General features: G+C 40.7%; 1 protein-coding gene across 1 annotated transcript; it reads left to right on the top strand.

Annotated features, from left to right (window-relative positions):
• The first annotated feature begins 19,462 nt into the window (after positions 1-19,462).
• Positions 19,463-56,569, top strand: MRPL1 (mitochondrial ribosomal protein L1). The gene is made up of 9 exons (XM_075204000.1): positions 19,463-19,566; positions 28,936-29,056; positions 31,383-31,677; positions 35,105-35,188; positions 36,340-36,411; positions 37,888-37,999; positions 39,716-39,816; positions 52,393-52,474; positions 56,303-56,569. The coding sequence occupies exons 1-9, from the start codon at positions 19,536-19,538 to the stop codon at positions 56,407-56,409; spliced, it is 1,005 nt and encodes a 334-aa protein (XP_075060101.1). The 5' UTR covers positions 19,463-19,535; the 3' UTR covers positions 56,410-56,569.
• The last annotated feature ends 6,983 nt before the right edge of the window (positions 56,570-63,552 follow it).

Below are 63,552 nucleotides of genomic sequence, written 5' to 3'. Positions count from 1 at the left end.
GTAGAAGTGTCAGGACAAGAGGAAGAGAGTCTCCATGATCAAAGGTCTGAAGGTTGGTATGGAAAACTACCTGGAGAAGCGTACCTGTAGGAGAGAGGCATGATGGAATGGCAGACAGAGACCCTGGATAGGGGTGAGTGTGTGGCATCTGCCACAGAGGCATATTTGTAAGAGAAAAGGAAAGAAAACCCCTTAATATAGTAACATATGAAAATATTCTGGAAGTGTTCTCCAGATAGCTAATATCAGTCTTAGCAGAGGCTTGAAGGGAGGTACCTGGATAGTGGGGAATTACTCTGTATAGCCGCAGTAGGAGCCCCCTTGTTTCCAATACCGTGAGGGGAGGGGGTCGCTGCATGAAAGCAGTGTGGCTCAAGTTGCAAGGGAGGGTCCCTGATGTAGGGGATGGTGTGCATGAGCACCGTGCTAGAACCTCTAGACCAAGTCTATCGTCTGACTGTGTATATGATTGGCTCTGACTGATGCTGTGTAATAACTGTACCGACAACAAAAGGGGTCCGAGAACTGCCAGGATTATTATATTGCTGCTAAGTGTGTGCTGGAGGAGTTGGAGTTATTATGGAAAACTTGTCTGCAGCCCTTAGGATTTTTGGAGGAAGATGAATGTAATAAAGTTATCTTTTGTTTTGAACTACTACTACTAGTGGCCACTCAATGGCAACTGTGGTTTAAATCCCTGAATATTCCGGGACCTCCTGGTGGTGAATGCCATACCCACGCCATAGTCAGAGCAGTAGAGGAGGACAACAGCAAGTGGAGTACCAAGCAACATCAGGATACCCAAAGTAAGTGTGCACACATCACAACACCTGTAACAGAGGTGTTTTACACAGGGATCAAGTCAAGTAGGAAACCACTGACTGGGAGATAGTGGAAGGCACAGGGTACCCCATAAGCAAAGTAGTGTTGTGAGGCACATGTCAAACACACCTCCAAAACATATCCAATTTGTGTTTACAAATGGAATGCCTAAACATCAGTCTATATATGTTGTCAAGTTTTTAAACACTGGTGGATGATTCCTTTTTTAAACATTTTACAATGTAAACACAACCAAAGAGTAAATAGCTGTAGAATTAACCATACACATATATATTTTGTTGAAGTTACAACCTTTTGATTTCAGAGTTGCAACCAAACTTAGGCCCAAGTCACTGGTGTGGTATATTATTATTAACATTTATTTATTTTCTAGCGCTACAAAATTAAACAGTGATTTACAGATAATATTTAATCATTTACATCGGTCCCTTACCTATTGTTAGATAAAGCAGCGGACGCTGATCAGCAGAGATGGACAATGCCTTGTTCTAAGCCGGTAACCTAGCAATGGCAACCGGTGTCCCTACTGTTCTAAGTTTTTCAGCATCTAGCCTTTTGCTAAGCAGCAGCAGCAATTGCTTAGCTTTATGTTACTATATAAGTGTACATGGTAAGTTAGTAGTATGGCAGTGCCTCAATCTTATTGGATCTTCAATCTTTATTAAGCCCTCTCTTTCCACTTCCACTTCCTGTGCTGGTGACCCAATGTGCTGAATTCTCTTGCTTACTACTGTGATTCCCTGTTGTGACCTGGATTGTCTGCCCTTGATATCTGCCTGTTTACAATTCTGTTTGGAACACTGCCAGCTCTGGATCATTACCTGTTTGACTTTGATATTGCAATTTGCCTGTCAGTAGTTTGGTTTCCTTCGCCGGGTATCCAATGTCTTCTTTTCACTGTTACTCTACTGTTTTGTCCATCACCATAAATACCCTGAAGTTAATAAACCCCTACTATTACTACGGGTTAAGTCGTGGGGGTATATTTACTAAACTGCAAGTTTGTAAAAGTTGAGATTTTGGCTATAGCAACCAATCAGATTCTAGTTGTTATTTTGTAGAATGTACTAAATAAATGATAACTAGAATCTGATTGGTTGCTATAAGCAACATCTCCACTTTTGTTACAACCAAGCTGCAAAAATGAAAATGTCACACAAAATCAACGTGACATCAGTCCTTGCTTAAAAGTAATGGGGTTCTTAATGACCCCAGGGCGTGTGAGACCTAGGACAATGAGCAAGACTGGGGCTCTCGAGTTACAATTTTGCCACCCCAGTGTTCCTAGTATAATGGACAGTTGTCCTTAAAAGAGAAACAAAAAATGCAATTTTAAAATAAACTTGAATTAAATTAAAAAACTCCCCAAAATTCACATTTACTACATTATTACATTTCTAATAAAACATATTTCTCTGTTGATTCGTTGTAGTCTAAATGGAATATACAGTTGTTTTTCTTTTTCCTTGATAATATCATAGCCAAAATAGGAAAACAAAATCCCGAAAAATACATATAAAAAAAAAAAATCACCCACACACTGTGGGCCTAATTAAAGTCTGTACGCTACTTTCACTTTTATAGCACAGTAGTCCAAAACACATGGATATCCTGGACAGGACAACTATTATATAATTCAATAACTCTTAACAAAATTAGAAGAAACACTAAGAAAAAAGTACAGCATACAGAATAAGATTCATTCTACTGTGCTGTTGTCTATGCATTCAGTCTAGAAATTTCAGAAAAGTAAGATTTAACTCTTCCATTTCCAATGTCCATAGTACCAGCTTGGGAATCACTAGCCCAAACAAGCCATGTTTTCAGTGCTGATTCAATTAATTACAATAATTAACTTATCTAATTGATGCCTTAAGCTGGGTACACACTACAGAAATTTCGACCAACTTTTTATGCAGAGAGATTTTACATGCGACCGATGGTCCAATCACTCGGTCCATGGACTGCATACATACTAGCCTTGTTTAGGACGATAAAGGGAAGAGCGGACGTCCCTTTAGCGACTTTTTACAGCCATGTTGTCGTGAACAATGATTTTAATTTCGTACACACTGCAGCGACATTTGCGGGAAATGTAATGAGATACCAAAGACATCAGCATAAAGGGGCAGAGCTTTCACTATAGTTAACTCCCAAAACAGCATAAAAACAGAAGGCTACACTGTCTCTTCATTCATTCCTATTTGTAAACCTACAATGGCTACAGAAGTACAAGAACAAGCAACTGCACTTCTCCTGCTTGCTGTGGCAAGAAAACTGCTGGTACGGAACCAAAGAGAAAGAAGGAGAAAGAGTAGATCTTGTTGGAGCAAAGATTGGTTCAAGGGGAGAGACACGTTCTGTCATATGCCCCTGCTGCAGGAGATACAGGACAACAACCCGGATGATTTCAAGAATTTTCTTCATATGAATGATTCAAGTTTTCAGGAACTGCTCCAACTAGTAACCCCTCTCATCCAGAGGGAGAACACCCATTTAAGGAGACCCAGAGCAAAGACTGGTGGCAACACTATGATTTTTGGCAACAGGGAGAACACTTTCAGACCTTAAATACAGTACGGCTATTTCACCTCAAGCTCTTGGCATGATAATACCTGACACCTGTGATGCTATCATTGAAGTTCTCAGTGACCAGTATATGAAGGTTGGTGAAAAGCAATAGTATTTATTGTAAAAATAGCGGTTTACATATTAACATATATAACATTGTAAAAATACATTTAACTTGAAATGTGCAATTCATAAATTGTTTGGACCAGAGCAATAGTTTATAATTGTTGGTAGTTGCAAAGTTTCGCTTGTGTCCATACCAGATGTGTCCCCCTGCGTAATGTGGCATCCTTACTGATGGTAATGGCGTGGATGTCATACAGGGTTGAGACATGCCGCTTTGTCCACCCATAGTACCATGCTGCAACTGTGCTGTCTGAAATGTGTATGCTTGTTTGTGTCTATGGTTAGTTGTGGAAATAAATGTGTCCGGCCCTTCAGCGGTAGCCCTACACATGAGGTCGCACAGCAGCCGTTCCATTTCAGCTTGTATGCGCTTGCTACTACTTCTCATTTTGCTAGCTATTGTTGATGCGAGGAAATCAAATGTGTCCTGTTCCTTTCTTTTTGTTATCAGTGTTAGCGCAATCAATCATCTTTTCTGCTAGTTCATCAGTTTCTTGTATTTCATTTATTCTGCGTCTCTTTCGCTTCTGATTGTTTTTTGCTGGTGTATCAGCTTCAGTCACATCTTGCCTGTCAGCAGTTAGCTGGCTTTCACGTGGAGTGCTATTAATTGTTGTAGCATCCTGGTCTTCAACTTCCAGCAAGAGCCCATCAGACAGTAGTGCAGGCTGAAAAAGAGCAAACCAATGAGGGAATGCAATTGCATGCATGTTCAAATGTAAACTATTTACACATCTTTATGTTTCAGTTTCTATCGACAGAGGAAGACTGGAAAGTGATAGCGGAAGACTTTGAGAGACTATGGAATTTCCCAAATTGCGGTGGTGCTATTGATGGCAAACATGTCCGAATCATGCCACCATCAAACAGTGGATCTTTCTACTATAACTACAAAGGGTTTTTTAGCATTATTTTAATGGCCATAGTGGATGCGAACTATGAATTCCTATTTGTGGACATTGGAAAAAATGGAAGAGTGTCAGATGGTGGTGCATTGGAGCATACTACCTTCCATAACAAACTACAAAACAATGCCCTAAACCTTCCATCGCGGAGTAGCACAAAATATGGACTAAACTTTGTGTTTGTGACAGATGACGCCTTTGCATTGCACAACAATGTTTTAAAACTGTACCCTCAAAGAAATCTGACCATTGAAAGGCGTATATTTAATTACAGACGGTCGAGTTTTTCATTCTACAATAAACTTGCGTTTGGACAAAGTTGACAAAGTAGTGATTGCCTGTTGTGTTCTGCATAACTTTCTGCGGCGTAAAAGCAACAGTGGACGTACCACTCAGGTCAATGTGGAAAGTAATGCCGAGGACACGGAGGTAGTGGGCTTGACACCATTAGAGTGTGGACACTCTAAAAACAGTAGTTCATTGGCAAAATTAAATCGTGAAGCGTACCTTATGTCACTCACCGGACTGTGAGTGCCATTTCTCCTGTGTTCAGGAACCGTGGCCGTCCGCCATCCTGAGGGTCTGAGCATGTGCAGCCCTTATGAAACCTTCAGTACCTGTTGCTTTTAATTGATTGGATGATCAGGCAACCCTCCCTATTTAAACCACCTTTGATCATTACCTGGTTGCCTGATCTTGGAGTCTCATTCCCCATGAGCCTCTGAAGGTGTTCCTGTGTTTCCTCGTGTATTCAGCTCCAGCTGATTCCTGTCTACTACGTTTGTGGTTTCCAGACCACTTCAACTCTCCTGTGTTCATCGTGCCTGCACTCAGCTGATTCCTATCTGCTACTGCTGCCGGATTCCAGTCCGCCTCAACTCTCCTGTGTTCATCGTGTCTGCACTCAGCTGATTCCTATCTGCTACTACTGCCGGATTCCTGTCCGCCTCAACTCTCCTGTGTTCAGCGTGTCTGCTCTCCGCTGCCTCCGTTACTACTGCCGGATTCCAGACCGTCTCTACTCTCCTGTGTTCAGCGTGTCTCCCCTCCGCTGCCTTCGCTACTACGGCCGGATTCCAGACCGCCTCTACTCTCCCGTGTTCAGCGTGCCTTCCCTCCGCTACTACTGCCGGATACCAGACAGCCTCAACTCTCCCGTGTTCATCATGTTTCCAGTCTCACTTACTACTGCTTCCTGAGTATTGCTCCGTGGATTACCGGTTACCTTCCGTGCGCTGCACCAACCTGATTACCGCTTCCATCCTCCAGTGGTCTCTCCTCCTGCCGGCGTTCAGCCGTTCAGGTATCCCTGCACGTCTCCTTGACAGCCTGCTCTCCTGAACCGCGGTATGCATACTTTCCATTGACTTTGCTATTGTATTGCATATCCGTCTGGACTGTGTTGTGTTCATCTCCGGAGTCTTCTATCTACTGAAGCTATTGTTACTATTGACTTTGTTTCCTATTACCTGGATCTCTATAGTGACTTTGTATACTTCAAGCAGCGCTTGTCAGTTATTATTGTATTGTGGATATCATCGTGGGATTAAGTTCCGTGTGCCCCGTGTATCCTCTGCATTACATTCATCTCCTCGTGCCCCTCCTCACATATATATAGCAGTGGTACAACTTGCTGACGCAGACCACTGACTCCTGTTTCCCATTGGCACCAGTTTCAAGTATCCTCTCACATAAGCAGTGGTACAACTTGCTGTACGCAGACCACTGACTTCCCCGTTACCTACTTGCACCTGGAATCCATTCCTTCACTATAGAGAGTGGTACAACTTGCTATACGCAGACCACTGACTTTCACTACCTCCTCTCTACTCCTGGACATTCCTCCTCACTATAGCAGTGGTACAACTTGCTGTACGCAGACCACTGACTCTCCTCACGTTTACTTGTCCATCTAGTTCCTCGTGTACATACATCTAAGTCATTACCAGTTGCTGCTAGTCATAGACTTTCCTTGAGCATTCTCTCACCATCTGCTAATTCTCCTGTTCCGTTGTCACCCTGCTACCAGAGGACCATAGTACCAGCTATATTACTCTGGTAAGAACATCATCTGGTGATATCCTGGGCAAAGACTCCTAGTGCCCGTGACACCTTACGTATTTCAACAGTGATGGTGTCGTGCCATGGCAGAATGATTGCTTATGACTGTTTATATACATGTTATGCATTGTTATTGTGTTGTTGATTGTTTGAACATGAATAAATGTTACATGGCAACATCATAATGTACTGTACTTACTGTGCCGCTTGCAGGTATATCATATGCTTGCTCTACCTCTGTGGATGAACTGCTGTCTGTGGGCATGCTGCTAGTGGACGTACGTGGTGTTTCTTGGTCCCTCACAAAGTGTAACATATCAAAGTACCATAGCTTTGGCACATACACGTCTTCAGCTGCAGCTCCAGATTTTTTGGATGCTTCAACCTTATTTAATTCTTTTTTATACACAGTCCTAAGGTTCTGGATCTTGCTTTTTGCCCATTCAACAGTTGCTCCAGGGTGATATGACAGACATGCTTTTACAAGCTCTTGCATCGCCATGTTTCGCATCATTCGGTTACAATACTCTTTGGATTTAGCTTTCCACAAACATGGGTGAGCCCTGTAGGTCTCAATAAAATCCTTCATTTGGTCAGCATTTCTTTCGTAAGCCATTGTGTTCTGTTTGGGTATAATAAAAAGAAACGTAAGTCCCATCTGTGCTGTACAATAAACCAATGCAAGTACACATGTATGTACCAATCAGAAATAACTTACCGTATATGTGAACGAATGTACAGCTCCGAAGAATCGTAAAATCCCTTTGTATGTAATGGTCATGAAAGGGTTACAGTTATAGAAAAAAAAATCCATACACGATGTTATTATACACGAATAGGTATTACCCACAAAGCTCCATTCTCTAAACAAACGCCCATGTCTGAGTGTATAAAATTATAGAGGAGCCTGTCTGGCGCCGAGGAACGTGAGAAGATGGCGAATGAAGAGAAGGTGTTAGTGGGGGTTGAAGCAATGGAGACGGAGACGCAGTCACAAATGGTGGTGGAAGGGCCAACAAATGTTGGAAAAGTTAAGGTGGGGGATGGAGATGCTCAAGAAAAATGTACTGCAGTTAAAAGAGCAAAGTCAATGAGCCCAAGAGAGATGGAGATGATGGTAAAAGTACTGGACCAGTACAACTACGACTGTCAAAAGCGAAAGTACAGAAAAGTGAATAATAAAAAGGAATTGATAATGCAAAAACTACTGCGATTACTGAAGGAAAAACTTGGAAAGAAAATAAATAAATTCCAAGTCCAGAAGAGGTGGTCGGATCTTAAAAATAAAGAAGCTAGGAGACTGGAGCGAATCCGTAGAAACATTAAAAAAAGTGAGTAGCCCGTTTAGTCGTGTAGTGTACCTGTTTGAAGGACTTTATGTATTTCATTCTACTGTCACATGAACCAATGCAAACGTATGATTATTGTTTTGTCAGAAGCAAGAATTAACAGTGACAAGGCCACTGTAGATACCATAGATGTAATAACACCTGTTATAAAACAAGAAAAAATAAATGTGCCAGAGGGACCACAACACAAACTGATCTCGAGCAGTGTGCAAGGTGAGCACATTTCAGGTGTTGGAATAAAACTTGTATTAACTTTATTAGAGATATAGAAACGAAATGGTAAAACATTTTTATTTTCTTGCTTCATAGATACCATCGTCATATCCGATGAAAGTTCGGAAGAAGAAAAAAATGTTGCCAAACTCAACGATTATTTTAAAGAAATGAAAGGAAATATTGCCAACATTAAGAAAAAACCTTGATAATACTTTTGATGACATGTATATGCTGTTTGCAACTGTTGTGCCAGAAACCAGTAGCACCCTTTCACTGTAATACTAATTTTTTTTTCACCTTTCATATTGTACTAGACAAATTTTATATTGTTATTTTTTTTTACCTGCAATAAAACTGTTGCGTTAACACTGTGTGGTTTATTCAGAGTATTTTATAAATATTATTTAATAAAGGTTAATATGACTTTATAACTTTCATAGTTTTTAAACTTTATAAAGGTTAAATGAGAAATGATTGCCAACATAGATGCAAAGGGTAATAACCCACGTGCTTTATACACGTGTAATGGTCTGCAGCCAGACAGGTGCAATACACATCTATACAAAACACAAGCCTGTGATGTGCGGATTCCGCACCACGTGGGACTGGGATTGACAATAAAAATTAACATACACACGCCCCCCAGGTCGAGGAAGTATCGGAGGATTGTCGTGGATCGGTCGGAAGTTTATACACACTACACAGCGGAAACGAGATTGGAACGAAAATATTAAACGGTACGACCAACCAAATGAGGCGACAATCGTCCATTTGGGCAGACTTTCGACCATCGTGTCACTGCACACACTGACCCGACTTTTGAACGAGCGGTCGTATATCGGCTGTTTGAGCCGATTATTGGAAGAAAACAGTGTATTGTGTACTCAGCTTTAGCATGAGTCGGAGTATCTGCTAGGGGAATTCAAAGAACACCATTCAAAAAATGTTCTGAGTGCTGTTTTTTATGGCCTACAAAACCTAAAATTGAGGTTGTATCTTATGAAAGAGTAACATTCACAAATGTATATACAAACATTGTATAAAATTGTGAAGTTACCATATTTCAGAATGGGAATATTAACATTTATATTTGGCCATGTTAAATAATAGTTTTGCTTATTTGATCAACTGTTTATGTCAGTTTGGTGGGCCTTTGTAATCTAAATTAACTGATAATTTCTGTATTATTGTAATGCCATTTAGTAACTTTACAGTTAGTGGAATAAAAGTGAAGTCAGCCTTTATGTATTGTGTATGTTACTCTTTAAAGTTGAAACATACATGATTTCATATACCAATTCTTACTTTAAACCAAATAATATTATTATTGGAAAGGTTAGCAAAAATTGTATAACATACTAGTCTATTTACATTCTAATGCTGGGTAAAAAATATTTTATTATGCTCAACAGGCATGAGTGCAGATTTGGAAGGGCAACTGTGTCTGCTTGCACCCACTCCTAGAGAGCTATTGTAAGTTAATTGTACTGCTGGGTAGCCCTGATCAGCTGCCTGTCACTCTATCATCATCTTCATCATTTTTTTACGTTTTATATAATCTATAAAGAATTTCTGTCTCGTTTTACTTAGCAGCATATGTTCAAGGACATTTAAATTCCAAATATCCATAGAATAATTCAAACTCTACACTAAACTGCCTGACAAAGGGTAAATAGGTCCAATGTTACGCTATGTGTATTGTGTAACAAAAAATACAGCTTTTTTTTTTGGCCAAAAAACGTTTATTATCCAGTATTATTACTATTATTTTTTTTTACTGTTACTGGCTATGCTTCAAGAGCAATTATTAATTCTTGAAGCGTAGACAGTACAGTCATATACAGTGTGGCATTCAGTTATAGCAAAAGTGGGAAATTGTAGCTTTATACGGGTGTATTCAAAAAATGTAAGTTACATATAGGTTTCTCCTCCAATTCGCTATAGATTGTAAGCTTGCGAGCAGGGTTCTCTTACCTCTCTGTCTGTATGTATTACCCAGTATTGTCTTATCAATGTTTGTTCCTAATTGTAAAGCGCTACGGAATTTGCTGGTGCTATATAAATAAATGATGAGGATGATGATGATGATTTAAATGAACAAAAGAATGAGCTACAGTGTAACCCATTGCAACTTGTGTTGTCTGAAATAATTTGAGTTTTAAAACAGAATAGCTGCATTCAAATATGTTACAATATTTACATAATGAATTGTCAGGGAAATGTCATGTATGAAATGGAAAATGTTTTTTTTTAAATAAAGTAACTAACACTACTTGGAACTATTTCTTGTTATGAAGTAATTAATCATAAATAATATGTTGTGCGCAAAATACTTTTAGCTTTGTGTTACGAGCCGCGGCTCCCCGACGAGCCGCCGCGGCTCACTTCCGGTTCTCCCAGACGCCTCGGCCATCTCCTTGACGACCAGGACGTCACTTCCGCCCTGCGCGTCCCGGTTGCCTGGGCAACAAACGGGACGCTCTGCCTCGTCTGCCGCAGCGCCTGCCCAGCTGTCCTACAGCTGGGCGCATGCGCGCAGAAGGAATTAAACATTAAATTTATTATTCTATGTTGGTACTATAAATAATGGACAATAATATATAACAGCTATAGTAATTACATTGCTGCATTATTGGGCATAGATTTATTAGTCATAGCCTTATCTGCACTGTTGGGAGGAGTCTCGCTGCACTCTGCTCCTATTGGTTCCTCTCACTACTTAAGGCAGTGAGGACTGAACCTCACTGCCAGTTACAGCTCCCAGTGTAGCTAGGCTCCCTGTTCCTGTTTCTGCTCCTCGATTGTTTTGCTCAGACTTGATCTCCCGTGTATGACCCTTGGCTTGTTTTTGGACCCTGTTGTATTGCCTGTGACCCCTGACCTCGGATTGTGCTTGGAATTTCTTTGTCTGCTGCCGGCCCTCGACCCCTGCCTGGATTTCACTCTGCCGTTGCTTCTACCCTCCATAGCTGGGTTCTCCCCAGTCAGCGCTCATCTCTCGACCCTCTGTTGTCTGCGGTCAAGTCTGTCCCCACCACTAGGGGCTCCAGTGAACACCGGACTTCAGAGCAGACTCCGGGTTTTGACGTGCTGATTGCAGGGTTTCCTAACACTTTGTTAGTGTCTTTTCTATATCATACGTGCCTTGTTCATCGGTACTGAAATTTGAGATGTCACTGTTGACAAGTGATCATTACAGAACTTTTTACACAATATTTTGTAGAGCTCAAAAATACAGATTTAGTACCATCAAAGTCTTGGTGATTGCAAGTGCATTTCAAAACTTTTAATATATCCATTATCAAAAATTTTTTTAACAATTGTTTCTCGACTGTTTCTAAAGACAGATAGGACATGAAGGAAAAATATGTTCAAAGACACCAGTGTGTTTTCTGTTTGTTTTAAGATCATATAACTTGCACAATTGGGGTCTGATTCATTAAGGAACGAAAGTCCTGGTATATGCCGTATTTTGCATAAAATTGCTCTGCGCATGTTCAACTGACTATATGCCAGTGAAAGCAAGTACACACAACTCATCTTCGAATGCAAAGGACACTTCCGACTGCCTACGATTTCAGGGGCAGAACGTGGTAGGGAAGGGTTGTATGCACGTAGGCACGTTTGTCCGATTCATGCTCTGGGAATCAATCAGGTACGTGATATTTAGCTGTATCACTTGCATTAACTACAGGGCAGGTGCTAGTGCAGATTGACAGATCTGTTAGGATTGAAATGATCATCAAATTCGGTATCCATTGTTAACTTTTTTCTTTTGATGTCTCAATGAATTTATTAAGCTTATGACACACTGGTGCTGGTCTGTTCTCTGATCTGAACCCTGGTGAGTGTATATATTGTAACTGGGTTAGGGGAACAGGTGCCATATCCTGGAGTAGATGGTAATGTACAGCAGCAGAGAAGTCACACAAGTCCAAGGTTTTGGTACAACTGGCCTCAGCCACTTTTATTAAGCAGAAATACAAAGCAAACTTCAAATACACACCTTGTCTGTCCCGCACTAACTTATCACACAGGAACACCCCCTCTCATGTGAAGGACATTGTGCCCCACACACATACATATATAGAGCTAATTGGTCACCATTTGCAGAGTCTCTCGGGAGGCATCTAACCCCCTCAAGTCTTAGAGACAGAGGAATCTGCATAGCATTTTTTTTATCAGCACCTTGCAGGCGCAATCGATAATCAGTCTGTTGTCAGACTAGGAGAACAGAAGCCCTGGACTGGGCAATGTAAATGGAGCTCACCCTTCTCTCTCCATTTACACCCTAAGGACCCTTACCAAATATTCCTAACACTGAAGACAGTCTTTAGGAGGCTTTTTCTAAGCACACGCAATCTCTCTGGGGTTTAAAAGCATATAAAACAGATAGCCTGGGACATACATCATCATCATCATTTATTTATATAGCGACAGTAAATTCCGTAGCACTTTACAATTGGGGACAAACACAGTAATCAACAAAGTGGGTAAAACAGACAAATAGGTGAGAAGGACCTGCTGCAAGCTTACAATCTATGGGACAGTACAAATCTGCCATCTGACACTTTCCCAGTGCTTCTGTCAGAACATATATACACTATATGGACAAAAGTATTCATACGCTTGACCATTACACCAGCAGGGAATGTAATGACATTGTATTCAAATACATATACTTTAATATGGAGTTGGTCCCCCTTTTGCAGTGATAACAGCTTCCACTCTTCTTGGAAGGCTTTCCACAAGATGTTGGAGTGTTTCTGTGGGAATTTGTACCCACTCATTCTGTAGAGCATTTATGAGGTCAGGCACTGATGTTGGACGAGAAGGCCTGGCTCGACATCTTCTTTCCAGTTCATCCCAAAGGTGTTTGATAAGGTTGGGGTCGGGACTCTGGGTGGGCCAGTCAATTTCTTCCACACCGAACTCATCAAACCATGTCTTTGTAGTCCTTGCTTTGTGCACTGGGGCACAGTCATGTTGGAATAGAAAAGGGCCTTCCCCAAATTGTTGCCACAAAGTTGGAAGCATAGCATTGTCCAAAATAACTTGGTATGCTGAAGCATTAAAATTGCCCTTTACTGGAGATAAGGGACCTAGCCCAAACCCTGAAAAACAGCCCCATACAGTGTCGGACTGGGGCATGAAGGGCCCACCGGGGGAATGCAGTGATAGGGGCCCACTACATTGGGGTGTGGCCAACTGTAAGAGTGGGTGTGGCCAGTCAAGGGGGTGGGGTCAGCCCATGGAGGGCAACTTATAGCACAATAGTGTGGTCCTTAAAGAACAAAGTGGACATTGCAAATTAGGCGTGTTTCACATGTATCATGTACAAAAAAAGTTTGGAATCCACTGCATTAAACCATAGCGACTAATTTAGACCATGTGCTTTTCAGCAATGTATCTCCAGCAGCAGGCCAGTTTGTGTATTCTTTGCCTGGGGATACAACACAACTCATAAAATATAAAAGGAAACACTGGCGCTTCTCCGTTAAGTGAACCTGCAGCTAACAATAATTGCAAAAGAAAAATATAAAAAATATTTCAGCGCAATGGAACACTATTGTAAATGGTGATAGGTTTTGCACACATGCATAATAGACAAAGAAGAATATGTTTATACTCTTTCGTGGAAAGAAATGTTGCAATATAGAAATCTTACCCTACTCTTTCCCTGTTCTCCATAATGTAAATGCTTCACAATATTTTGAAGTACTCGCAGTATGACCCTTTCCAGGGGAGTTTTCCTTAAGGGAGTGGAGGGTAGTTCCGAACAATGCCTCTGCTATTGCCGCGTCCTTCTCCGATCTAGATGGAATGCATATGGAACGCAGAAAAAAAACTTATTTTTCCCTACCACCACTTCTAAGTTTCCACTTTGATTACTGATAAGGATTATTGGAGCATTAAATTCCATCTCAATCATGAAATGTCTAACACACTAAAAATGCAGCAGGATATAAGATGAGCAAGAGAAAACATTGTTTTCCCACCAGGTTTTCTAGATGAAACCATGAACATGGTTCCATTCCCCCATTTCCCTCAGGGCTTCTCTGCTCCTTTCTGGTGAAAAAAAAAATGACAGGCTGGCTGGCTTGGGAGGGCACTCACTTACCTGTGTGGAAAGCTCCAGCATCCTGCTCCTCTGGGCGGCCGTGATACCAGGAAGACAGCACACTCCTCCTCCCCTACTGTAGTGAAAAACACACTACCGCGCAGGTGCAGAGAGCCCAGACACGGCTCTCTACACCTCTAGTGTGTTTGTTACGGAAGTGACCCCGCTGCCCTCGACATCTGAACTCCGGTGTTCCCCGTAAGCTCCGGCCTAACAGTAGAGGGGGCGGAGCTTCAACCCCGCCGGGCCTACCGGTGGATAGCTCGGCAGGCCAGTCCGAGGCTGGCCCTATACCATTATCTCTCCTCCACCAAACTTCACAGTTGGCACAATGCAGTCAGGTAGATAATGTTCTCTCGGCATCCGCCAAACCCAGACTCGTCCATCTGACTGCCAAACAGAGAAACGTGATTCGTCACTCCACAGAACAGTGGTCCACAGTCCAGTGTCGGTGTGCTTTACACTACTCCATCCGTTTGACATTGGTTTTGTTGATGTGAGGCTTGCATGCAACTACTCGGCCATAAAGTCCATTCCATTAGTCTCCTGCTGCAGTTTTTGTGCTTACATTAATGCCAGTGTAAGTTTGGAACTCTTCAGCTATGGAATTAGCAGTGCATTGGTGAATTTTCGAACCATGTGGCTTAGCAGTTGTTGACCCCACTCTGTTATTTTACTTGGTCTTCCGCTTCATGGCTAAGTTGCTATTGTTCCTAAAGGCTTCCACTTTCTAATAATATCACTGACAGTTGAGAATGGAATATCCAGCAGGGGTGAAATTTAACAAACCATCTTGTTGCAAAGGTGGCACAGTATCAGTCACTGAGCTCTTTAGAACGACCCATTTTGTATGACAAAGGTGCTTGATTTTATACACCTCTGGCAACGGGTCTGATTGAAATACCTCAAGTCAATAATTAACAGGTGTGGCCAAATAGTTCTGTCTACATAGTGTGTGTATATATATATATATATATATATATATATATATATATATATATATATATATATATTGCTATATATATGTATATATTGCACTTGTTTCTGTTTTTTAAGGTGTATGCCACTCTTACTATCCGCAATCACACTATCATTTGCATCCTCCACATAGCACTTTTAAATTCCTCTGCCCAAGAGAAAAATCATATGTTGCATAGTTGTGGTACATCCATTCCTGGCAGTATCACTTCCCAAACCATGGATCCACACAGGATACTGAAAGTGCACCTTCATGGGATCATCACAGAAATTCTGGTTCCACTGGTTTTCTCCTGCCTTCGCCAATGCACCACATTGCAAAATATTGTGCAATGCTATGTGAAGTATCTGGTATAGTTAAATATTGAAACAGATGTGGATATGTTTATGAAACGAGTGTACAGAAAAAAATATGTTTTCCCACTGCAATTAATCAGTTTCTATGTACAGAACACTTCAGGTAATCACTGTGTGTAACTCAATAGGAGTTTTTATATGCATGTAGGTCAAGTGAAATGCAGAGTAGGCTGGTGTCTCAGCCCTCTTCTGCCTACCAAAGCTCACAGCCTGGAATTAAGCAGTTGGCATGTTAGCTGTAGAGATGCCTAGTTAAAAAATAAATAATAATCAAAAAGTGTAAAAATAAAAACTGTACCTGTCAATTAATAAGACTTATAACTTTGTCAAACTTTACATAAAGTATATGTAACAACAGTCAATCACAGAGGGGGGTTACATACACCTGGACTCTCCTCTCAAGAACAAGCTAACTAAAAATGAAGAGACACGGTTGGTATATAATTATATTGATAGAAGGCAGAATCACGTTTGCTCATTTTCTTGAGCAACTTCTGATCTGATTGATTAACTTCTTGGGATTGTTGTGTAAAAATGACTGAGAAAAATCATGACAAGTGTAGTTTTGGTATTTTTTCTGCCTGCTACCATAATAAAAAAAACTCTTATCGTATGATTTGGTGACTTATACCCCATTCTCAGGCATACACACCATTCACTTACTTGTTCGCATTCATGAATATCATTTAATTTCCCTCTCATTAATATATATATAATTAACATACATTAGTACTTTCACATCCCCCTACCACACCTCTCCTTACCCCTTGTTCTTCTTCCTTAAAATACAAGTTATTTCTCTAGTACCTTTTCTAATTACTTATAACAACTCAACTCAGCTCTTTACTTCTTCTATTGTTAAACGGTATTGATAATCAAATAACATTTATTGTATGTGATTTATTTGTTAACTTGTGAAAACCAATAAAATTATTTTCTAAAAAAAAAACCTCTTGGCGAATAAAGCAATGTGAAATTCATTTTGGTACATGAAACAATTGTTCAAAACAAAGCGTTATGTGGTCTGACCACAAAGGCCTAAAATAGCCTTGGTCATGAAGATATTGATCAATACTGACAACAGCTGTTAATGTGTTTTTTAGCTGCTAATGCCTGAAAACTTCATTAAAAATATGATGAATGTTTTCGTATTAGTTCGTTCTCACCATTGTGTTTTAAAATTTTAATGCTGCATATAGGTTTTTAGAATATGTGGCTGAACTTATTTCTTATACGTCAAGTAAAATAAAGTACATTGGTAAAAGAGCAACTCATCAAAAATGCGTGGAAACGCATTAAAAATAAAAAAATCACATAATTAAAATTCGTTTAGGGGTCTATTCAGTGAATAAAATGAAAAAGCTGTAGTTTACTCTGTATAAATGGCCATTGCACGATTTTTGAAGTGTTTTTGGCAGTGGCCATAGCCCATTTAATGTTTCTTCACACAGTCCCCGTGTATTAATATGAGGACTGCAAGGTTCTGCAATTTATACTTTTTGCAGCAAGGTAACACCATCTCAGGATGGTGTTACCTGTCAATTTCAATGGGGTACAGCTGAAGCCTCTCTGACTTTACTGGATTCCTCACCCGTGGAAGTGGTATGCGAATACACATAATGATTCCTTCATTCACTGTCAGTGTTAGGCTGCCATTATTCTTTTGTTGCGATTTTCAGCGAGGCATAATGATTGTCACCACAGTTTTAATAAATAGTCTCCTTAAAGCACACAGTAGTTTCCAGGTATTTTACCTAATTTCCCAGGACATATGTGTGTTTGAGCAGCACTGTGGCTTAATGATTATCTGTGTGGAGTTTGTATGTTCTCCCGTGTTTGCGTGGGGGCAGGGACTGATGTAAGTTCTCTGTACAATGCTGTGGAATTAGTGGTGCTATATAAATAGTCAATAAGTGAGCCCTGAAACCTTGCTTACAACAGAGTGATTAAATCTGTAGGCAGCTTTTTCTATATTAAAAAAGTACATTTACTAACCATCATCTATTTATATATATATATATATATAGCACCACTAATTCTGCAGCGCTGTACAGAGAACTCATTCACATCAGTCCCTGCCCCATTGGAGCTTACAGACTAAATCCCCTAACACACACACACACAGAGACTGAGAGAGACTAAGGGCAATTTTTAATAGCAGTCAATTAACCTACCAGTATGTTTTTGAAGTGGGGGAGGAAACCGGAGCACTCGGAGGAAACCCTCGCAAACAAGGGGAGAACATACAAACTCGGAATTAGGTAAAAGACGGAACTGCCGGACTGAGTAAGCTTACTACAGTGCCCTCTGCTGCTTGGTGTCTTGAGTGAAGCTTGCTGTGTTCTCTGTAATATGTGAAACAACTGTTCTACATATTATATTGCATACATTTTGTATTGTGTGTATGTGTGTAAATATATATTTATATATATTTTTGTATATCATAGCTATATTTTCTAGTTATCCGTATCCTGAGTGCATTGCCCCTCCATTCCGGCTGCCATGGGATCTTAACCATCCATTCCAGTTGCCGGGATGAAGTTCCAAGGACCTTAACCATCCATTCTGGCTGCCGGAATGGGGTTTTGAACACCTTAGCCATCTATTCCGGCTGCCAGAATGGGTATGCCAGTACCTTAGCCATCCATTTTGGTTGTCTGAGTACATTAAGCATTCATTTTGGCTGCCGGAATAGGGCTCTGAGTACATTAATCATCCATTCTGGATGCCGGAATGGAGTTCTGAGGACCTTAACCATCCATTCCGGGTGCCAGAATGGGTCTGCCAGCACCATAGCTATCCATTCCGGGTGCTGAAATGGAGGTCTGAGTATATTAAGCATTAATTTTGGCTGCCGGAATGGGGCTCTGAGTACATTAATCATCCATTCTGGATGCCGGAATGGAGCTATGAGGACCTTAACCATCCATTCCGGCTGCCGACATGGATCTCTGAGTACATTAATCTTCATTCTGGCATCCGAAATGGATGATTAATATAAACAAAACCTCATTACAACACCCAGAAAGGATCGCTAAAATACTTAAACATCCATTCCGGCACCCGGAATGAATGGCTAAGATATCGAGACATCCATTCCGGCACCTGGAATGAGTGGCTAAGATATCGACATCCATTCCGGCGCTCGAAATGAATGGCTAAGATATCGAGACATCCATTCCGGCACCTGGAATGGATGGCTAAGATACCGAGACATCCATTCCGGCACCTGGAATGGATGGCTAAGATACCGAGACATCCATTCCGGCACACAGAATGAATAGCTATGGTAGTCTAAGCCCCATTCCGACTGTCGGAATGAATGAATAATGTGCTCAGAGTCCCATACAGGCACCTGGAATAATTGTCTAAGATACTGGCAGCCAGGATGGATGGTTAAAGTACTCGCAGCGCTATTCCGGCAACCGGTAGGGATGATTAAAGTCCTAGGAACTCCATTACGACAGCCGGAACGGATGGGCAATGCACTTAGCGCTCCATTCCGACACATTCAGGCAGGATGAATAACTAGAATATATAGCTATGATACACAGAAATAGTGTGTGTTCGTTCCACATATTACAGAGAAATGTAGCAGGACAGAATGCACTATACAAACAGAGAAAACAGGAAGCTAAGCCACCGTGCTGCCCACCATGACATTCTTATGTATAGTAAGTGTTCCATTATTACATTTTCTGACACACGTATATGTATCTCATATCCACGGCACAAACTTTAATTTCTCTCCTGGTCTTATTTTGCAATCATTACGCTCGTTATTTGTTTGTTTTAGTTAATCCACAATATATTATCATGCTAGACATGTAACCTCTATTTCGGTGGTTTGATTCTCTGTTGCTCTTGTTTCCAGACGACTGGTTGACTAGTGTTACACCTAATATGTTTTCTCTTCCTGGGTCCAGACTCCAGCCCAGCCTCTTCCCACTGAAGCCTCTGTCACTCCTCCTTTTCCTCTGTCACACACACACGCCTCTTGTGTAGGTCATGGCTGCTCCTGTGTGTTGCCTCCGTACAGGTCAGTGACAGCCTGGCTCATGTGCTGGCTCTTCTGTTTATGGTAGAATCGCAGTGATGCTGTATGATAGAGGAATACAGGCTTATTCTGTTCTCCCCTTCAGACCTCAGGACGGTTCCACTAAAGTGACATGTTTGATCTTCCTTTCTAAATTGCTAAACCATTCATACTGAATATCTGTACTTACCATTAATGATCAGGAAAATTGCCAGGGAGATCAGACTTTGTCTTTATAATGTGACTTTATAATGTGATTGATAAGTTATACTATGAAACTAGATTTAATCTGTGATTGCTATTGTATTTAATATGCAGTTTATTTCACATAAGTTTTTCAATGCCACAAAAGATGAAAATGTCCTGGGGCCACCAACCATCACCTGTATCGTTTTCTATTTGTTTCCACCCATTTGTGTCAAATCTCATCAGTTTTACATTGGAGTAGTGTAATTAGTCCCTACTGACATGAATTGGTGTCTATACAAACAACATTTGCATACAGTAAAATGTAGTGTAATGGCTGGAAAAGGGCAGCGAAGGATAAACTTTATAACAAAATTAAAAGTACTTTTAGCATAAATATATATGTAATTATTCAGTGTTGTAAAAATGCAAGCAGGATACATGAACTTTGTTTAATAGGGGTGTATTTGACACTACAATCTTCCTGGATCAGTTTGAGCCTCACACTTCTCTGTGTAACCTCCTGTTACAACCGTTACCTGTTAATTAGTTGCTACTTTCTTGTTTTTCGCCATTTCCTCATGTCAGATTTTTAACTCTGCTTCTGTGGCATGTAGTCCTGTCCTCACTAACAAATGTAGAGGTCAAAGACTCCCACAAACACAGCACAATAATCACCTGAAATAATATGTGCTGTGAATATTCTAAAGATCTGATTGAGTATAGATTGTAATATCCCCACTAACTTCAAAACTGGGGTCATCTGGACTGGCGGGAGATAGGGTGTTAAGGCTAATAAGTTACTGGGAGTTTGGTAATCATGTATATGGAGGTCATGAAATACCAGTGTAATTTTCAATAACCTTATGAAATGAATACAGTATACTTACTTCAACTATAGTGTTTAAAAATGCTTGTAATCAAGAAACTATATTGACTATACTGTGCATGGACTAAAGCTAATATAACTAAATGTTACTGAACAGAAAGGAGTATATGTATTGGATTGCACAAGATAGATTAGTCACTGCCTTTAGATCAGCTGTCCTATCCAGCTCCCAATTATAGATAACTGTGGAGGTCCAAGTGGGGCCCTATCTATATGCTATGTGAAGAGGAGGACATAGAGAGTTAGGGTTGCCCAAAAGTAATCAACCTCCTAAAGAATAAAAATCCTAACCATTTAGATTACCTGTCTCATACTGGAGGAGCATCTCGCTAAATAGTAATCATTTCCTCACAATAGAACCCAAAGCCCTTTACATTTGCAAATTAAAAAACACATAATACAAATAAACATTGAAATGTTTAACAAAGTACAACAGAGAGAGAGCATTGGGTATGTTTTAGAAAGTGAAGGGAAATGCTTAAGTAAACAGGTCAATTTTTAGTCTGTTTTTGAAGATCTCTGTTAGGGATGCTCACTGACCCCTGTGAACTGGTTTTGGATTTCGATCTGGATTAGCTTCATGTTTTGGTTTTGGCAAAACCACCCTTAGGTGTTTTGGATTTGGATTTTTTAGACAAAATTAGGGATGTGCACCGGCGACTTTTGGTGTCTCGTGTTTTGGATTCGGATTTTCGTGATGTTTTGGGTTCGGATTTGTTTCGCAAAACACCTGCCGAAAGGTTTTGGTTCGGATTTAAGGTTCTGGATTCTGATTTTTTTTTGAAAAAAGCATAAAAAGTTCAAAAATCAAGTTTTTGGGCTTATTTTCACTCTTACGCTATTATTAACCTCAATAACATTCAATAACAAGCATTTCCACTAATTTACAGTGTATTCTGAGCACCTCACAATATAGTTATTAGTCCAAAACGTTGCAACGAGGTATCTTTCTGGACTGCGTAGTGGAGTGGTCCCCACAATATAATAAGAAAACCATCAACTGGTCTTAATCGCACCAATAAATGTATCTGGACTGCGTAGAGGAGTGGGTCACCACAATATAATTTAAAAACCCTGAACTTGTATAATTCGCACCAATAAATGTATCTGGACTGTGTAGAGGAGTGGGTCACCACAATATAATAAGAAAACCATCAACTGGTCTTAATCGCACCAAAAAATGTACCTGGACTGCGTAGAGGAGTGGGTCACCACAATATAATTTAAAAACCCTGAACTTGTATGATTCGCACCAATAAATGTATCTGGACTGCGTAGAGGAGTGGGTCACCACAATATAATTTAAAAACCCTGAACTTGTATGATTTGCACCAATAAATGTATCTGGACTGCGTAGAGGAGTGGGTCACCACAATATAATTTAAAAACCCTGAACTTGTATGATTCGCACCAATAAATGTATCTGGACTGCGTAGAGGAGTGGGTCACCACAATGTAATAAGAAAACCATCAACTGGTATGAATCGCACCAAAAAATGTACCTGGACTGCGTAGAGGAGTGGTCACCACAATATAATTTAAAAACCCTGAACTTGTATGAATCGCACCAATAAATGTATCTGGACTGCGTAGAGGAGTGGTCACCACAATATAATAAGAAAACCATCAACTGGTCTGAATCGCACCGAATAATGTACCTGGACTGCGTAGAGGAGTGGTCACTCACCACAATATAAATTAAAAACCCTGAACTTGTATGAATTGCACCAATAAATGCATCTGGACTGCGTAGAGGAGTGGTCACCACAATATAATTAATAAAAAACCCTCCACGGCTCTGAATTTCCCCCAAAAAAATTCTGGACTGTGTAGTGGGGTGGCCCCAGTACTAAATTTGAGACCGGGGCCACAATACCTCCTCCAAGTTCCAAGTGTAGTGTTTATAACATATTAACACTACACTAATTCTAGCACGTCAAACCCTCTTGTTTTAAATAATGACAGTGCATTTAACTTTTGATTACATTGTTTGAATTTGTTGACATTTTCTTTTACTTTTTGAACATGGCAAACGACTGTTGAATGGTCACATAATGCCAAAAAATTAGTTGCAAGATGGAATTGTCCTTGGGCCCTCCCACCCACCCTTATGTTGTTGAAATAGGACATGCACACTTTAACAAACCAATCATTTCAGCGACAGGGCCTACCAAACAACTTTGGCTGAAATGATTGGTTTGTTTGGGCCCCAACACCAAAATAACAATTCATCTCTCCCTGTACAAACTAAACAGGCTCTACTGAGGAAAGATGTCGTCCTCATCCTCAACCTCTGATTCCTCTCCCCCTACAGTGTGTACTTCCTCCTCCTCACACATTATCAATTCGTCCCCGCTGGACTCCACAACCACAGGTCCCTCTGTACTATCTGGAGGGCAGTGCTGTACTTCATTGAGGAATTGATTATTCATTTTTATAAACATCATTTTTTCAACGTTGTGAGGAAGCAACCTCCTTCGCCGCTCACTGACCAGGTTCCCCGCTGCACTAAAAACGCTTTCCGAGTACACACTGGAGGGGGGACAACTCAGGTAAAATAGAGCCAGTTTGTACAGGGGCTTCCAAACTGCCATTTTTCCTGCCAGTAACAATATGGACTGTTTGACATGTCTATTTGGATGGTGTCAGCAAAATAATCCTCCACCATTTTTTCTATTGTGACAGCATCCAATGCAGCGACAGTAGACATGTCTGCAATGGTTGGCAGGTCCTTCAGTCCGGACCAGATGTTATCAGCATCCCCGCCAGCGGCCCTTTTAGGAAAACTGAGCTTTTTCCTCGCAGCCATAGATGTGGAAGAAAATGAGGGTGGAGCTGTTGGCATGTCACGGTCCTCTTCAGAGGACTTTCTCCTGACCAGAAGGTCTTTGCACCGCTGTAGACTTGTGTCCGCCGGAAACAGAGACACAACATACGCTTTAAACCGAGGATCGAGCACGGTGGCCAGAATGTATTCCTCTGACTTTAAAAGAGTGACCACCCTCGGATCCTGGCAAAGCGTACGAAGAGCTTCATCCACAAGAGCTACATGCTTTGTTGGATCGCAATGCTTTACCAGCTCCTCCCTCACTTTCTCCAGCTGCTTCTGCAACAGCCTGATCAGGGTAATGACCTGACTCAAGCTGGCAGTGTCGGAACTGACTTCTCGTGTGGCAAGTTCAAACGGCTGGAGAACCTTGCACAACACGGAAATCAGTCTCCACTGCGCTTGACTCAGGCGCATCCCCACTCTTTTGCCTATGTCGTAGGTGGCTGTGTAGGCCTGAATGGCCTTTTGCTGTTCCTCCATCCTCTGCAGCATATAGAGGGTGGAGTTCCAGCGCGTCACAACCTCTTGTTTGAGGTGATGGCAGGGCAGGTTCATGCTTTTTTGATGTGCCTTTAGTCTGCGGTAGGCACTGACTGAATGCCGAAAGTGTCCAGCAATTTTGCGGGCCAGCGCAAGCATCTCCTGCACACCCCTGTCACTCTTGAGGTAATGCTGCACCACCAAATTAATGGTGTGTGCAAAACATGGGACGTGCTGGAAATTGCCCATATTTAATGCCCGCATAATGTTACTGGCATTGTCTGACACCACAAATCCCCATGAGAGTCTAAGTGGGGTAAGCCACTGGGAGATAATTTCCCTCAGTTTCTCGAATATGTTGTCAGCGTTGTGCCTCTTATTAAAGCCTGTAATACACAATGTTGCCTGCCTTTGCACGAGCAGCCATTTTGTAGATGCTGCTACTGATGCAGCTGTTGCTGCGGAAGGCGATGCATCTACCCAGTGGGCTGTCACAGTCATATAGTCCTTTGTTTGCCCAGAACCACTTGTCCACATGTCCGTGGTTAAGTGGACAGTGGGTACAACCGCATTTTTCAGAGCACTGAGGACACTTGATCGTACTTCTCTGTACATTTTTGGTATCGCCTGCCTAGTGAAGTGGAATCTCGACGGGATTTGGTACCGGGGACACAATACCTCCATCAACCCTCTAAATCCCACTTCACTGATGGCGGACACCGGGCGCATGTCTAACACCAACATTGCAGTTACAGCCGCAGTTATACGCTTTGCAATAGGGTGACTACTATCGTATTTTGTGGTCATGGCAAACGACTGTTGGACGGTCAATTGTTTTGTGAAAGACTTAGCGGTCTTACGACTTCCCCTCTGGGAAGATGACCGAGATCTACCAGAACAGAGGACCACCTAACACACCCTCCCTCTACCCTGATCAATGCCCGAGTGAAGATGGCAGCGACTAGCGGGGAATTTATAGGTTCCGAGTATCGCGAGATCCGACAGCGGGATTATGACTCCGAGCCTCGGTTTCAATTTTTCATTTGGCGCCAATACCCGGATCTGTCTCGGATCCGACTCGGATCGGCAACGTTCGGGTGGGCTCGGATTCAGGAAATCCGAGTGCGCTCATCTCTAGAAAAAATCCTAAAATATGCAAAATCACATAATTTTGCTCTTTTTTTTTTTTTTTTTTGTTTTTGTTTTTTTTTTGTTCCTACATTATTATTAACCTCAATAGCACTAATTTCAAGTCATTTGCAGTCAATTTAGACCACCTCACAGGTCTCAATATGATTTTCATACACTTTCGGACAAATACTGCAGCGACCTGGCTGGATGGTAAGCGATAGAGCAATGACTCACACACACGGCAGTTCCTAGCACATCTAGGACACATTGGCGCACAGCAGTGGCAGATAAGAAAAATGGGGGTCCTCCCACTCTTCGCTATGTTGGATCTTAAAAGGGAATTTAAAACTTCCGAGATCCAACGACTTCACAATGACGTTTTGCCTTGTTTTCGATTCCGAGGGCGCACGACAGTACCGAGTATCTCGGTACTCGGATCCCTTATTTTCTGGTGTGTTCGGTTTATGAGGAACCGAGCTTGAGTTTTAGTGGTCTTTCATTCATAGATAGAAGTGAGTGACTGGGAGTATAAGGAATCAGAAGATGCTAAGTACCAAGGACCCTGGTTGTGCTGGGTATGAATGTCAAGAAGCTAATATTGATGCAAATGGAGGACAGGTTTATTGTGTCAGGAACAGGGTTACTTAATAGCCTGGCTGTTACACCAAAGTAGATTGGACTGCAGTAGTCCAAGCGTGAGGACACAAATGCATGCATGAGTGCTAGAAGATCTTCTGAGCGGATCAAACGCTTGATTCTGGCTATGTTCTTCAGATGAAAGAATGAGGATTTAATAATTGGTGTAAGCTGATGTGGTGAAGGAGTTAATATAAAAATGTTTTATTGGCAGAACTCATTAATTGAAAACATAGAAATCAACTCTAACCATTTCTATAATTGCCGTTTTTCAGTCATTGGGGAAGGGGGAGTAATGATAGCAATAATTTTTAAAAGTTGGCTCCTATGGTTATAAATATATTTTAGACAGCATTATATAGGTGTATTATTAACAAATAAATATTATGAAAGGATAAAATGGCATTTTTTTTAAATGTACTGTAATCTGATTCATCAATGGTGGAACATTGGATAACTGAAAACAGATTGTTTTTAACACCGATAAAAATAGTGTCTGTGTTATTTGGACAAAAACTAAACTTATAATGGTTATATTACCCCTAATCTACTGAGTAGATCAAACTTCAACCATTGTCAAACATCAGTATCCAAATATAAATACTGGTAGGGTATATGGCAGCGGTTCCCAAAGTGTGTCACGGCTCCCTGGGGTGCCGCGGCGCTGTCACAGGGGTGCCGCGGCCGCCCTTGAAGAAGAAGAAAAAAAGAACGTGCCAATCCAGCGCCGGATCCTTGTCCTCACTGTTCTCACTGACTGCCTGTCATCACATCCGACAGTGTCAGTGAGGAGCAGCAGCAGAGGACATCAGGAAAGAAGACAGCAGAATATGAGGAAATAAGGTAAGTAAAGGAATGGAGAGTGAAGGGGGACAGACTGTGAGCTGCTGCTGAAGGGGGGGGGACAGAGTGAGATGCTGCTGGAGGGGGGGGGGAACAGAGTGAGATGCTGCTGGAGGGGGGGGGGGGAACAGAGTGAGATGCTGCTGGAGGGGGGGGACAGAGTGAGATGCTGCTGGAGGGGGGGGACAGAGTGAGATGCTGCTGGAGGGGGGGGACAGAGTGAGATACTGCTGGAGGGGGGGGGAGAGAGAGAGATACTGCTGGAGGGGAGGGGGGGACAGAGAGAGATACTGCTGGAGGGGAGGGGGGGACAGAGAGAGATACTGCTGGAGGGGAGGGGGGGACAGAGTGAGATACTGCTGGAGTGGGGGGGGGACAGAGTGAGAAACTGCTGGAGTGGGGGGGGACAGAGTGAGATACTGCTGGAGTGAGGGGGGACAGAGTGAGATACTGCTGGAGTGGGGGGGGACAGAGTGAGATACTGCTGGAGTGGGGGGGGACAGAGTGAGATACTGCTGGAGTGGAGGGGGACAGAGTGAGATACTGCTGGAGTGGGGGGGGACAGAGTGAGATACTGCTGGAGTGGGGGGGGACAGAGTGAGATACTGCTGGAGTGGGGGGGACAGAGTGAGATACTGCTGGAGTGGGGGGGACAGAGCGAGATGCTGCTGAAGGGGGAGGCAGAGCGAGATGCTGATGAATGGGGGGGGCAGAGCGAGATGCTGATGAATGGGGGGGGCAGAGCGAGATGCTGTTGAAGAGGTAGACACAGCGAGATGCTGATGAATGGGGGGGCAGAATGAGATGCTGATGAATGGGGGGGCAGAGCGAGGTGCTGATGAATGGGGAGGGGGGCAGAGCGAGATGCTGATGAAGAGGGGGACAGCAGAGCGAGATGCTGATTAAGGGGGGTACAGAGTGGATGCTGCTGACAGGGCCGCAGAGAGGGGGGGGGGGGAGCGGGTACTAATTACCCGGGCCCGGGCATGCCAGAGGGCCCGGCCCGGGCCCTAGCGCCAATGATTTTTTGATTTATTTTTTTTTAACAAAATTTTTTTTTGGGGGGGGGGGGTTTGCGGGGGGTGGTCGGTCGTTGGTGGGGGGAGCAGGGTAGTTAAAAAATAGATAAACATACTCACGTGATCGTTGCTCCGGCGTCCCTCCTCTCTGCTCCATTCAGACTGAATGCCGGGTGTGACGTCATCATGTCACGCCCAGCATTCAGTCCTCGTTAAGAGGGGGACACAGAGCGAGATGCTGATGAAGAGGGGGACACAGTGCGAGTTGGCAAAGAGGGGGATACAGAGTGATATAGTGAAGGGGTGCAGTGATATGATGAAGGGGCACAATATGATGGTAAAGGGGCCTAAATACATCTTACGTTATTTTGACCCAACTACTTAAAAACCAGGAAAAAATTATGGTGACCCTAAGGGTGTCTCGAACTGAGAAAGTTTGGGAACCACTGGTATATGGCTTGCTTCTAATCTTTCTTTTGGTTTGCTTCATTGTAATACACTATCGGAACTAGGCTGACTGTACTTGGGGTCTAGACATTGCCTGTTTGTCCTTCAAATACTTTATGGAGAGCTTACCCTGATATCTGAACCAATGTATTATCCCAGCTACTACTTAACATCTACCTTCAGAAACCTGTTAATGGTTCCTAAATTCAATATGGAATCTAGGTGCTCTGCCTTCTTTTACTACGCTCCCTATTTTTGGGACAATCTACCTGAGTCATTTAAATGTGTCTGAGATCTTTCAAGTATTTTGTTATTTGGTTTATGTAAACTGTCTTGTAATTGTAATGCCTAATACACTTTGCCTATAACTTGGTCTGAAAATGAGAGGTGACTGGTAAAAATAAAATATCTTTCATCCTGGTGAAAAACATTCTATACTTTAAAAGTAACATTTAAGATGTATTGATAGATTAAATATAATATATAGTGCTCTAAACTTTACCTGGTAATCATGATGATTAGAGTCATAAATTATACTAAAGTGTAGATACTGGGCATTACATAAATTAATGTTCTACTCTTTCCTTGGTATTGTAAAAATGTATAGCTCTGAACCAATCTCTTGAGCAACTCTTAATATTTGATAGATTTACATAATTTTGGCACAACAATTTGCACAAGAAAACGAATATTCTTAAAAATGCAGTATTCAAAAATAAATGATAATTTTATTGTAATAATTACATATGGTTTCTGCAGTCAAGATAAATATGGAGGTTTGGGTAGTATGTCAGTATTAGTTCTGTCGACAGGTTCTACCTATGCTACTTATTGACCCAATGTGTTTATGTGGAAAAACCTTATTTTTTAATATAAAATAGTTAAAGAAATAAAACATTGTTGTTTTTCAGTTGTCCATCACTGTCATAGGCATGTTTTGAAGCATGTGGGTCTTAGCATCCCACCATCCACCAGCACAGAGCGAAGCTGGGCTGCTGTAAGATTCTATGCAGCACCTGCTGCTGTTAAAAGGTAAGTTCTCCATGTCTTGGGGGTGATGTCAATAATTTATTTTCATCTAAAAAGAAAACCAGCACAGGAGCTTTAACAAAAATGTCTGATGGGTTTCTAAAGTATTATTGATTCTTTGTGTACAGAATATGGACTTTAAAGAAGGTCTAAATGTGTTTCCTACAAGTGTCTTAAATTAACAGGGTGTATGCAGTGTAAATGTTTTATGTTCCTAGGACTTTAATAAGGGCTTCAGTTACTTATTCCCAGGGAGTGAAAAAATGACTATTTCTGATGTGGCAATCACTATATTGCTTTCCTGGATAATGATCATTTTCAGAACTTATCATGTGGTCATACAGTGAACTGCACTGTACAACCACATTGCATGCAGTACTGTACCTACCTACTAGTGCATACTATGGGGCTCATGTAGAGCTGGACATACATCTCTTTGTGTGTGTATATATATATATATGTATGTATGTATGTGTGTGTGTGTGTGTGTGTGTGTGTGTGTATGTATATATATATATATATATATATATATGTTAACCCGTGCATGATACTCATGCATTCTAGTCAAATCAAGCTACTTAAGGTGTTAAAAAGGTTCTTGTCATGCATTTGGGCCATAGCCCAGGCCTCAACCATCAACCACTCCCCACTGTCACCCCCGGCAACCACCAACCACTCCCAACTGTCACTTCTCCTTCAAGAAATATATATATTTTTTAAATCTTTATAAACACTTTTAACAATTAACAAATTAAATTAACAAATTAAAAACATCTTAGTACACCAAATTTCAGCCCTTTCTGAATTTTTTTTTCCCACGCACACTAAGAATTTAGTAGGTCAGTGTATAACTCCGCCCAGCAGGTGGGGCTGCAGCTTGGTTTTATTTTTTCCACACACAGACAGACTAACACACGTCACTAGACATTTATATTATAGATGTGTGTAAATCCATGCGTCTCTATGTGCTGTAGATTTGTTATCTGCAATGATTGTACTGAAGGTCCGGTCGGTCAATTTGTGCGTACACACTGCACTCATTTTAGACGATTTTTGCCCGACCAAACGGGGAGCAATTTTTGACAGGCGTAACATTGTTGAAAATCGTTCTGATTCTGTACGCACTGAAAGGAACTATTGACAATTGGTCGAGCAATTGGTCATGACTTAATACACACTGGAGAATCGGAAGGCAGGCGGAGCGAGATTTTTAAACAGAATGAGCAATCAAATGAAACGATTATCGGTACTTTGGAACTAATCTCGTTCATCGTGTAAGTATACACACTAATGCGATATTGGGATAAAAGATAGTTTATCGAGTGTTTGGCCCAATAATTGGCTGCAAAACCTCCAGTGTGTACCTAACCTTACACTTAGAACTCCTTATGCGTATAGAGGCGGAAAGATGGAGGGAAGGGGCGGTCTAGCATAGCCAAGTACAGTAAGGGTGTGTTCATGTAATTGTGACCTGCCAGCAGGTGTATCTGTTGCAGGTACTCGAACCTTGATGCAAGATCAGCAGCAGTAGCAGCAAGTAGTGTGCTTTACTTTCATCCAACCAAAAGTGGTATAAGCAAAAGATGCAACCAGCACCAGGTTATAACAGGCTTGGCCGTTCACATTATAACCTAGAGCTGTAGGGTGGCCTGTCATAATGTGTCTGAGGTCCTTAGATGAATCAGACCCACAAAAAATATAGGCCCGCTACCCTATAATCAATCAGCAGGCCTTTGGCTGCACTGTCATTTTTGTCTGGCTATATCCTGCATTGTAGAAAGTGTCACAAATCAAGTGGTCTCTACAGTAACAAGTACTTTGATTTGATTGGTAAAAAGCATGCACCCAAATGGAAGAGATGTTTGCTTTATGCATACCACTAGTTTGATCCTCTAAGACTTCACTACCAATGCTATTGGACGACAGGTAAATTGACAGGGACATCATTTTATGGATACACTAACAAAATTACACATAGAAAATTCTCAATAAATGGACCAGTATTAACATTTGACTATTGGCTATTGACTCCAATTCGCTATGATTGCTGACATGGTGCATTTTAATTTTGGGTGGAGATAAATTCAACCACTCTACTCCCCTTAACTATTAGACAGGGGTGATAGAGCGCTCCCTAAACATTATTGTCATAGCACTGCAGCTGTCCTATAAAGAAAGCCCCTCAGTTTTCAAACTGGTTCTCACAATATATTCTACAATGGAGGTATGAAATAGTGTTTGGGACCTAAATCACACTAACATTGGGGGTTCACCAGGATTAATCAAGCAAATGTAATAATGTGTAATCTCTTCCACCTTTCTTTTTGAGCTGGACACCAGTACGGTCTAACAAAGAGGCAAAAGCAGAGAAAGCACGAAGTGCTAAAATATTGACCGAGGAACAACTTGAAGAGAAGAAAAAGGACACCAGTCGGTCTAAACCCTTTGGCCTAACAGCCTGGAAACCCACTGATGATGTATATGTGGCCCGTTACTATCCCAAACCAGTTATCGAACCTGAAGCTGCTATTGAGATGCTAAAAACATTTCAAAGGTTGGACTTTACCAGCCCTACACAGTCAGTCTTTATTGAACTCAAACTGGATATGAAGTTGGAAAAAAAGGTAAATATCTTTTGATGTTGTTTTTTTATTTTTTATTTAAACAGATAATGTATTTTTGAACCTACCTATTAAACTACCCTAGATTTAAAGTGATCTCTGGTGTTCACACAAATGTACATGTTATTGCTTGTTCCTGTGCATTTAGGAAATACAAATACTGATAACACCTTTAGAATTAGCACTCTCTGCCAAGTCTGTTGTAAATATGAAGTCCGAGAACAGACTACTGTGTTTGCTTTTCACTTCATACATGTCGGCTGAAATCTCCAGGTTGAAACATTTTAATATATGAATAAATGCATATTTTACACCAGGAGGCAGTAACTCCACTTATAGGAGATGGTCTTGTCTAGAAAAACCTGAACTGAAAGCCTTTCTGTACACATTATTATATAAATACATTTCTTTATAACTTCTAGATAAAGCATGTGGCCAAATACACTGAAAAATAGCCAAGAGCTATTGGGTGTTCCCTTGTGCATAGGAGACCCACTTCTGTAACTGATGGCCTCTTCTTTATCTTCAATGCACTTCCTTGCTGGCCTTTTTATGTACCATGCATAAGCAGTACAAATTCTTCATAGAAGGGAGATCAGTTGAGATACCATTGGCTTCCCCTGGGTCCTTCACAGCTACACTACCATTAGTTATTGTCCAATCACAGATGCTACTCTACTGCCTCAGTTAAAGAAGAATGATTCACTTACCATCAGTAAAATGCCGTAACTGACCACTCATACTGGTGCTGCTTGGCCATCAGACACTCACAAACTGTAGGTGTCAACTATATACCACTGTGGTGTCCACGGTTGTAGGAGAATAGTTGCTGACACCAGTAGGCTCCTTCATTGTGACCTTGTACTGCTTGCTGCTAGGTGGTGTGTATTGTCTCCTGCATGTAGTACACAAATACTGGAATATATATATATATATATATATATATATATATATATATATATATATATATATATATATATATATATATATATATAAATATTTTTCTTGTTTTTCCTTGCCGAAACTCCAGTCAATAGCAACAGGCAGCCATCCGACCCTTTAACTGTGACCCCCTGCTACTTCCTGCATTGTCAGATTTCTTTGATATAGCTTGTAACACATGATTATCTTGCATTAAAATATATTTTCATCTGTTATTACAGATAGTTGTCTTTCTTTGATTAAATGTATTGTTTTCATTTACTGGGATTAAGTGTAATGTGGAACCCTTATGAAGGGTAGAGGGCTATCTATGTGGTGTATTAGGTTGCCCATCACTGCTTTAAACCGTCCAGGGTGATTGTTATCTCTCATGTGAATTAGCCTGGACTATACTTATTTTTACACAGAACTCAGTAGTGGGGGGGGGGGTGATGTTTTACCCCTGTTTGCGTAAATCTAGGTCCTGGAGGGGAGGGGGGGGCAACTTGGGTCTACCATCTAAATATGACGCCAAGAGGGTAGGACTCTGACCTCAAAGCAACAGCTGCAGCAGTCTTCCAGGTCGTCGGTGGTGCTCTGCTCCTGTGACCCACAGGGGATCCATAGGAATTCAGTAGACTCCTACGGTTTAACCAGAAAGGGGCTCTGGAACTGCAGCTCCATGTCGTGAGTTGGGTTGCAGCAGCCTAAATATTGCTGGTCCCCTTCTCATTCGGTTACTCATGCAGGGTTTAAGCAAACCATGTACAGACATACTGTGGGGCTTCCAGACTCTGCTGGTGACTGACGACCTACTAGACCAGAAAGGATTATTAGTTTTCTCTCTTTATTTCCATTTTTTTTAGACATTCCCTGGATCATATGAGGGAAGAGGGACTGACCACAGATCCATTTTTCATCAGCCTATGCATGGGAGGCCTGATTCAAGAAAGGATAATATCTGAACAATGCAAATATATTTTGAGTACTTTTGCTAGTTATCTTTTGTTTTTAAATATGGGCATTTGCTCCCCTCTGCATAACCAGCAATTTATTTCTACTCACTCTATAGCAGTGGAAAATCTTATGCTTAATGAATCAGTGACTTAGTCCACGTTAATATAGTTTTTCTGTATTGTGATCAGCAACTTAAGTATATGTAAGTACCTGGGCACCTAGAATTAGGAAATCTGTCAGGCATGGGATGCACATAGTACATGTGGGACTGTAATGAAACCATGCCTCTTACTCACCTCTGCCCCTACACAGATGGTATGGTCTGACTCCTGCCGGTGTGTTACAGGTGGGAGCAGACCATGTGTTAGCATGAAGCTCTCTCTGCCTTTAGCCAGCAGTGGAGAACTTTGCACTGAAAACAATGGTCCCAGACATCTGCCCATGTGTGTTGACTAAATCAAGCTGTTGCCGTCTACTGGAGTTGAGCAAAATTCTTTATAGCTACAGGGAAAATATAAAATGAATGCAGCAATCCCATGAAAAAAATAGGTGTTACTGTAACATAAATCACTCTGGCAGGTTAATAGAAGAATGTTGGTATTTACCATTTTCCATCATGCTGCTATTAATGATTTATAATTCTGAGTCTTTGGAACACTACTCTGCGTACTGTAAAGTACTCCCCTTCCTTCTCCCCCTCTCTGCCTTCACCTGATATGTTTAGGGCAATGAACCTGTGTGCAGCCATATTTTGGACATTACAGGAATTAATGTGTTGGGCTCTTTGGCCACATGCTTAGTAAATGTGTTGACTGCTGCTGGTAAGGTTGGTATTTGTTGGACAAACCCACCCTACAATTTTATACGTCAGATCCTTCTTATAAAATTGCTGACTCCCAACATCTGGCCCAGGCTATAAACTTTTGGAAAACTTTGTCCAGCTCTGTGCATTTGTGTGCTCATAGGGGAACATTTGCAGTAATACGAAAAATTTGTTACACCATTATTTTCCTCTTTTGGAGCAACTAGTTTGCTGACAGTTTTTAAATATCTATCATTGTTATCCTAGAAAAATAACATACAGTAAGCCGCCAATTCGAACAATTAATATTTACACAGTTCTGTCAAAAATTGCTGCACGGAGAATACAGTAGAATTCTGTATTAAATTGAAAATAGAATGTCCACCGTGAATCAATCTGTTGTAGGAAACTGGCATGTTTATAAATCAGATTATTTTTTTTACTCAACATTATGAAACATTATGAAAAGCAAATTGTACATGTGACGTATTATAAAGAAATGACAGGAGGAGGGTCGTTTGATTTTCAAAATGTCAGCTGTTTAAGATACACCTATATTATGTTACTGTAGATTCTTTTGTAATTTCATGATATTTATTTCAAGTGAAATTTTTATGTTACAAATAGAATAGGTGTTTGGCTAATCAAGAGCAGGAATTTGTACGTTTTGAACCCCATAGAGCACTAAGTCCCACTTGGTTAATAACTCTGCATATTTATTCTATAGCTGTCCTGTATATTACATTTTAGAAAAAAGTGGATCCATTTGTTGGTTACCTCCATTTGCCATACCCATTTGTGAAGGAATCAAATAAAGTTTTGGTTTTTACAGAGGTAAGTTCAAATCATTTTATATATGTACACTAGGTGTAGTTTGAATTTGAAAAATGAAAGGAAACTATAACGAATAGTCTTGAGTATCCTCCAAATATACATAACATTTGAGGAGTTTCACATCATTTTAATTAGTTGGAGGTTGGGGGGCTGCCTATCTTGTTATATCTTGAAGTGGCACTAATGATTTTTCTTAACTTTGCTTAAAATAAAAAGGACACTGCACCCTCTCATTTTCACTTAATACCTTTAATAAGGCATTTCCCTGCAATGGAGTAGTTCATAGACGCCACCCAAAAGATTACAAATTTGCATTGTCAATTAGTTATTTTCCTTAGGGATCCATGAATATTGCTTTTCCAAGATGATCACAGCTGGGTAAAAACTGTCAGCGGCAATAAAACTCAACCTTGAGGAAGTGGATTGTGTGACTTGGAATGTTCTCAATGTTTTATAATTTACTAGATTCAATTTTGTTACCATTTTTGAGTTATTTTAGCAAACACAATCTCTTCACCTGATAAGCATGTGGACAATAACCATTGGTATGCATCTCTATCCCTGGCAACAACCAATTCAGAATACATTCTCAGAATGACATTTGGCAGGTTTTATGAGGCATACATTGGTGAGATATAGTCACAAGGTAAAGTTTCATTATTTAAAAAAAAAAAAGTAATGAAGTCATTTACTTAAATTTAGTAATACAAGCAACATTTCCAACTTTATAAAACTGGCTAATTTAGGAGAACATCATCTAATGAAACAGGAGAAATGAGAGAAATGGTTTATGCAGTGATCATTGTGGGTTAGTAAGCTGTGATTTAGATTGGTATTGGAAGCAGAGAATAGCTGCCACATTCTATTTGGCCAGAGGAATGTTAGCTGCCACTTCTATTCCCAGTCCTTTGTTGCTTTGCTGAATGTTGATAATAGTAAGGTATGGGAAATGTGCAATCTAAAGTATTCTGTGAGTGTTTTCTGTACAGCTGATGTGCCTGGTAATGTTTGCAGTTACAGAGAGTAACAGAGGAAGTTTTATTTTGATGTTTTTGCTGCAATCCGTTTATAATAACATGTGAGCTGCAGGGCTAAGTAGAAATACGATTCGACAGATTGACCTGATTTTTTTTCCCCCTTTCTCTCTACAGAATGCAGAAGAAGCTGAGAATGCGAAAAACAGTGGCTCCGCATTTGTTGGAGGGATTGAACTCATCCCGCAGGTATCATATTTCATGCCTAAATTCATATGCCATGCATATGTGCAAAACAGATTCTACAAGAATAGACTCCTTTATAGTGTATGATAAATAGTATCTAAATCATATGCTGTTGGGTTGTGCCTGACACACTAGATTTTCTACAGTGTAATACTTTTAAATCTGATTGACAAGCCTCATCTGATTCCACTCTTGGTTGGTGAGATAGTGTATCTGCTAACTGGAGAAATTAAGTCACTAAGTACTGAATAGCCATACGGTTTTTACATCAAAGGACAGTTTTGTGTGACTTGTTAATTGTTCTGCATGTTCTCAGGGCTGAATCACTGTGTATATCGCAACATAACACTGAGATAAAAGAGAGCAAAAAATACCAGATCCAAAAGTGCTTGGTTTGCATGGTAGTAGCAAAGTAAACATCTGTTTTCCAGTGTACACAGAACTAATGAAAACACATTAAATAGGCTTTCTTGTTAAATTTTGTTATGCTTTGGCTAAAAATAAAATATCAACCAGTTGGAAGAGCTGCTGTTCATATGCAGTTGTGATTTGCCTTCATTGACCAGTCAACAGTGGAAAACTTGTAAGAACTTGTGGTTGGAATCTTTTCATTGAAGTGACTGACAGATGGATAAGGCAAGCACAATGAGTGGTTCTTGTCAGCCAGTGACACACCACACCACCAGTTTCAATCACCGCCCTGTTTTCTAGCCTGCCCAAGAAATTTGATTTTTACTGAGTAGAATAAGTGCTGAAGGATTATAAATTGAGCGATGTTCAAATCTATTTGGTTAAAAACAACTTAATGGTCCAACCAAAAAAAAATCAGTGTGTGTGTGGCCGGCATTAAGCGGGCCACACACACTACGACCTAGTCTGAAGATGTCAAATGATGCTAGTTAGGTGACCTGGGCAAACCACTTCATAGTAAGGATTTGGCCTGCTTTCTAGGTTGATGATGACAGTACACACAAATACATTTTCCAGTCTGTCCAAACAAAATCTATGCAGACTTTCATTCCGCAGAATGTTCACCCTGGTGATCACATGCACAATATTGTCTGTTTGGCTGATAATGACCAAACTGGCCATCTGGATTTGTATAGTTTTGGAACATGTTTGCAATTCTTCCACTGTTACTGAAGTGATGGGAACGTGCTAAAATAAAAAATTTAAAATTACTAATGCTCTTTCCTGAAAGTGTTCTGTATATTTGGGAGTGCTTGTGGTGCCTTATACAGCCAGCAGGTTTCTATTGGTCTTGCCCACTGTTGGGAATCCCCGATACACTATAGGCTTTTGCAGGTGCAGTAACAGCTACTTATTTATTAGTTTGCATGTTTAGTTTTCGATAATAATATGATATCATATGATATATGATAATAAAATATGCATATGATAATTCAATTTCTTCCGATTCGTAGCATGATTTTTTTTTTAGTCATTTCATAACTAACTTTAGAAATGTTGACATTTCAGATTATGAATGATGAAGTACAAGCAGATTTCTACATAGCAACTCCTGACATTATTGGCAAATTGAATATTCTTAAAAACAAGCTGAGGAAAAAGTTCCCAAAGAATAAAAGAGGTATGAATGTCAACAGGAAAGGGGAGCAACTTTTATATGCTGTTCTGTCTGATACTTCTGCAGAGTCCCATTGAGAGGTTGTTTTAGTGGGAAGTAAAAAAATTAAGTGTATATTTCAGTTTTCCTGCTCATTTTAAATCAGAAATATTAAAGGTGTTATCCGACTTAGCAGGGCAGTCAGACTACTTTTTGTGCACTCTCCATCACATGGCGGTCATGTGAGGGTCCCACACTCTGGTCTCCACAATTACCTAATATAAAACAGTGCTGTTTTGGAGATAACCCACCCAAAGAGCTTCCTCCAGAATACAGGTCCATGCAGATCACAGCTATTTATGCACATCTCTGCCCACTAGTGCTGTCAGGCTAAACTTGCGGCCCTGAGACATAGGCTAGCCTCGAGGCCCTAAGACATAGGTAGGAGGAGGATGTTGAGTGTTTCTCAGATGAAAAGTGGGCTCATGCACTAGGCAAGACTAATACAGGTTTTAGATTTCAACACATTCTCCTTTTCTGCAAAGGGTATACCTCACCCCACTTTGGCCATTTCAGATGGGTAGATGATCTTCTGCGGAGTGCCCTAGATGTAGTGACCCTAAGTGTTCTCTTCTACATATGATATGGGAATGTTCCCAACATTTAGTCTTTGGAACCCGCAAAGTATGCCTGTTTTGTTCTGTAGGAGGGGACGAGTGAGTGTTGTTTCAAGTATGTGTTTAACTTAGCCTCTCTGGTTAAGGTGGTCATAGCTGGATCATGGATGGTGCATTTACCCCATATATCCAGGATTGGGTAATTCTGGTAGATAATACTATGAGCCATGAATGTTTCGCCTACAGAAGTTCCACAAAGTCTGGTCTAGCTCCAGATTGGCAAGACTCCCCCTAGAGAGAGGATGGTTCTAGGCACCGTAGAAAAAGGGGCAAACAAAGCAAAGCTATTTATTATTGTCGGGGTTGGTTTGTTGATTGCAGTTAGGTGGAATAAAACACCCAGGAATGTGAATTGATCTATAGAGATGATGCCTTGTTATCCTCCTTTGTTAGAGAACATGCTAAACTGCATACGCGCAGTCATTGGACAGAAAATAGGACTTAAAATATTATGATGCTGATCGCATGAAAAACAGCCTTTTCATCTCTGCTCGCTATATTATTAAAAAAAAAATGAATAGCAGCAAGAGAAGAGTAATAATATGGCCGCATGCACATAGCCTTAAAGATCAGGGCTGGACAGAATGGGGACACATGGGAGTATTATGCATACAGCTGTGAATATAGGACTTTATTAGTTACACAAATTAGCTGTAAGTAGATAAATAAGACAGTTGGGGAGAGCTGTTTGATTAATGAAAATGCTTGTTGAGCACTGGGGAATTTATGTCTAGAAAATACTTCAGGTTTCATAGGATGACGTTGTAATTAAAAAACAAACCCAAAACGGTAATGCAAATATAGGACAATATGTTTCTTCGCTGCAACAACTCCCCACCCTTGCTTCTTGTCTGGGCGTTGGAGCATTGGAAAAACGCTTTCCTAAAACAGGCACTGTATAAATAAAAAGTTGTTTGAGATACTTTGTTTACTTGGTACAGCCTGATGGGTTGACGACCACAAAATAGGATTGTCTTTGCAGAATAAACTTGTAACGGTTTCTGGAACTAAATTCCTCCATTTTGTCTCAGATAAATCTTACCTGCCCCCTTCTTTGTTTTAGGTTCTGTGGGTTATGACATTATCAACATGGTTAAGCTGTTTCAAACCTGCTACGAGTATTTAGTAGAAAAGGAATGTATAGTGGAGACTAAAATAGCAACGGTAAGTGCAAAACAATCCAGCCTCTCACTTCCATATGTCCATTTCCTGAAGACAAATAATCTCTCCACATGCAATAGTGGCAGCTGTTTCCTACCCAAAGTTTTATGATCCCAAATGTCCTGGCACATACTTGTGGTGATTAGATATGTGCTGGATTAGTACACAGAACTTACTAATAACAGATTTTAATATGCAGCAGAAATATTCAGAAAACTCCAGATATTTTTTGCTATCCTTATAATAGTGATTACATTGCTCCAAGCAGTGCTTATATGTAGTATTCTGGAATTGTTTTAAAGCTGTGATGTGGTTTGCTTCTACTATTTATTGGAATGCATGATAACTTAGAAATGTGCTGTACACGTGATACAGGGTCATATTTATCGACCAGTGAAGAGCCCTATTTAATATAGGACTTGTTATCAGTATAGGAAAGGGGTAACTGGGATGAAGAGGGTGAATTCTACAAATAGGGTTTTGCTTATTTACTGGTATCAAGTTAGGTTATATATTGGCCTTCATAAAAGTCTGTTAATTATTTACTGGTGACTTGGGATTTGTATTTTATACGAGTATCCAAATAGGTCTCTGCTTTATTTACTGCCCTACAAGTAGGACTATGCATTGTATATTCATCACTAGATTGGCTCTGTGTTGCAAGCTCAGTATATATCCATATACAGGTATACTAATGCTGCATTGCATTTGGTTACATGTCTAAAATTCATTTTCTTTCAGAAATTGCACTGGATGTGTAAAACCACACTAATTACCCATCAACCCACACCCATATATGGCACAGATCACATAGCGTGACTCTTCATTGTGCAGTAACTAATATTTTTTTTGTTGTGTATAGAGAATAACCTAAATGGTAAATGTAATTCCATTGAGAAATGACCAGAATGGAAATTAATAAAATATTTCCACCTCTAACAGAGCAAAATCAGCATCACTGTTTTCCCTTAACTGTTCTACTGCCTCCAATAAATGTGTCCCTTCTAAGGAACAAGTTAGAGGCACAGGTGCCACCACAGAGATTACTGTATTTTAGGGCTTTTTCCCATACAAGACCTTTTTATTAATGCTTTTTCTTTTTCAAATGGGAAAATCATAGCATTCAGAAGAAGATTTAGTCACAAAATGTCTAAATAAGGTGGTTACTATGCACTTGGGGTGTTTAAGTTGTGAGAAGAAAGAGCTTAAGTTTTCACAGCTGAAGCTCTTGGGAGGTTTCTCCTAAAAAGCTGTATGTCATGTAATGTTCGTTTTATCGCTACCAATAAACATTGTCCAATGTGATTATTGTGGTTCCAATGCACAAAGAGATTTAATAGCCAAATATAGCAGGATGACAGCAAAGCAAGATACTGCATAGACAGTAAACTAAATAAAATAGAATGATAAACAGGAAATTATAAACTGAATACATTACGCATGCGCTTCACCTGGGCCCAGGTTAAGATACAGTCATGTTGCCTGTTGGCAGGAAGAGAAAAGAAAACACTGGCCCAGGGAGCTTATATGTAGTTTGAATTAGCATAAACAGTGATGATGTTACGAATATAGACAGATAACACTAAAAGATGTCTTCATTGGTCCAGGGTTAACAATGTTTCAGTAGATTGCTAGTCATAGGTCAGTTCAATTGATCCTTTCACAAAGGGGCGGACAACTTACTCCAACTGTTGCCTACGTGTCTTTTCGCCGAATAAACAGTTTAAACTGACCCATAAACAAAGTACTTTTGAGTATTAATATCATATTGCTCATAACTTGCCACCGTTAGATGCAATCGCTACTCTGTCAAAACCGGGTTAAAGCTTTAATAGGAGACCAAACTCTTAACCTTTTAGAGGACCTGAACCATAAATACCTTAACTTTAATATTATTTATGTATAATGAATCTCTAATACATTTTACTAATCTATAAATGTGGAATGGCACTTTAATAAATGTGTATTATTTGCAAGTGTAAGTGCAAATGTGTGTATTAATCCGTGTGATTGCGTCATTACATTGCTATTGCATGCGGGCGGCAGTTGGAGAAGGCTGCACGTTAGATCAGCTCTGTGTCTTTCCTCCCACACAATTATCTGTCTACAATTATAAAACATCTAAAAACTTGTGAAGACAGTGGGAAATTATTGTGGGGGTACAAAGGAGTGTCATCATCACTCCAAAGACAAGGCCATACCATCTATCCCTGGCTTATCTGCATCAACTGACCTACTGTGTACCGACCCGGCTTGTCAGTTGGCCCTTCTCCTGCTGAATCCCTGGTTTATCTGCATCAACTGATCTACTGTGTACCGACCCGGCTTGTCAATTAACCCTTCTCCTGCCGAATCCCTGGCTTATCTGCATCAACTGATCTACTGTGTACCGACCCAGCTTTTCAGTTAACCCTTCTCCTGCTGAATCCCTGGCTTATCTACATCAACTGATCTACTGTGTACCGACCCGGCTTGTCAATTAACCCTTCTCCTGCTGAGTCCCTGGCTTATCTGTATCAACTGATCTACTGTGTACCGACCCGGCTTGTCAATTAACCCTTCTCCTGCTGAGTCCCTGGCTTATCTGCATCAACTGATCTACTGTGTACCGACCCGGCTTGTCGGTTGGCCCTTCTCCTGCCGAATCCCTGGCTTATCTGCATCAACTGATCTACTGTGTACCGACCCGGCTTGTCAGTTGGCCCTTCTCCTGCTGAGTCCCTGGCTTATCTGTATCAACTGATCTACTGTGTACCGACCCGGCTTGTCAATTAACCCTTCTCCTGCTGAGTCCCTGGCTTATCTGTATCAACTGATCTACTGTGTACCGACCCGGCTTGTCAATTAACCCTTCTCCTGCTGAGTCCCTGGCTTATCTGCACCAACTGATCTATTGTGTACCGACCCGGCTTGTCAGTTAACCCTTCTCCTGCTGAGTCCCTGGCTTATCTGCACCAACTGATCTATTGTGTACCGACCCGGCTTGTCAGTTAACCCTTCTCCTGCTGAATCCCTGGCTTATCTGCATCAACTGATCTACTGTGTACCGACCCGGCTTTTCAGTTAACCCTTCTCCTGCTGAGTCCCTGGCTTACCTGTATCAACTGATCTACTGTGTACCGACCCGGCTTGTCAATTAACCCTTCTCCTGCTGAATCCCTGGCTTATCTGCACCAACTGATCTATTGTGTACCGACCCGGCTTGTCAATTAACCCTTCTCCTGCTGAATCCCTGGCTTATCTGCATCAACTGATCTACTGTGTACCGACCCGGCTTGTCAATTAACCCTTCTCCTGCTGAATCCCTGGCTTATCTAGACCAACTGATCTACTGTGTACCGACCCGGCTTGTCAATTAACCCTTCTCCTGCTGAATCCCTGGCTTATCTGCAGCAACTGATCTACTGTGTACCGACCCGGCTTGTCAGTTAACCCTTCTCCTGCTGAATCCCTGGCTTAACTGCATCAACTGCATATAAAACATTATTTTATATGCCATTATTTTGTTTTTCCTGATTGTACATTTACAAGTTTCTACTTTTTACCTGTTATTATTCTACTATTTATATGCCTTTATCTTGTTTTTCCTGATTTTATATTTACCAGCAACTAGTTTTACCTGTTATTATTCTTGCCTATTTCCATTGTCCTTATTACCTCTCCTTCTATTATTCTTTGCCTTCCACGCCCTAATTGGTTATTGTCCTCCATCTTGCTATTGTCTCCCTGCTAATTCTTACCTGTTATCCGCTGTCCTTATTATCTTACTGTTCTGCTATCATTCTTACCTGTCTTTATTGTCCTTATTATCTCACTGTACTGTTGTTCCATGCCCTCCACGCCCTAATTCGTTATTATCTTTCACCTTTTCATTGTCTTCCTGCCTTTGTTCTTACCTGTTTTTCACTGTCCCCACTATCTCACTGTTCTGTTACTCTCTCTCCCTACTATGCCTCCCCGCTCTCACTCCATACCCATACTCTCCCCCCGCCCTACCTCTCCCGTTCCTCCCCGCCTTCCCCCGCGCGCTGCTCATCTTGCTAACCTCATCCCCATTTCCCCCCTCTCCTCTCCCCCTTTCTTCTGTGCCCTCTGGAATGCCAGATCCGTCCGCAACAAGCTGACTGCTATCCACGACTTCTTTCTATCCAACTCCTTTAACCTTCTTGCCGTTACTGAAACCTGGCTCTCCGATTCTGATACTACTTCCCCCGCTGCCCTCTCCTATGGTGGCCTCTCCTTCACCCACTCCGCCAGGCCTGGTGCCCACCCTGGCGGTGGAGTTGGCCTCCTCCTCTCCTCCACCTGTACTTTTCGTGTCATTCCCCCTGAACCCTCCCTCTCCTCCTCTTTTGAAGCTCACTCCATCCGCCTCTTCTACCCCATCCATCTCCGCGTCACTGTCATCTACCGCCCCCCTGGCCCCACCTCCCTCTTCCTTGACAACTTTGCTAGCTGGCTTCCTCACTACCTCTCCTCCGATCTCCCCTCGATCATTCTCGGCGACTTTAATATCCCCATCGACAACCCCACCTACCCTGCTTCCAGCAAACTGCTCACCCTCTCTTCCTCCCTTGGTCTCACCCAATGGACCTCCTCCTCTACCCACTGCCTTGGTCACTCCCTTGATCTTGTCTTCTCCTACCTATGTAATCTCTCCGACTTCTCCATCTCTCCCTTTCCTCTATCCGACCACCATCTCCTCTCCTTCTCTCTCTCCTCTTCTCCTGCTCCCCTCCCCCTGCCCAAACCTACTCTGTCCATACGCAACCTCGATGCTCTTGACCCTGCCTCTCTGTCCTCCTCTCTCGATACCCTCCTTTCTCCCCTTTCCTCCCAGGCCTGCCCCAACCAGGCGGTCTCCCTCTACAATCACACCCTCACCTCCGCTCTGGACGCGGTCGCCCCTGCCCACTCCGTCCACCCCCGCTGCTCCAAACCCCAACCCTGGCACTCCAAATTTACCCGCTTCCTCCAAAAATGCTCCCGTTCCGCCGAACGTCACTGGAGAAAATCCCGCTCCCTGGCTGACTTCCTCCACTTTAAATTCATCCTTTCATCCTACAGCTCTGCCCTCTCACTCGCTAAACAATCTTTCTTTAAATCCCTCATCTCTTCCCAGTCCTCTAACCCCCGCCGCCTCTTTGCCACATTCAGCACTCTCCTGGCCCCCTCCCCTCCCCCCACCCCCTCCTCCCTGACTGCCTCTGATTTCGCCTCCTTCTTCTCCTCTAAAATCGAGGCCATCCGACTTGAAATCTCCTCCTCCACTCTCTCTTCCACCCCTCCCACTCTTCTGTCCTCCCCCCCCAACCACCTTCCCCTCCACTCCTTCCGTCCCACCACCGGCGAGGAAGTCCACTCTCTCATTTTATCCTCCCCCCCCACTACCTGCCCCCTGGATCCCATCCCCTCCCACCTTCTTCGCTCCCTTTCCCCCACCACCTGCTCCCACCTCGCTCACCTCTTTAATCTCTCCCTCTCCACTGGCATCTTCCCCTCCTCCTTCAAACATGCTCTCGTATCCCCCATTCTTAAGAAACCTAATCTCGACCCCACTTCTCTCTCTCAAACTATCGCCCCATATCTCTTCTCCCTTTTGCCTCCAAAATTCTTGAGAGGCTCGTCTGCAGCCGTCTCACCTCCTACCTTTCTGAATACTCCCTCCTTGATCCTCTCCAGTCTGGTTTCCGCCCCCTCCACTCCACTGAAACTGCCCTGGCTAAAGTCACCAATGACCTCCTCTCTGCAAAAGCCAGGGGCCACGTCTCACTTCTCATCCTCCTTGACCTCTCTGCAGCCTTTGACACCGTTGACCACCCCCTCCTCCTTCACACCCTCCAGTCTTTCGGCCTCTCCGGCCCAGTCCTGTCCTGGTTCACCTCTTACCTTACTCACCGTTCCTTCTCTGTCACCACCTCTGGGTCTCTCTCCCCCCCATCCACCCTTCCAGTCGGGGTCCCTCAGGGCTCTGTTCTGGGACCCTTACTCTTCTCTCTATACACCTCCTCCCTGGGTGAACTCATCAGCTCCTTCGGCTTCAGCTACCACCTTTACGCTGACGACACTCAACTATACCTCTCCTCTCCTGATCTCTCTCCCTCCCTCCTCTCTAGGGTGTCCGCCTGCCTCTCTGCCATCTCCTCCTGGATGTCCTCTCGATTCCTCAAACTTAACCTTGCCAAAACTGAGCTCATAGTTTTTCCTCCCTCTCATACCCCATCCCCTTCTGACCTCTCCATCACTGTCGACAACACCTCTATCTCCCCTGTCCCCCAACTTCGCTGCCTTGGTGTCATCCTCGACTCCTCTCTCTCCTTTGGCCCCCACATCCTCTCTCTTGCTAAATCCTGCCGCTTCCAGCTGCGCAACATCGCTCGCATCCGGCCCTTCCTCTCCCAAGATGCCACCAAATGCCTTATCCACTCTCTGATCATCTCCCGCCTGGACTACTGCAACCTCCTCCTCACTGGCCTCCCCCACTCTCATCTCGATCCCCTTCGATCCGTCCTTAACGCTGCAGCTAGGCTTATTTTCCTCTCTCGCCGCTCCTCTTTTGTCTCCCCCCTCTACCTAGCCCTTCTCTGGCTCCCATTCCCCTTCAGAATCCTCTTTAAGCTCCTCACACTCACCTACAAGGCCCTCGCCAACTCCACTGCGCCCTACATCTCCACCCTCCTCTCTATTCATGCTCCATCCCGCCCTCTCCGTTCTGCCTCTGACCGTCGCCTCTCTTCCCCCCTTATAACCTCCTCCCATGCGCGTATCCAATACTTCGCCCGCGCTGCCCCCCTCCACTGGAACAAGCTCCCTCCCTCCATCAGAACTTCCCCTAATCTGTCCAGCTTCAAACGGGCCCTAAAAACCCACCTTTTTCTTAAAGCCTTTCTGTCTCCCACTTAACTTCCTACCTTATCTTCTGCCTCTGTCCCCCTACTCTCCCTCTCTTCCCTGCGTCTCTCTGTCTGTCCACCCCTCCCCTTAGATTGTACGCTCCTCTGACCAGGGCCATCTCTCCTCCTGTTTCCACCACTTCTAACTCTGCTCTCCAGCTGCTTAGCCCTCCTCCTCAAAGGTCCTCCACCCCACGTCCACTTTTGCTCCCTCCTCCCCCCTGGGGGTCTCCCTGTCTTCCGCGCCCCCCTTCTTGGGCCCCGTCGTTTTCGGATCCTCCCTCCCCCTTCCCCGCCCTCTCTAGCTGTGCATTGAGCGTACTGAGTTGCTGTGTTTACTGTACTGTGCTGTCTCCCATTGTATTGTGATTTTGTTTGTCTCTGTACGGCGCTGCGGATGCCTTGTAGCGCCTTATAAATAAATATTAATAATAATAATAATAATTACACGTGGCGTACTAAACACATACGCATGATAAAACAACATTACTCAATTTAGTTTACTTCATCCAATTATTTGACTTCCATATTCACTACACTGACGCTGGAGCGCTCCGAAATAATACTGTAATTAGCATTACTAACCTTTCAAATGGCAACTATGTTTTACCCCCTCCCCCAACATCAGGTACCCCTGTCGATCAGGGGGACTCTCCCACTCCACTGCTACAGTGCTTCTGGTCCCGACATTGACAATCAGGACCAATTCATACAACGTAGATTGTGTGTCCACTACGACTCTGTTAAATTAGGTCTTGTGTCAGCAACGGACACACTGCTGTTTCAACGTCCCTTTCTACCAGTTGTCAACACATGGGCAAGAAACATAGCAGTGCTGAGGAGGGTCTCTTCTCCAGTCTTTTTTTTTTTTTTTTTTTTAAATAAATTATATTTATTGAGGTTTTTAAGACAACAGAAAAAAATGCATTTTTACTAAGAAAAAGATTGGAAGTTAAAAGATATCCTCTCTTGCTAATCTTCTTAATTATTCTTGTTGCTAATAGCATAGTACAAAAGTGTCATGTGACCCACTGAAACCATGTGAGCTTAAGAAATCTATTGAGGAAGGGGTGATATTTAATTTGAAAAAATGTATATTTTTAATTGTATAAAATGCAGAAGAAAAATAACAATGAAGGCATAACGTATACAAAACATCCAAACTTGTATACATTGTCATGTAAATATCTGTCATTGGTGGTTTTCCCTTTTCTCTTCACAGTTTTCAAAATAATAATATACTATAATGGAAAAAGGGTTTTTATATAGTTAACAAGATAAAACATGAAACTTCCTATATAATTGATATAATATATAACAAAATATTTACATAAACTAAACCGAACTAAAAAATTCTTCCGTTTTTAAGATGTTGTTCACAAATAAATTCCTTTATTGAGATGTTGAAAAAAAAATAAAAAATACAATAATCAATTTTATTTTCTTGTCATATTTATGGATAGTCTACAAAAACCGAGAAGACAGGGATTTGAGTGAAATGTGGTCATATATTAAATTAAAACTTAAATATATATATTTTTTTTTATACTGGGCGTTTATCCCACTTCCATTTTTTTTTTTTTTTTTTAACTTTGAATCATCTTTTTACTTTTTTTTACATTTCTCTTCATTCATATGTTTAGAAGCAGTGGTTTCTTTCTTCTCGGTGGATTAGTGTTAGATTTGCCAGTTTATTTGTGTGACTATTATTTTGATTTTTAGTTTGTCATCTTAACCTATATGTTATTTAGATATATTCTGGTACATATATAGAGATATTTATTTGCTTGTTTAGCAGACCCAATATCTATGTTATTGGAGCAGTACTTTTTGCTTAGACCAGCTGTGAACAAGTTTGTATCAAGCATTCTTCTAATCCATTTTACTTAGCTTTTTAATTTTACTGAATGTTTTTTTTCCCCCATATAATTTCATTATCATAATATTTCCTAGCATCTCTGAAGTATTTGATTATGCTTTTGACTCCAAAAGATGTTTACCAACATAGCTTGCTTGTTTACCTCATGTCTTGCGTCTTCTGCTCTCACTCCTGCTATGCTGTTTCCATTACCTGTCTCCCCTGCTGAGATAGCAAGATGAGGAGAGCCAGCTTCTGACAGCGTGGAAAGGGGGGCGATCTGCATTGTTGTGGTTCTTCCTTACTCGCTTCACACAGGATAGGGAAGAACTAGACACGTCCACTAGTTAGGAAGCTGAGGATTTGCAGTCCTCACAGCTTTCTGATAGTGTTATCAATAAACACAACTAGACTGAACCTGCAGCTTAACACAGAAGGAGGAATCCCATTTCTTATAAAAGGCTTCTCAATACTATCTCAATACTAAAAACAGAAGCACTGTTACAAAAACACATTCAGTCAGTCAAGACAGACAAAATAGTGTTTAAAAAACATAGCTTTTTCTTAGTTTTGCATTTAATATTTGTAAACAGGGCTCTGTCGTCTTTTTTTGTGCTCTTTATTTAATACACTGAATAACAATTTGCATCAGAAAAGCATCATTAAGTCTGATATATTAGGAGGCAAAGTGGGATTTTTTGTTTTATAAAAAACATAATTGTTCGCCATTTCCTCAGTTATTTGTTCAGTTAATAAGCTGTATCTGAATAAAGGTGAAGAGAGCAACAAGAGGGGGGAAGAGGATAACAAAGGGAGGAGGGAAGGAAAACAAGTAGTGATCCAGGCCACATGGGGAAGAGGTCCACATCCTAAAATGAGGGATGTGAGAGCAACAGCATAGTGGAGGGTCCTCCAAGGCGTTAAGGGAGTTTAGTGAGTGAAGGCGGTCTTCTAAGAGGAAGGTGATATGAATTGGAAACAGTAAGCCTCAGATTCCTTACTTTCCAGCCATCTCAACCAAATAGCCATGAACTCTTGGATTCGGTCTGATGCTGAGAGGATGATGCCATCCATAGACATATAAAAGTCTATGAGGAGATTCAGTTGCAGGTGATGTGGTGCGCAGACATCACTGCGATGTCCGGCTACGAATATTGTCAGCCGTTATGTTAGGAATCTCGGCTCATTTTTTTGCGCACATTTATGAGGTGCGAGATTCCTGCCATAACATCATCGCAGTGTGTCTCTCTGGACGTTCCGGAGACACCTTGCGCTGAATTGAATCTCTTCCTTGTGCGTCTAAACCATTCTATCATGGAAGGTGGGGAGGTTGGTCAGTGTACAGGGATCAACACCCACTGAATGATTTTAAGAATTATACTATTGAGTATGCAATAGACAGCAAATAAATTCACTTACAAACGCTATAGACCAGCCTACACTAATTATGGGTTAAAGTGTAAGTTAACAGATGAAACAATCAGTTTGAGCGTTCTGCTGTCTTTAATTATGCATCAGGGGCAAACGCAGGATTTGTAGAGAGGGGTTTCCATGCTATGCCGCCAGTGGGCGTGACCAGCACGCTTCAGGGCGTGGCTATAGTTTTAGACAGTGCTTGGCTGCTCTCCAACTCTTCCTATCCACATCATATACACAGGCAATTTTTATCCCCATCATATACATGGGGCAAGCCACCTCAAGCTTACAGTGCCCCATGCTGGGAGGGGGTTTCCAGACACTAGGAAAATCCCCCCTCGGTTTGCCTATGTGCATCATGTGAACATTATGTTACTCCTCACTATTGGTTATGTCCTAAGTATTCTGAGTGTTCATAAGATCTTACAATTGACAGGTTGATCTAATCCTTTCTTTGCTGACAGAGCCTTCTACTGGTGTAGACTTTAGCAATGGTGACTTGAATTCATATTGCCTCATATCATTTGTCCTCAATTCTAGGAGTCTTTAGTGCCTCTCAACACAAGTCTACCCTCTCCTGACAAAATTAATTATAAGATTTTTCATTCAGTTTGCCGTTACTTATGTTTTCACAGGTTTCTGTACTTCTTTACGTTAAAAACAAAAATTCAAAACCTATTGGATGCCAAAGATTGCAGACACTTTCAATTTCATATGAGTTTTCTCCTGTGCTGTTTGAGTTTATTTCAGCTTTAAAGGAAATGGTCATTCTGCTTTATATGAAACAATACATGTGAACCTCCATATTTATAAAGGTTCCGTTATCTAATATAGGGCTATGCACCTCTGTATTTATTCTAAAGCTGAGAGTAGCATATTTGTGACATGAAACAGGCCGAGCTTCTACTTTTGTTATAGGTAACATTGAAAGTGCCAGGGGACTAGGGCTAATGGGAAAAAAAAAGTTCAATCTTTAGTAGATATAAGATTTGACTGCATCTCAAAAACTGTTAGCTGTTTATTGCAATAAAACCTAATTGAAGAACATGTTTTGCTCCTCATGACTAAAACTCTCTAGCTAAAACCAAAGTTTTTGGTGCTGTTCACCTTTCAACCCAATGTGTAATAAATATATTTGGCAAAACATACATTTGTGTGTATAAATGGCTTTTTAAAGCACATTATAAGCTGTGTTGTCACAAAAAAAAGGAACATTGTGGATGATAGTTGGAGAGTCACAGATTGCATACAGATCCCATACCGCTGTATTCCAGATCTATTTGCTAAGCCTCTTGTGATTGTGCCAAAAGATTTTATAAGTATGATTTCGTCTGTTTCTAAGAAACTAACCCACTCCTTTTACCTATGTGACCCAGATGACGGCCTGTTTATTTTTTTATTTTTTTTTCAGTGTTTACTTTAGTAATGCAGGGCAGCCTGTAATCTAGAAAGGGATTGTGTAAAACTGTCAAAAAATAAATCTCCGCTTACAAGTAAATCCATAGGAAGAGATTGATGATTTTGTTAAGACGTTGAAATCTCCATAAATAAATTGTTAATTAGTTCCCCAAACTCTTCAGTCTATTAAAATTAAAGTTATTTTAAATTCAGGCGATTTTACTTGGCTTTTCCCATTCAATTAAATGGACAATGCATTTTCAATTTGTGCAGAAAGCCCATTGAAATGCATTGCACATATAAATGAATAGGAAAGGCTTAGCCAGCCGCAAGCAGTGTTTACATGTTGGCCTCTTATCATTGGCTGAGCGGTTATTGACCTAGAGCCCCATTGAAAACAATGGGGCTGACGGCAAAGCAATGCAATACTATTATGGAACTGTTCCAGCATGCATTGGCTAAGAAGACATGCAGATGCTTGTAGTTCCACAGTGCCCATCAAGCACTGACAGTTTATTTAGACTTGTAGTTCCACAATGTTATTTCATCATTTTTCTTTTTTTTTTTGTTTTACTTAACACTTTTTTTTATTTAATAGTAATGCATTTTATATGGGCTTTTCTCAGTCATCTCACTGGTTTTCAGGCAGCAGTGTTAACTGTCTGAAATCAGTGAGATTATTTTTGGAGCTTGTAATGGCAATATTGCAAATTGCCCTAGATTCCAGCAGCTCTACACCTCCCAATGCAGAAATAAATGATTTCATTGATTGTGAGATATATGGCAATGTATTATTATTACTTTTGAGGGTTTGAAAAAATGGAGATCTACCTGGCAATTTGCCTTTCGTAGATTAGGCGCATTGCAAATTACCATTTAAATCACTAAACAATAGGAGATTTTATCAAAATCACCCATTGCTAAATTTCTACCCTAGTTTTAGAAAAACTGCATACAATAAGCATTGTCTTTCCTTTTCCCATAACATTATATACTTTCTTTGTTTCTTTTTAGCTGGACATGCCTCCTGAACACATACTTGCCAATCTGGACACCCTTGTAAAAGATGTCTGCAAGCACAAACCACTGAGCTTTGGTAAGCAGATGTTGAGTAAATGATCTACACATTTGTTTAAATCTATACATAATGTTGAATTTGCAAATTTGATAAGCAGGAGCTTCCAAATGGACCTTCTGTCCTTTTAAATCCTTTAAAGTCCTTTAAATCTGTGGCTGATTAACCCTGCTATAACAGAACCTGCAAGAAACATATGTTATCAGTACTAAGTAATAATTACCGTATTTCCCCATGTATAAGATGCACCTTTTTCCCCAAAACTTTGGGTCTAAAAACTGGGTGTGTCTTATACAGTGGTAGTAGCACTTACCCTGTCGGATGCTTCCTCTGTCCGGTAAAGTCTTCTTTCTTCTGTCCATTCCGATCCTGATGCTGGAAAGTCGCTTAGCGTCCTCTTCGCGATGACCGGATGTGGTGTGGGAACCGCAGTTGGAACGCACACTTCCGGTTTCTGCATTTGGCGTTTTGTCCAATCAGGACTTTGTCAAAGTCCTGATTGGACATCCGGTCATCGCGAAGAGGATGGTAAGCGACTTTCCAGCATCAGAATGGAAAGACAAAAGAAGACTTTACCGGGCAGAGGAAGCACAGGGTAAGGCAGAATTAGCAATAGGGTTAGAACTCCGTCTCTCCTCTCTGTACCCGCTGCACAATTACTCTGTGAAAAAATTGAGGATAATGCTTTTTGCAGTCACCAATTACTCTGCAAAAGATTATAAACATTATCCACAATTTTTTCACATGATTTATACAGGTGCGTCTTATACAGTGGAGCGTCATATACATGGGGAAATACGGTAATACTCTAGTTTAAAAAAAAAAAGCAATTTCCTGCTTTATCTTCTACTCACATCCTGCTTATGAACTGCGTGCAATGGTAAGATATACTAATATATTTCAAATCTCAGGCAGATAGAACTGTAAGCTATATAGTGCAAGAGTGTTATATCAACAAACATTCACTAAATACAAAATTAATATTGTGCCAAAATGTACAGGATAAAGAAAGGTTTGCAAAGCACTCTAGCATTTCCAGTATCCAGAAGACTTACTACCTTTTCCCAATTACCTAGTTAAGTTGTTCTATTGCAGTTTTGCAGGTACAATTTTACATGTTTATTCATTGTGTTTACATAAAACAATGTGACTTTTTACACGCATTTCTTTGTAGTATTTTTTCTATTACATTATTAGACTGAAAGCAGGGGATGTAGTCGAAATGTTGACATTTAAAAAGTCTACACTATAATCTCGACATCCATGTCTACACATTTGTCCTGATGTCTACAAGGTTGAAAAGTGTAAATAAAACACACACAAATGTAAACATTATTTTAATTGAAATACAACACCCCAACATTACAACTCTGTAGACCAGGCCTGTCCAACCTGCGGCCCTCCAGGTGTTGTGAAACTACAAGCTCCAGCATGCTTTGCCAGTAGACAACCTGTTGATAGCTGGAGGGGCATGCTGGGACTTGTAGTTTCACAACATCTGGAGGGCCACAGGTTGGACTGGCCTGCTGTAGACATTATGACAGTGTGTACACATTTTACATGTCAACATTGTTTGTGTAGACATTATGATTGTTGACATTATGGTGTAGATGTTTCATACCCAACCCGAAAGCAGAGACATGAACGCCACCTGCAGTCTTTATCATATTGCCATAGTTACATAAACTGTATAGATTAGATAGTGTACCCATATTGTAAATTATAAGGATGTTAAATGTCGGCAGTATTAACTCAGCCATGTAAAGACACTTATTGGAGTGCTTGGGTAAAAGGCACAAAATCTCTAAAATCACTTTTCATAGCAGATGATGAGAGTGGGGTGTATGTTATTCCTTATAATACACCGGTAGACTTCATGATGATGCTACTTCATGTAGAGTATAATGTGTCTGGTAGTGTAAATTATTTGGGTATTATTAGTCATTGAAATGTTCAGTGAATTTACACACATGTTCTGAAACTCCTCCTAATCTACCATAAAATACATATTAATTTGTCATAGCAACACAGCTGACGTAACACAAAGAAACACATTCAGAGAAAAATTCAGCAAACGCTCTATAGAAAAGTGACACTTCACATAGATTTTTAAATTCTCTCTGTATCTCTGTAGTGTGATGTTAAATACTTTCGTGTCAAAAAAAACAAAAGTATTATAGGAGTGATACCTTTATTGGCTAACACAAAAAAATTATTGTATTTGCTAGCTTTCAGAGCACAGAGGCCCCTCCATCAGGTAAGTTTACAAATGAATGACTGAGAAAAAGGCACAACATTTAAGAGCTGTTACATCAAGAAATTTGTAAAGGGGGCTGGAAGGATACATTATTAAGATACGCTAAAGTAATAAAAAGGAGGTTTTCATTATGGATTTAAGAGTAAAAGTCCTACGAGTTCAGAGGTCTGTAGTCACTTTTAAATCTGTCATACTGTAAAAGTCCTAATACTGAAAGGTCTTTTTGAAAATGACAGGGAGAGAAAAATATGGGAATTCAAGCTGATAAGAACATTCCAGTCATTGACTAAAGGACTCAATTTAACACCTGGATTTATAACCCACTACATGGACACACTTCACACACAACAGCAGAGTGACTCCAGACCTTTGAACTCATAGGAGTTTTACTCTTCCATCCGTAACGAAAACCTTCTTTTTATTACTTTAGCTTATCTTAATGATGTAATCCACCACCCCCCCCCCCCCCCCTGTACAAATTTCTTTATGTAACAGCTCTTAAATGTTGTGCCTTTTTCTCAGTCATTCATTTGTAAACTAGCCTGATGAAGGGGCCTCTGTGCTCTGAAAGCTAGCAAATACCTTTATTGGCTAACCCCAAAAAATTATTGTATCACTCCTATAATACTTTTGTCTTTTTTGACACGGAAGTATTTAACCTCACAGATTTTTCTGGCTAACACGGTACTGCAATAATAATAAAAAAAATATTTTTTGCTACACATGAAGTTAAAAATACAAATAGATATGTGATGCTCATTTGGATGGTTTGTCTCTTATTAAAGCTGTGCGACCTTCACATTGTTTCTTCTTCAGTCAGCTCCTGACAAGCAGGAAGTTGCCAAATCTGTGATACTGGTCTCCTATAAAATCACTTGGCACCATAGCAGGCCTGCTATATCTATGTTTAGTCACTGGGATATCTGAGAAATATGCCTGCAGTGTTAGTTCCTGTAATTGAAAGTTGTATTCAACCACAAGAGCTGAAGCCTAAGTGGCAGACAGCCATGTGCAAGTATATAGGACAGCTGTTAGTGTAACCAGTGGTCAGAATTTATACAAGAATGTATGAGCCTGTTAATGGCTACTGAGTATTATATCTGTATTAGTTACATGTGCTTACCGGGCAGCACACAGTCACTGTCGAACGGACCTGCACATAGTGTGCAGCAGCCGGCAACAAGCCCCTGCTAGGGGGGGCGATTGCCCTTCCCTGGATTCGCCACTGGTGCCATGTCATTAATACACCAGTCAATACTACCATTTCAATGCCATTTACTACTACCAAGAAATAACCAAAATAGGCAAATATTCAGATATTTTGCCCTGAAAATGAAGTCTGGGCAGATTTATGGTTTGTCAGTTCAAATTATACTGATGCAGCATAGTATTGGTTTTTGTAGCATAATGGCATTCACTGTTGAAGGTGAACTCCTGGCAAGGGTAAAGGAATTAGGTCAAATTTGAAAGACCCAACAATGATCAGACTTGTATAGTCTAGGGACAGATGTAATAAGCATTGCACCCTGTACACCACTGATTCAACTAAACCCTGAGTGTTTGGTCACATAAATGCTGTTTTGTTTCCTTAGGTCCCTTTGTGGAGAGGGTTATCCTGAGAAGTGCTACAAGTGAAGCTCTTTTTATAAACTTCCAGAAATTCCTCCCACAAGAGACTGAGAACAATGAAGACAATTGAGAAAAGATGACACCTACCCAGGCTATGGAGTCATTTAGCAGACACTGAACCAGTTACTCAGTTCCCTGCTGTCTGACCTCACGTGGCTCAGCATGAGCTTTCCCATTGGAATACATGAAGACAATGACAGTTGTTTTGTAATAAACATATTATTTACAAATGTGACTATTAGTTCCTTGAAGAAGAATCTCATCATTTTTTAAAAAAAATTAAAGATACATTAAATGATACCTGCTGTTGTTTGTACAACTAACAAACTCACCAACGGCAATGGTAAATTAACGGGTAGAGGTGCTATATCTAGCTGGAGTAAATTTTAGCTGACAGTAATGCAGGATTCGCACCACCTTTGGTGGCCCTGGGGCTTTCATAAAAGCAACCATTTTTAATAGCTTACTTGTAGCTGCTAAGCAATCCAATTAACACTAGGGGGTAAATGTATCAAGCTGAGAGTTTTCCAGCGGGTTTGAAAAGCCAATCAGATTTTAGCTATCATTTATTTAGTACATTCTACAAAATGATAGCTAGAATCTGATTGGTTGCTATAGGCAACATCTCCACTTTTCAAACCTGCCGGAAAACTCTCAGCTTGATACATTTACCCCTAGATCTAATAGTGTTAGTATGCAGGGTAGAGCCATTAGTCTCCCCTCACTATAGGGTCTCCTCCAGTTGTTTTAAGTAATTATGTATACTTTTTTATTCCCAATCTGTACACCTCTTGCCTAGATGTAGTGTTTGTGATTTTGATGCAGTGTGCTTGAGTGTCATGCACAATTGCAAAAATGTGTGACTGTAACACAAAACAAAGGTCACCCCAAGTTACCCCTCTTGCCCAATATCTGCATTCTGAATCTTGGCCTCTCCCCACTTCTCCAAAACATGCACATGAGTATGTTGTACCTGTAGTTGGTGTGGTATTCCTTTTTATAGTAAAAAAAAAAATGTAAAACTAAATATGTACCTTAGTTCTTAGGCCCTATAGCTGTGTCAAACTTTATATAGTGTAAATAATCAATTATATTTTGTTTATTTTTCCAGTTTAATTTTTCTCTATATAATGTCCATAAAATACAAAATTAATTTCAAATGGGCAAGCCAAAAACAGCTCTTATCTCTCCTGAAAAAAACCTATATCATGCTTATGTCTGGAGTTAAAAACATGTTATGCCCACTTGAATCAACTCATTGCAAAAATGTGAAGTTTGGTCTGGTCATGAAGAGGTGATAATCCTGGGGCCTTGAAGCAATTAAAGTGAAACTATCATTAAAAAATGTTTATGTAAATCACAATTACACACTACAAATTATTTCATGTCTTTAAACGTGTTCTGTTTATCTAAACTGTAAAGTTGCCTTATAATTACTTACTATAGACAGAAAAACAGAGATACATGGTGCTACACTCAATAATCTGGTTAAGAGTCCAATTAGTCAAAAATGCACTCCTCGTCTACAGGTGGTTGCTTCACTTCAATCAACGGGGTGGTTAATCCGGACATATGTCTATAAAAGAAGGGGAGATGGGGAGTGGGCGCCTAATAGTGCAGTATTTTTAGAACAGCTTTGTCCCACCAACATGCAATATCATGTATGTGTACCAGATGGATATAGGTAAGAAGTGTGTAGCAAGCAATCAATATTACAGATTCAATATGAATTATTCAGTAGTTATGTACTAATTATCTCATGATAAAAAACAAACCGAAACCAACAATAGTGTAGTATCAATAAATAAAAGTGGGTCCCAACACCACAACATACACACTGCTTGTGTTTGTGTGTAGGAAATATGAGATAAAATTTGCTTATCTGTATCTCTTATTGTTGTTTGGATAACATGGTGGTTAACACTATCAAATAGAACAAAGATGCCACATATTGTGTAGTATTTTCATACAAATAAGAAATTTAGTGAGCATATATTTAATGCACTCACAATGGGACATGAAAAATAGGCTTATCTGGGAACACCGTTGCAAACCGGAACTACACCTCCCAGCCAGCGTTTCCACAAGTCCAAGAGGGGAATATTCCCAAGTTTTCCCGCAGCTTGTCCACTAAAACAACATACCGATTTCTCAAACAGTCCACAGTTCGTTCTCAACGCATTTCATCTCTAACAATAACAGATTTTATCAGGAGATAAACTTGTTTCATCTAGCCTGTTTTTATATTGTATAGTGTCATCTAGCACTTGAGCACTTGACCATAGTCTCCAATATGCATGCGCAAGCAACGCGGGATCACTCTTGGTCATATGACCTAATACTGGCTTATTAGACAAGGAGTCTGAATGTCCACCAGTGGCCATCTTGATAGTTGGCATCATTAGTGTATGTAAACACGATGAATTGGACAAAATTTATACAGCATATTTCTACAAGCAACTAAAATTTTAATAACTACATATAATAAATATACATTTTAGGCTCATGCAAAATCAGCATCTAAAATTATGACAGGAGAATATATATATATATATATATATATAATATATGCACACACATTTATAATAATATCCATAAAATACATTCAAATATTATTCATCTAAAAGAATTATTGTCTAAAACATAAAAGATGGATAGCACTGTAGTACAAATATGGAAGTCAAAGAAATTGAGCAATTTCATATCCCTCATTCAGTCCCCTAGGAGATAGTGTGCCAAGCTCAAAAATCCAATATAATTCCCTCTGTGCAAGCTGTGCAATCCTGGTTGGGGTTAGAGAGCCCCCGACCCGACTCTCAGATAAGGAAGTGCTGCCTTGTCTCTCATCTGGACAATAGACTCCTATGGCCAATTTATTTGTCAGTAAGCCTGCCCGGGGGAGGGGGGGGACGACGTTAAGGGGTTGAGTGACCAGATCAGTTTCAGTGTTAATTAGAAAACAGCTTAACTTTGTTTTAGACCAGGTACAGATTAACCCAGGGGGCAGATATATTTTCCTTAGGGCCTCGTTTAATTATACTCCACTGACCATGCTGGCTGTTTATTTCCTGCCCCCAGTACAGTAGTGACATCATGTGCAAAGGAGCCTCACTTGTGGCCTCAGCCCTGGACACATAGGTGTTGTATTTAGATGATTTCAATAATGTAGTTTGAGGTAACCCTGAATAGATGGCGCAAGGATTCTCTTGCAGTACCCAAAAGGCAAACTACCTTTGGCAAACTTAATATGGGGCTGGTAGATGTTTGGAGATTTTGGAACCCAGATGTCACACTTTTAATGTAATTCCCATAAGCACCACTCCCTGTCAAAAATAGATATGGTCCTTGGCTCCTGCAGTCTGGTCCCCTGGTCTCTAAAGTGGATTACCTCCCTAGGAGCATCTCCAACCATTCCCCAATTCTGGCCGACTTTGACCTTAGGGATGAGCGGGGTCTACAGTTCTATAAAATGAATCCTCATTCATTGTCCAGACTTGGTTGGAGGTACTTGGTTGGCATGCCTCTGTGAACGGTACATCAATGACAATTCTGTGGAGGTCAGCCCAGCTGTGCTGTGGCACTTGTTCAAGGCATTTATGAGGAGTATCTTTATAGTGAGGTAGCAGGAATCAAAACACTTAGTAGAGAGAAGGAGGGCAAGCTGGATCAGAAATACCAGGACCTAGAGGTAATGTATAAGGGTTCGTGTACTGTCAGTGACACCCTGGACTGGTTACAGGTATATTGAAGCATAAAGAGGATAGAAAGAAATTGTGTATTGGAAGGCACTCAGCGATCTTCTTGTTAAAGATAAAATATCTAATTCTTTATTGATATACTTTAAAATATTAATATATTTCCTCCTAATTGAATAGCGAAATATTTAAGTGACTAAAGTGAATTAAAATAGCAAAATAAATTGCTATGCCCCGCTACTTGGTATCAATATATATAAAGATAATCAGTGTATAATAATCACTCCTATATTAAATATATCTAACTACCTGAGATACCACTCCAAATAAGAATGTGTGGTATGTGTACTATGGTAACCTTGATTGAAACCAATGGTCATGTAATTTTAATTGACACAATTTGTAAGCTTATAGTGCTTATATGTAGATTGACTAAGATCTCTGATAATTATTTGATTGTAAAGAGCACTTCATTATCCCATTCATCCTTTATAATGACTACATTTATCGATAATGGGACATCTTGATATAATGACTATATAAATAGTATTACTAGGGCTTAAAAGAAACTCTGGCTAGTAATTAATAGTTATATAGTCTAGCAATCTTTTGTCCCTGTAATCTGCTTAGTTAGTTACTGTGCTGCTATCAATCAGGCACCTGATGTGTCTATTAACTCTCCTAAATATCGGTAGTGCCGTTTTGCAGTCATACACACACACACACATTGTGGTATATGTACCTTGATGATCTTGATTAACACATTTTCTAAGATAATGAGCTTGTATGTAGATTAACTAAGATCTCTGATAATTCTTAATAAAATGAGTACTCCATATAAATATGCCCCGTCTACATACACGTTTTTATAGAGAGCCCACAAAAGGTTAAGCATTGGTATATATTAATAGATGGTATTACTAGGGCTTAAAGAAACTCTGGCTAGTATTAATTTAGTTATATAATCTAGCAATCTTTTGTCCCTGTAATCTATTTAGTAGATTGAGTATACTGCTATCAATCAGGCACCTGATGTGTCTGTTGACTCTCCTACTAAATATCAGTAGTGCTGTTTTGCAGTCATACACACACGTTTTAGCTATTAACCCATACACGGTTGGGTGATAGCTTGGTTACTGATTATTAATAAAGGTAGCAAGGACTGAATGATTACAGTAGCAGGGTAAACGCCAACACGCGTTTCGCTACATGCTTTTTCAAGGCAACCAGAAATTAGGAAGATTGAAAGTATTTATGCAGCTGTTCACGCCCACTGATCTGATGTGTCACATTATGATAGGCGGAGACTCCGTGTCTCGTGATTCCTATGATTGATGGTTAAAGTAGCCTATCCTATTAATAGAATTAATGTTTAGCCGTTCCCAGTGGTTGAAGATTGGTGGATCTATATTCCCCGTTATCAGCATGTAAATAAACAGTATGTGAATACTGAATTGAAGTTTCTTGAACTGTATCAGTTTATTTAGAATCCTACAACAGTCTAAATGAGGAAATAATTCTCCGTATAATATGGTAAGTATATGATGATAATTGATCCTTTGGTAAATATAACATAAAGATCCTATGAGGATTAAAAATTAAATTTATTATACATTTGTGATTAGGTGACACAGGTTAGGTAAAATCTATTGTTAGTAATTACTAAACTAGTGACGTAATCCAGCGATACTTTATCCCATTAACTCAATTGATATATTACCTGAACATATATTTTATAATGTGTAAAGCCCCTCTTATATTTATATATTCTAAATCTAACTGGATTAAGATTTGTTATCTATATTAAACCCCTTCAAGATCTAAATGGATCAAAGTACAGATAATAAAAAACATATATAGTGAGAGTAAAATAAAAGTGATAAATATGAAGCCCATAAGGGTTAAGCTATATAAATTAATAAAATTGTGAAATCAACAATTAGATGAGCCCATGTTAAAACTAAAAGGAGGGCATTTAAAGTGAAACATTTGGACTACATATAGTCCAAAGTAATTTAATTACTCAATAAAGTAAGAGTATGTATATTGATGTGACTGCACATGGGGTATATTTATACGGAATACTCATTATATCAAGATGTCCCATTATCGATAAATGTAGTCATTATAAAGGATGAATGGGATAATGAAGTGCTCTTTACAATCAAATAATTATCAGAGATCTTAGTCAATCTACATATAAGCTCACTACCTTAGAAATTGTGTCAATTAAAATCACATGACCATTGGTTTCAATCAAGGTTACTATAGTACACATACCACACATTCTTATTTGGAGTGGTATCTCAGGTAGTTAGATATATTTAATATAGGAGGGATTATTATACACTGATTATCTTTATATATATTGATACCAAGTAGCAGGGCATAGCAATTTATTTTGCTATTTTAATTCACTTTAGTCACTTAAATATTTCGCTATTCAATTAGGAGGAAATATATTAATATTTTAAAGTATATCAATAAAGAATTAGATATTTTATCTTTAACAAGAAGATCGCTGAGTGCCTTCCAATACACAATTTCTTTCTATCCTCTTTATGCTTCAATATTAGCTATTTGTGTAGTAGTGCACCATCCAGTAAATTATTTCAACCTTTATAATTATATTATGATACTGGAATAGCGATACCTAGTGCAGTGATACCCTCTTTTTAGCAATTTGGTTACAGGTATAGTCTGACTGGTCCAATTTTTTGTATGAAAAGAACAGTCAGAGGCTTTTATTCTCCAGATATAATCAGTATTTTCAGGCTGAAATGAGGGTTTGCTATCTGGCGTGCTTAGCAAGAGATTAACTGTCCTCTAGGACAATACCAGCCATCATTGATAAATGTAATGTTAAGCAGTTTAAAGGTGCCAAAATTGCGGGAGTATTTTTTGATTACTGCAGTAACCTACTGTACATTCCTCTCAAGCTCAGTATACACCCACCCAGCTTACTGCCTATCTGAGTGGCATTAAACTCCTGCAACTGTCGCAAGAATCGGCTGACCTCTTGGATTCCCCTATTACTGAAGAAGAGATTGCAGCAGCCATCTTTTCATTTCTCAATTATAAGACCCATAGTATGGTTCACTTTCCCCCTTCCATGACTGAGGCCTTAGTCATCCTTATACTTAAACCCTACATCTCCAACCTCATCTCCATTCACGCTCCATCCCGCCCTCTGCGTTTGGCCAATGACCGTCGCCTCTCTTCCCCCCTGGTTACCTCCTCCCATGCTCGCATCCAAGACTTCTCCCGCGCTGCCCCCCTCCATTGGAACCAGCTCCCCCGCTCCATCAGAACTTCCCCCAACTTACCCAGCTTCAAACGGGCCTTAAAAACCCACTTCTTCCTCAAAGCCTTCCAGTCCACCACTTAACTGTCCTCCTTCCAGTCTCCCACCCACCCCCCTCCCACTCCTGCCCCTCTTCTGTCCCCCTCCTACCTCCCTCCTCATTGTTTATCTCTTCCTCCCCCTCCCTCCCTGCCTCCGCTCTACCCCTTTCCTC

This window comes from Mixophyes fleayi, chromosome 1, assembly GCF_038048845.1.
Source record: "Mixophyes fleayi isolate aMixFle1 chromosome 1, aMixFle1.hap1, whole genome shotgun sequence".
Classification (NCBI taxonomy): domain Eukaryota; kingdom Metazoa; phylum Chordata; class Amphibia; order Anura; family Limnodynastidae; genus Mixophyes; species Mixophyes fleayi.
This window is presented reverse-complemented; position numbering and strand designations above follow the sequence as displayed.

What these genes read in the sequence shown, in the direction of transcription:
- MRPL1 (XM_075204000.1), top strand. Translation starts at nt 19,536, where the DNA reads ATGGCTGCTCCTGTGTGTTGCCTCCGTACAG. An exon ending in GCACCTGCTGCTGTTAAAAG is followed by an intron (nt 29,057 to 31,382) that starts GTAAGTTCTCCA and finishes TTTCTTTTTGAG; the next exon opens with CTGGACACCAGTACGGTCTA. An exon ending in AAGTTTTGGTTTTTACAGAG is followed by an intron (nt 35,189 to 36,339) that starts GTAAGTTCAAAT and finishes TTCTCTCTACAG; the next exon opens with AATGCAGAAGAAGCTGAGAA.